The sequence below is a fragment of the Geotrypetes seraphini genome, chromosome 16 (assembly GCF_902459505.1).
Source record: "Geotrypetes seraphini chromosome 16, aGeoSer1.1, whole genome shotgun sequence".
In the NCBI taxonomy this organism is placed as follows: domain Eukaryota; kingdom Metazoa; phylum Chordata; class Amphibia; order Gymnophiona; family Dermophiidae; genus Geotrypetes; species Geotrypetes seraphini.
This window is the reverse complement of record NC_047099.1, coordinates 6,875,074-6,944,742: the sequence shown is the minus strand read 5'-3', so window position 1 is coordinate 6,944,742 and position 69,669 is coordinate 6,875,074. Positions and strand designations below refer to the sequence as shown.

Below are 69,669 nucleotides of genomic sequence, written 5' to 3'. Positions count from 1 at the left end.
CCAAGTTAACAAAACAGTGATTGGCCCTTAAGCGTGGGATGAACACAGAGGATCTCTAATCAGAAAATAATGAGTATATATACTGAAGGAACTAAGGCCAGTACTGTACATGGACATTCAGTTGTGGACAGGCTGGGGAGGGCTTTGATTGCTGGGATGGTTAAGATGGGCTGGAGTGAGCTTTGATGGAGACTCCAGTAGATAGAACCTAAGCAAACTACCGGGCAGGGCTCTGGGTTTCTGGTCCAGAAATTTCGAAGAAAAAGGGCCATTTATGGCCATTCAGGTCTTTATCTGCCGTCATTTACTATGTTACTATCTTTACCACAAAATGATCGTAGGCCACATTTAACCTGTATTTTAAAAAAAATACTAAACAGAGCGTTCTTCCCCACGTTATTCAGACAGGAAAGTTTTTTATGCCTGGGATGTCAGTTGAGTAGAGCCTTAGTACAACAGGCTCACGAGTACTGGGGCTTTTTCTGTCCTTGTCTCAAAACGCTGAGTGACTGTGCTCTACCTAGCAGAGTGTTTTTTTGTATTTTTGTAGTGTGGGCAAGAACTGTTGGCTTTGTAGGATTGTGGCGGCTCTGTGTGCGTAAGATGCATATGTCTTCAGCCCTACAAATCTTTTCCTTCCTAGTAGGAAACAGGCAGGATTTCCGCTGGTGCCTGAGAGCCAGCACCAGCGCCTGCTCTCCTCCCCTCTCAGTCCCACCTGCTCAGACTTTGCCCTCTTCTGTGTAGCATGCATACAGGGATTGTCTAAGGTCAGAGATTCACTTTTGTTCTCAAGCCCTGTCCAGCTCTGTATCCCTCATCTGACCTCATTTCCTGTGTGATATCATTTCCCCTTTCTCAAAGACTGGCACAGTGGCAAGCCATTTTTGTTGTTGTTGTTGCTGTTATCATAAATTTTATTGATTTTTATAATAACGTATAACAAAACATTGATGAAATCAGAATGACGAAAATATCCAATGTAATTATAAGAGATCTGTCCAACAGAACATTTATCATTTTTAAATAATGTGATCCCGGGCAAGGTATGTTATTTATTTATTTATTTTTATGTTCAAACAATTTTATTGACAAAACATGTCTTACAGAAACAAACAGGGGTGGTAGACTCAAGAGTAACGTAAGGAAATTCTTCTTTTCGGAGAGGGTGGTGAATGCCTGGAATGCGCTCCCAAGAGAGGTGATAGAGAGGAAAACGATGACGGAGTTCAAAGAAGCATGGGATGAACACAGAGGATCGAGAATCAGAAAAGAATAGTAATTATTGAAGAACTAAGGCCAGTACGGGGCAGGGGAGGGCTTCAGTGGCTGGGATGATGTAGATGGACTGGAGTGAGCTTTGACGGAGATTTCAGTAGTTGGAACCTAAGAACAGTACCGGGCAGAACACTGGATTCTTGCCCAGAAATAGCTAAGAAAAACAACAACAACAACATCAACAACAAATGTTTAGATTGAATTAGGTTGGGCAGACTGAATGGACCATTCGGGTCTTTATCTGTTGTCATCTACTATATTACTATGTCTAATAGAATATAGAATTTACACAATGAGCAAGCGAAGAAGGACTGGGCACAGATGTCCTTCTTCCTACAGTCAAACAGAGGCAGAAGACCATACAGCAAGACATGTCCATCATTTTATCAGAATACAAGAAACCATAGGATTGGAGTAGCCATAGAACATCAAGGAGAAGCTCCTACTAAGTCAATGAGTATCAAGCTCCTGGCTCTATGTGGCAAAGAATCAATATACGGATTCCACAGCAGCAAAAGAGATTTTATAGCCTGTCCTCCCCAGGAGCCCAGAAAGGGTTACAATAATATAAAATTAGGTACTTAGAACTTCCCCATCAACTTCTCAAAGCCTCAAATCCCCTCCCCCTCTATATGCAACCCTAGGAGGGTCATTTTATCTCTCTGTGCCACAATTCCAATCCCCGGTTCTGTCTCTGAAAGGAAGATTCTCTAATATTGGCAGCAAAATCTGACGGGCTGCTGTTGCGGCCGTAAATGTAACGATCTAAAAAAGACGAGTCATTCTCGAAAAACTGCACATGCAAATGAGGTTCACGGAGGGTCATCAGATTTACATGAGATGAGTTGCTGGTGAGACCGATCAGCACATGCGCAGAATAGACCACAGTACGAGGCGTACATGTGCCGGGAAAAGCTACGCCGTAGGCACACATATCATGTGTGTGTCTTATTGGAGCGCAATATACGCACACGTCAAATGAGGGGGGAAGAACTACTAGCAAATGCTACATCGTCATGTCAATCATAGGCATGCCAGTGCTATTGGATGAAGGGGAAGGGAATGGAGGTGCAAGCTTCGGCATACATAAGACACCCCTTTAATATAAGCGCTCGAAAAGCGTAGGGTTACCAGATTTTACTCCAATGCTCTTTGTTTGTGCAGCGGGAAGCCATGTTAGAGCATCAGTCACTCTACTAGTTTACGTGGCATTTCAATATTAATGAGCTTATTTGCATGGTCGGATTGGAGAATGAGCGATCATGGAGAAAAACCACGCAGCGATTCATTTTCTGCATCAGGTCAGCAAATGCGATCATCGCTAAAGCTGTCAAAACCGGGGCCTCTGCCGTGTCACTGATGACATCATCAGTGACGCAGAAGAGGAAAGCCCCAGCGGGGCAGGTCGCAAAGCAGCCTGGTCAGAGCACTGCCGCCACTGCTACTTTAGGAAGCCTCAGAGGTATGTCAGGTTTCACGGTGGGAGAATCGGTGGGGTGCTGCTGCTCTGGGGAATGGGAGGGGAGGAAAGATGCTACAAATGGGGGGGGGAAGAAAGGAGAGAAGAAGAATTGTTGGGATGGAGGTAAAGAAGGGAGAGTTGAAACAAAGGGGTGAGAAATCTTTCATACGGTGGAGGGGAGGGAGACATGCATGGAGAAGAGAGAGGGAGAAATGTTGGACAAAGGATAGAGGTCAGGGAGAGATTTTGCTTTGGGGAGAGAAAGAAATGTTGGCACATGCTAATGAAGGGGAGGAAGGGACAGATGCTGCATGGAGGGGAATAGAGAGGTTAGACCCAGGGTTCAAGGCAGGGAGAGAGAGATGGTAGACAGTGGGAAAGAAATGCATGATGGATATGGCAGTAGAAGGTAGAAAAAATAGTTTTATTTTCTATTTGTGATTACAATATGTCAGATTTGAAATTTGTATCCTACCAGAGCTCGTATTAGACAAATGTGAGCTAGGACCTAACGGAGAGAGGAAAAGTCTTTTTTATTTTGTTTACACCACAGCACCGGCATGGTTGGAGAGGGCAAAGGGGATGGGGTGGGTGGAAACACTACAAAATAAAGCTGCCAAGACGTTTGAAAAAAAGGCCCGATTGGGCAGGAAAAGTGAATTGAAAAATCAATTCAGTAGGCTGAATCGAATCGAATCAAATAAATTTTCCCTGAATCGGGCAGTACTAGCACTAACTGACTCTCTGTGAGTGACCCTGGAGGATTCACTTTATCTAATTCTAATCTTCGGTTTTGCCACTAGTTCTCTATCGCCCTGAACTCCCTCACCCAAATTTAGGGCTCCTTTTACAAAGCCACAGTACAGATTTCTACTGCTAGGGTTATGATATGGTTCCAGAAATAGGACGACGGGTCGAGACGTCCAGGTTCTACTTCCACTGAAAGCAATGGAAGTAAAACCCAGATGTCTCAATCCATCCTTCTTTTTCTAGAGCTGTATCGTAACCCTATCATAAGAACATAAGAACTGCCATCTCCGGATCAGACCTTCGGTCCATCAAGTCCGGCGATCCGCACACGCGGAGGCCCTGCCAGGTGTACACCTGTCGTAATTTATAGTCCACCATATCCTTATATGCCTCTCTTAAGGAGATATGCATCTAGTTTGCTCTTGAAGCCTAGGACGGTCGATTCCGCAATAATCTCATCTGGGAGGGCATTCCAGGTGTCAACCACTCTCTGAGTGAAGCAGAACTTCCTGACATTAGTCCTGAACCTGTCCCCCCTTAGCTTCATTACATGTCCTCTAGTCCGTGTCAAATTGGACAATGTAAATAATCTTCTCTGCTCTATTTTGTCGATTCCTTTCAGTATTTTGAAGGTCTCGATCATATCCCCACGCAGTCTCCTTTTCTCAAGGGAGAACAATCCTAGTGTTAAAAGTCTGTCCTCGTATTCCAGTTTCTCCATACCCTTCACCAGTTTTGTTGCTCGTCTCTGCACCCTCTCCAGCAGTTTTATATCCTTCTTTAGGTAGGGAGACCAATGTTGGACGCAGTATTCCAAGTGTGGTCTGACCATTGCCCTATAAAGCGGCATTATAACTTTCTCCGATCTACTCGAGATTCCTTTCTTTATCATGCCCAACATTCTATTTGCCTTCTTTGCCGCTGCCGCGCATTGTGCCGACGGCTTCAGGGTCCTATCTATCAGTACACCCAGATCCCTTTCTTGTTCACTCTTCCCCAGAGTTGCACCTGACATTGTATACTCGTATTCCTTATTCTTATTGCCTAAATGCATTACCTTGCATTTCTCCACATTGAACTTCATCTGCCATTTCTCCGCCCATGTTTCTAACCGACACAAGTCGCTCTGGAGTTTCTCTCTATCCTCCTGCGATCTGATCGCCCGGCATAGTTTTGTATCGTCTGCAAACTTGATGATCTCACTGGATGTTCCTTCCTCCAGGTCATTGATATAAATATTAAAAAGGATAGGCCCAAGTACCGAGCCCTGGGGTACACCACTAGTCACTTTCTCCCAGTCGGAGAACTTCCCATTTATGCCCACTCTCTGCTTTCGGTTTTCCAGCCATTTGCCTATCCATCTTTGTATATCCCCCTCTATGCCATGGCTTTGTATTTTCCTGAGAAGTCTTTCGTGTGGAACTTTGTCGAACGCTTTCTGGAAGTCCAAGTATATTATGTCCACCGGCTTCCCACTATCAATTTGCTCGTTCACGGTCTCAAAAAATTGGAGTAAATTCGTCAAACATGATTTCCCTTTCCTGAATCCATGTTGACTGGGTTTCATCAAGTCGTGTGCGTCCAAGTGCCGGACCATGCTATCCTTGATCAGTGCTTCAACCATCTTCAACCTATCTATTGTGGGCTGGCGAGGTAAGTGCTCCGAAACGCATAGGAACTTTATGAGCGTCGGAGCACTTCCTTGCCAGCCTGTGGTAGAAACCTCTACCACGACTTTGTAAAAGCCATCTTACCTTACCCAGCACAGGACCCATATAAGGCTTCACTTAGCAATGGGATGAAATCTCTTGCTGATTCTGACATTTTAGGGGTTTTCCATTTGGCACATCGACTCTGGAGAAAACCAAATCTTTTGGAGGCCATAGCATCTTTAATAAACTAGAACAAGAATTAGCCAAATACTCTCAAGGCCATACAAGTTCCCTTTTTTCCCCCACAGTATTTCCAGATTTACAGAAGCAGGGAAAGACTTAAAAAAAAAAAAAAGTTGGAAAAAAAAAAAAAAAAATCTATGGATAAAGCAATGACCCCCCCCCCCCCCTCCTTCCTCCATCTTCCCATTCCATTCTGAGCTCTGTACAGCTCTGGCTAGCTACCCCCTCCACCCACCCTAACAAAAAAAAGAAAACCCTTGCATGCCAAACAGAGGGGGAAAAAAAATGATTTTTTTTTCCAGTTCATGAGCTCATCGGCCATCGTATTTTTTCCACACTGCACTGGAAATGGTCCCAGTCTGACCGCTGTTCCACTCCCACATCAGATCTGCAAATTCTGCAGTCAGCAAAGCACTTCCTCCCCTTCCCCCACCCACCCTGGCCTTCTTGCTCTTCTTTTACTCTTCCTGTGCATGTCTCTCCCTTCGCAGCTGGTTCAGGGTGTGCAGAGAAAAGAAGAACATTATTTATCCACTCAAAATATTATATAGATTTAGAAAGACGTGAAAGAGGAGGGATGAAGCTTGAATAAGATATCAGAAGAAAGCATTTTCCACAAAATGAAAAGGGTCCTTAGAGGAAGCTGAAAGGGAGGCGGTTGAGAGCAATAACATAGACCGAAATGAATTTCTGGGTGGGCCCAGGGGTGGATTAGGCCCATGCTTTCCTTCCCTCCTCCCACTATACACACATTAAAAATTAATACGGTGGCTGGCAGGGATCCCCAAGCCCTGACAGCTGCAGATCCCATCCATCTTCCATCAGAAACACCCATCCTCCCCTAGGTGGCCTGAACAGTCAAAGTTGGCGACACAGTTCCAGTCACCAATACCAGTACCTCCCCATGGCATAAGCACGCATAAGGGATGCTGGTGTTGGCATCTGAACGCAAGCTGCTGACTTCACCAGCGTTCAGGCCACCCAGCAGAGGATGTCTTCAGCTGGCGGGATCTCTGCCAGTTACGCCATAGATTTGCACTGCTATTGAGGTGAGCCTGAACCCAGAGTAAGTAGGCCCCTGCCTACGCATGACTATGCCACCGGTTGAAAGGGACTGTGAGATAATACTGTGATGGCAGTAGGCACCTGAAAAAGATATCCAGGAGGGGCAGATGAATCTAAATAATGACTGAATTTAAGGAAGCTTGGGACAGACATGAAGAGATGCGGGGGCAGGAGAGAAGGAAGTAGGGTGGCTTCAAAAGCCACAAATCAAGTGACAGCACAGCAACAGGCATAATTGGAGAGTTTGGACTGAAGATAGATAGATATATAGATAGATGACTTTTTCTACCATGGCAGGCTCCTTTGGTAAACCAAGAACCCCAATTACGCTGTCCTTTCTAAGAAAACAAAACCATAATAACATCTGGGTAGAAATTATTATTACGGCCTTGAAGTCCTGGTGTCTCTATGGCAACAGGGCCTATACAAGCCATCCTTGAGTTTTCCAGAGTTTCTGATTCTCTCTGCAACCTTATAAGGATATATTTATGTTTGGGGGCAGAAAATTATTTTTATTTTGATTATTTCTTTCATCCCCCCCCTCCACACACACACTTTTTTCATATCCATTTTTATAGCCTCTTGATGTGATGTGAGTTAAAATATCTCACGCACATCCTGGAAGTGGCTGAAATTACCACAGCTACTACCCCCCACCCCAACAGGCCAGGATCTAAGCTTTTAGTCTACTGCCTGCCTACTCAACAAATTTAAAGACTGCTGATGAATCAGGCAGGAAGCTGAAAAGCACAGACCAAAGAGTTTTAATCACCGTCCATCCTCTTGGAACGTCTACATTTACTTGTCCCTTGTTTACCTCAAAATAGTTCAGTGTGGTTTTTCTTTTCCTTTTTTAATGAAGGATTTACACTTGAGTTTTATTTTCCAGAGAGACCTCTCTCAGGCAAGGCTTATCATATTATTATTAAAAGGTATTTTGTGCAGTATTTAAAATCGATCCATTAGAGAACATTGGCGTGGATGGCTGCCTAAGCTAGAGGCTCCCGCTTAATTTCTAAGTACTCGATCCCTACTTACATTTAAATCGCAGCCTTTGTAAAAAGTCTACTTTATTGTAGACACTGCTGACTTCCTAAGTCTTCCTCGAAAGCGCAATTTATGTTGGACTTGTAAAACTGATATAGGCGCATTTTATCATATGGTGTTTGGATGCCATGCGGTTAAAATGTTTTGGGATGAAGTCTGGCAACAAGTTTAAGAAATCTTTGGGTTCTGTATAGAGCTGACTTATGAAATTGTCATTTTGCGTTCTGCTATCTTATCGCATTTACCTCCCACCCTCTTTACTAAACCACGATAGCGGTTATTAGCGCAGGGAGCCACGCTGAATGCTCCGTGAAGTTTCTGGAATCCGGTGGATTACAGGACCGGAGGCAACATGGATTCACTAGAGGTAGGTGTTATCAGACAAATCTGTTCAATTTCTTTGACTGGGTGACCAAAGAATTGGATAGAGGATGCGCGCTAGACATCTCATAAATAAACTGACTGCCCTTGGGATGGGTCCCAAAGTGACGGGTTGGGTCAAGAACTGGTTAAGTGGAAGGCGACAGAGGGTAGTGATCAATGGAGATTGCGCTGAGGAAAGGGATATTACCAGTGGTATTATCAAGGTTCTGTTTTTGGGCCTGTTCTTTTTAACATTTTTATAAGCGATATTGCTGAAGGGCTGTCATGTAAGATTTGCCTTTTTGCGGATGATACCAAAATCTGCAACAGAGTAGACACCCAGGATGGTGTGAATAACATGAAGAAAGACCTGGCAAAACTTGAAGAATAGTCTGAAATTTGGCAGCTAAAATTTAATGCTAAGAAATGCAATTTAGGCTGCAAAAACCCAAGGGAACGGTACAGTTTAGAAGGGTGAAGAACTTACGCGCACGACAGAAGAGCTTGACTTGGGTGTGATTATACTGTATGTGATGATTTTAAGGAAGCCAAACAGGTTGAAAAGGTGACAGTGAAAGCTAGAAGGATGCTAGGGTGCACAGGGAGAGGTATGGCCAGTAGGGAAAAGGAGATATTGATCTGGTGAGACCTGATTTAGAATATTGTGTACAATTCTGGAGGCTGCACCTTCAAAAAGATATAAAAAGGAGGGAGTCGGTCCAGAGGAAGGCTATTAAAATGGTGCGTGGTCATCATAAGGCATATGAGGACAGACTTAAAGATCTCAATATATATATACTTTGGAGGAAAGGCGAGAGAGGGAAGATATGATAGAGATGTTTAAATACTTATGTGATGTAAATGCGCATGAGTCAAGTCTTTTTCATTTGAAAGGAAGCTCCAGAATGAGAGGGCATAGAGTAATCTAAGGAAATACTTTTTTTTACAGAAAGGGTGGTAGATGCGTGGACTGTCGGAATTCAAGGTGTGGCTTAGGCACGTGAGATCTCTCAGAGAGAGAAAGAGATAATGGTTACTGCGGATGGACAGACTGGATGGGCCATTTGGCCTTTCTCTGCTATCATGTTTCTACATTTCTGCTCTCATGAACTTCCTGGGTACTGCAGCCCAAGGGCTCCCTTTTATCTCTCCTGCAGGGCACCATTGAGGATTCTGGGATTTTGGAAATTATTTAATTCATGCATTTCTAATATAACCAAATGAAACAGCAGAAAATTATCAAAACACTTTACAGACCTAAAGCTGAAAAGGAAGTTTATTTATTATGTTTTTTTGTCCTTATGGCTCTTGTGTCAAAGGTGCACAAGGGGTGTTCCTCATGTTCGGGCATTCTTTATTATAAGTGAGGCCTGGCCACCTCAAAGGAGGGGGGAAGGGAGAAAAGGAAGGAAATATGGGAAGTGCAGAAACTTGGTCACTCAGATGTGGTTTTCCTTTTGAGTCAAGGAAGCCACATCCTTGGTGAATAAGCAGAGGGTCAGTGGAAAGTCTCATCCTACGAGTCACCTGTAATGAGGAAGGAACAGGACATCCTGGGGATTTTTTTTTTTTCCTGAAAGTTACTCACAGTTGCCAATTGCATCAATATCACATGAACAGAAAATCCTAGAAGGCTCAAGCGATGGGCGTAAGGATTCAGAGCCTGTCACCTCTACAACTCTCTGAAACTGTCTGGAACGCTCTTCCAGAGGCTGTTATAGGGGAAAGCACCCTTCAGGGATTCAAGACAAGGTTGGATAAGTTCCTACTGGAACAGAACATACGCAAGTAAGGCTAGTCTCAAATAGGGCACTGGTCTTTGACCAAAGGACCTCCGCATGAGCGGACCGCTGGGCACGATGGACCACTGGTCTGACCCAGCAGCGGTAATTCTTATGGAGAATTCAGGGGATGGGAACAAGGACACATAGAAACAGAAAGATGAAGGCCCTAGAGGCTATCTAGTCTACCCATCCATCATCTACTCTCCCTTAGTGATTCTATGTAATTGTCCCAAGCTTTCTTGAATTCAGATCAGCAGCATAGCGGGGGAAGGAGGCACATGAGGCACTGTTGCCTACCATTGCCACAGTATGTGCCCCCTCCCCCCCCCCACATACCTCTTGCAAATCTTCCCCAGCAGCTTAACGCATGTTAAAACTGAAAACCTACCTATATGACAAATTCCTTTCTAACTACACTTATTCGCGGTTTTGATTATTCACGGTTTATAACTTGCTGGCTCCACCTCCCCCCCCCCCCCAAATTACATCAACTTGCATAGAGAAATCGCTGATTCCAAGTGTTTACAGAGAAAATTGCCGATTCCCAGCACTTTCTTCACCATGTTTTGCCTCTCCTTCAGGAACAGGCCAGGTCTCCCACCATGTTATTCGCGGTTTCACCATATTCACAATGGTTTTTAATAGAAAACAGCAAATAACATATGAAAAAGTTATTCACGGTTTTTCTGTATTTGCGTTTCTGTTAATCCCCTATCACAGTAAATAAGGAGGGAGAAGTGTAATGCACTCTTTCCAACAATGCTGCTATTCTCCCAGTGCATTTGATTCATTTCCTCCTTCACAATGTAACCCTTCTGCAATTATGTAACCTTCCCTCTCAATCATTGTATTCTGTTCCCCTGAAACAACATAATAACAAATTTCTAGACCGCATAGCCATAAGTTCAATGTGGTTAACAAAAGATTATGCTATGAAAAATACAGATTATATGTTAAGAATAGTGAGCAATCTAATTGGCCAGAAATTTTGAGAAAAGAAAGGTTTTCAACTACTTGCTAAAGTGTTCATAAGAGATAGATTTAAGAAACAGTAGTCAGAAATAGTCAGCTATGAACGTTAGACTGGGTATGCAGAGTTATGTCTTACCACATCTAGACTATTGCAATTCTCTTTTTTTGTGGCTTGCCAAAGACTTCACTCAGAGCGCTTCAGGTGGTTCAAAATTCCGCTGCCAGGGTAATAGCTAGATTGCCCCATTATTCCCACATCACACCTGTGCTGGCTGAACTTCACTGGTTACCGGTTGTTTGGAGAATACAATTAAAGCTTCTAACCTTGGCATTCAAATCTGTCTGGGATCTATTGCCCAAAGTGATTGCTTCTCTGCTACAGACTTATGTGCCTTCTCGTTCTTTGAGATCACAAGACAGCTTTTTTGGCTGTTCCCATGCTTCGTTCTGTCACCACAGTTGCAAATCGATCCCGTATGTTCCAAGTAGCCGGACCTTTACTATGTAACTCGGTTCCAGATTCTATCCGTGTGACCTCTGATTGTTTGGCATTTCGGAAAAGTCTGAAAACCTTTTTTTTTTTTTTTACTTGCCTTTTCAAATTTGGTTACTTTGTAATCTTGAATTTGCTTGTTTTTTTATTTTAAGGCACGTGTGTAAGTTGTTTATTGTATGCTGTTATTTTAATAAATTGCTGTGTTCTGTTTTATTGTGTACTGTATGTATTGTTATTATCCGCTTAGATGGTTGATATGTGGGCTACAAGAGTTTTAAATAAATAAATAAATAAAACTTTCTTCATCTTTATATTGTCAATTTTCTCCACACTGTTTCATGAGCCTCTTGTCCTGTATATTGCCTTGAACCTGTACTGGAAAAGAGTGATTAAGAAATTTTGGTTCGATTAAAGGAATTAGCACACGCTAAATGGTAAAAGACCAATCTACTACACCTGTGGGCTTTTAACATTTAGCACATGCTTATTCCCTTAACTCACATTAAGGTACATGAAGACCATAATGCCGCTTGATGAATTCCCCCCTAATTCACGACAAGGCACTACTGCAGACTTCTCAAACTGTGTCAGGACCCCAAATGGGGTCATATTTGGGGTCATGACTTGGGTGAGCTCTCCATAGGTGCATCATTATTTTGCACCCAGAGAGGGGATCACACCATTTTATTTAGCTACCATTATAACATCGTACTTATAAAGCACGTAACCGTACGTTCAACGCAGTTATCAAAAGATTAATAATAAAATAACATAAGAAACATATAAATTAATTCACCAGGTACTTGACAAGCACTGCACCTACCGCGTTGTATGCAAATGGGGGAGCGTGTTTTAGAAGAACTAGGCCGAATTAAGCCCTGACACTAGATTTTGGGCCATGTCTAGTCACCTGGAAGCTGGGATGTGGGCTGAAATCCCACGCTGCTCTTTGTGACCCTGGGCAAGTCACGTAATCCGCCATTGCCCCAGGAATATTAGACAGAGTGTGAGCCCACCAGGACAAACAGGGAAAAATGCTTGAGTACCTGAATGTGAACCACGTAGGATATAAGTGCTAAATAAATACTATAAATAATTGGAAAACCGGCCAATGTTCAGACCAAGTTTCAAGCTTAATGATAATTTGATATTTCACAACCTTGGAGTCATCTTCGATTCTGACCTCTCATTTTCTACGTATATCCAACAAGCTGCTAAGACCTAAGAACATAAGAAGTTGCCTCCACTGGGTCAGACCAGAGGTCCATCGCGCCCAGCGGTCCGCTCCCGTGGCGGTCCATCAGGTCCATGACCTGTGAAGTGGTTTCTGTCTAATCCTATAATTAATCTACCTCTGCTTCTATCTGTACCCCTCAATCCCCTTTCCTTTTAGGAACTTATCTAGACCCACCTTGAACCCCTGTAGCGTGCTCTGGCCTATCACAGCCTCCGGGAGCGCGTTCCTGTCGCTGCTATTTCTTCAGTTCCCCTCTGAGCACACTACCCGCACCCTTGTCATGCTTAGATTACTGCAATCTACTCCTAACTGGTCTCCCTCAGTGTCGCCTCTTCCCCCTTGCAATCTGTGGAAAACTCTGCTGCGTGACTCATCTTCTACCAACCTCGCTACGCTCATGTCACCCCTCTCCTTAACTCACTTCACTGGCTCCTTATCTGCCATCGCATATAGTTCAAGATCTTATTGCTGACCTACAAGTGTGTTCATTCTGCTGCCCCTCAATATCTCTCCTCGCTTCTCTCTCCTTATACACCTCCCGGAAAACTCCTTTCCTCAGATAAGTCACTCTTAGTGTTACCCTTCTCCTCCACTGCCAATTCCAGACTTCATTCCTTTCATCTAGCTGCCCCTATGCCTGGAATAAATTACCTGAGTTTGTCCCTTCCCTTGTTTTAAAACAGACTGAAAACCCACCTTTTGATATAGCTTTCAATCCTTAACCTGGTTAGTGGACTGAATATTACCACTAATCAGTTAAGCGCTAGCTCCACCCAAACTCCACTCCAGACCACCCCAGTACTAACCAAACAATGCCGTGGCAGTCAGAAGCAATATTCAGCAGTGTTACCTATTAAACTAGCCAGCTCAGCGGGGATTAACCAGGCAGGAGTCTTTGTAGCCCAGTTAAACGCTTTTGAATACCAGATCTATCAGTTAATCTCCACCCCCACCCACAGACAAACATAAATAGAAAGAGAATCTGTATATTGTTAGAGTTCCTCAAAATCCCTTTTGGATCTGGATTTAGTTATGAGAGGCCCTGCACCCTCCACCTCGTCTCCTGTCCTGGGTGGTTTCCCTGTCTGCCTTTCCGTCTCTCAGTCCTCCTTTGTCAGCCTCAGATTTGCGGGTAACTCTCTCGACCATAGTAATGCCTAGACTATCTCTGTTGAGCCTGGACTTAACTACCAAAAGGATAACAACAGAAGAAAATAAAGTGAAGAAGGAGAGAGAGAACTGGGTCAGAGGCACACAACTGGGAATGTGGATTTTATGGCAACCAGATGTGCTGAACATCTGGAGACCTGCAAGGGAAAGAATGTATAGAGAAAAAAAACCCTAAAGGAAGAAAAGAGAGAGAAAGAAAAAAAGAAAACCCTAATATTTGCCTAATCCTAGGGGGAAACAGACTTTAACAGCAGCTACAGAAGTAAAATCTGTAGCCTCCCTCCACCAGGCCCAGGCATGAGCAGAGACAACATAGCAACAGCAGGACAAAACTGGGAATAGATGTTGGTATATTTTTTCTCTCTCTCTCTCTCTCTCTTTGTCTGTCATTCTCTCTCTCCTCCCCATCCTTTGACCTTCATATACCTGGAGATTCTGCCCACATTCCCCTCCCTCCTTTATAATCACTGGTTTCTATCAACTCCCACACAGCCCTGTTGTTTAAGCTCCAATTACAGGATTTAAGACTGTACACAAACATGAGTCTTCTTTCTGTTTTTAATTTTAGAAAAAAATAGCAAAACTAAACATCCCTTTGCAGCGAAGGAAAAAAAAAAACCCACTAAGCAAGAAATTCAAATGTGGGCCCAGCTGATGCAAGGGGGCAGAGGGACAGACTGAGTGAAAACAGAAAAAGTTGATTTGTGTTTTTTGGGGCGTTTTTGGTGTTTTTTTTTTCAACTCTCGGAATGTAATTTTAGAGGAAAGAAAGTGTCACCCAGTGGCCAAACATCAGAATGCATAGAAATAATTCCAGCAGCTGATGCCAGGAGCTACAGTAGATGCCAAATCCTACCTCCTTTATACAATGGTGGTATAGTGACTGAAGAGGGGCACCTAGGGGTATATCAAGAGTAGCCTAATGATTAGTACAATGGGCTGAGAACTAGGCGAACATACCCTGGGCACATCACTTAACCCTTCATTGCCCCTGGTACGAAACTTAAATTGTGATTCCACAAGGGACACAGAAAATACTTGCATATATTAAATGTAAGCCACTTTGGTCATACTGTTTGGCTGAAAAAAATATCTGGACAGGCTACATACATGCCCCCTATCTCAGAGGACATCAAAGAATTCCACACTCAAGTGTAGCTAAATAGTCAAAGCTTTGAGAACCATCTCTGCATCCTCCAAAAAATGGGGTCAGAAAGGCTTCTCAAATACAGGTAACTGGCCATTTTATTGGAAATAATGACAGGAATTGATTTATTATTAAACATACATAGTTGGTACATCGTACAATTACAATCCATTTACAAATGACATACTTCAACAATATTCTAGTGGTTCTATGCAAGTCACATGGTTTTCTGTTAATTTTATTTCCTTAGCAATAATGACTTAACTCATTACATGCTATTTGTCTCACCTCTGTCAGCAATAGAAGTGGACAACATGCATACTAAGGTCATGCTGACCCTTGCAAACATGTTCTCTTCTATTGCAACTATGTTTACCAGAAACTTCCTCATTTGTTAAAGAATACATTCCTGGAAGCTACAACCACATGGTTATAGTCACATGATTTCTCCTAACTCTTCAAGCGACAAATATGTTAGTGTGACTTTTAGCTTATTTTCAGGGCCTTGTTATGTTATGGCTCCACAATCATGTCCCCTCTTGTTACTTCAGGGTCGTTGAGCTGGGCTGCTCCTTCCTGTCTTCAGCCATACAGGGGTGCGTCAGCGGGCAACGGCTCTTACACGCTGCACGTGGCTGACCCACAAGCCTTTCCTCTGACGTCATCTCTGTTTGTTAGATTTCTAGGCAACTGATGGTCTTGGTAACATGTATCTTTTTTAAAAGTATGGATTGTTTTCAATGAGTTGTGTAGATCGCTGTTATTGTACAGTTTCTCTTATTATTTTCTGTACACCGCATTAAACTGAAAGGTATTTGCAGTCTAGAAATGGAAATAGTTTATGACCTGGAAATATCAATGAACAAAGACAATTGAACTTAATCATGGATTTGTAATGCATGTATCTATTGGGAAGACTGAAAACCCATAACCCTACTCCCCTCTGTCCACCGCTCACCACCTTAGCCAGCAGATTATCCAACCCCCTAACTGTATCCCCCACCCTGGCATCCTGCTTGTCTGTCTTGTCTTTCAAGCAGGAACTGTCTCCTTTGTGACTCTGTACAGTGCTGCATACATCTGGTAGCGCTCTAGAAATAATTAATAGTAGTAGTGGTCCAAATCTGAGTTTGGATGTTTTGCAGGAGATGCACAAAAATCCAGTAGCCTACATGACAATTTTCAAAACAGACAAAAATCTATCTTTTTATTTCGAAAATGGCTAAGCAGATTGCAACCATACATACATAATATCGTATATTAAATAAACATAGTAACATTTAAAACACAAACAAAATTTAGAACCATATTTTGCTGCTTGTCTCTCTCTTATTTCCTGCTATACAAATCTAACTATTAGGCCCATAATCAAAACATACAGACGTCCAAAAACTGTCATAAGTCAGCTCTTGGGTGTCGTAACAGCAGGTATGTCTAAGGGCCGATAATTGAAACCAACTTTCTGGACGTACAGCAGGATTTCTAAGCCACTGTATGTCCAGAGCTCAAAGGGGTCTTTTGGGAGGTGTATTAGGGAGGACTCTGGGCAGGCTTAGATTTAGACGTACTGCAAGGATAATCGAAGGTCTTATTAAACATCCTAAATGAAATGTATACATTCTGACTTAGACTTGTTTTAAAAGGGTATAAGTGCCAAAAAGGTACACAAAGTGACCAAATAACCAGTGCGGAGATAAGACTAAAGTCCCCCACACACTTCCCCAGTGCTCAATAACCCCCTCACACACACCCATACCTGTCTCCAGAACATCAACACCTGGTATGGGAAAGCCTAGTAGACCTCTGGTCTGACCCAGCAGAGGCACTTCTTAGGTTCTTATGTTCTTACACACAGGTGTCTTAAGTACTCAGGTGGATTGGGCTAGTGAATCATAGAGAGGAGTAGCAAGTCCCATAAGGTGGAATGTCTGAGGCCACCAGAACCCCCAAAACCCTACTCTACTGCCATATAGGTGCCACCTACAGCCATAAGGGCTGTAGGGATTGTAGACAGGTGGGTATAGTGGGTTTTGGGGGGCTCACCATAACCTATAAGGGGTTTGTGGTGAGATGTACATGGGGTACCCTTTATGTGAAGTTCACAGCAGTGTCCTCTAAGGTGCCCCACTGCTCTGTTGCCATGTCTGGGTCTCTTTTGAAGTCATGGGGAGCAGATTCCCACTTCCCTTATTCTTTAGGTTAAGACACCCCATCCATTCTGGACCCAAATACTTTATTCCCTTTCATGAATTAATCTAAAATGTATAAAATTCCTCCCTACTGCCCATATGTCTGTCTCCCAGAGACTAATTTGCACTCAGCCATATGATCTTATGAGGTTATTACATTTTCTATTTCAGCTCAGTCAGAAACCCCTCTCATTTTCTGATTCAGTACAGACAGATGAACATAAGACCAGTGGTCCATCATGCCCAGCAGTCTGCTCACACGGCGGCCCTCTGGTCAAAGACCAGCACCCTAACTGAGCCTAGCCCAACCAGCAGGAACTTGTCTAGCTTTGTCTTGAATCCCTGGAGGGTGAATTCTGTTTTTGAACCCACTGTAAACAAAGATTTCTTATCTTTCCAAGTTTCTGTCAGAAACCCACTCATGGGGAGGGGGGTGTCTCTTAAGTGAGTCCACGTTGACAATCTGCCAAGGTAACACAAGTATGTAAGATTAGACCAGCTACAATTATGATACCTATATAGGAAAGGATCCTGCTGGATACTTATTATTTATTTATTCAATTTTCTATACCATTCTCCCAAGGGAGCTCAGAACAGTTTACATGAATTTATTCAGGTACTCAAGCATTTTTCCCCATCTGTCCTGGTGGGTTCACAGTCTATCTAATGTACCTGGGGCAATGGGGGGATTAAGTGGCTTGTCCAGGGTCACAAGGAGCAGTGTGGGTTTGAACCCATAACTTCAGAGTGCTGAGGCTGTAGCTTTAACCACTGCACCACACTCTTCCCTAACCATTTGGATTAATAATTTAATGAATACTCAAGAGCTGTTAATGACAACTGAATCTCTATTGTCAGCCAAGGAACTAGCTCAGAACTTTACAGAAAAAATAATATCAGACATTCTTTACCAGTCTGGTTATGATCTATTGGAGTTTGTAGATAATAATTCTCTACTGGGAGAAGGTAAAATAGGGAATAGGTACTGGTTCCCCACATTTTGTAATTTTATTATTATGTACATCGCTTAGAATTATGATTAAGCGATTAATCAAATCTCCATTAAACTTGAAACTTGGTTAACTTTCAGGCCACTTTCATTATCTATAATGTTTCTTAAAATATTCTTCTGCCTCTTGTTATTTGGATGCCTGCCCTAGTAACATCTCATGGCGTACGTGGATAGTATAATATCTCAAGGACTTTTCCCCAGGTGAAAAAGGTGGTATAGTATTGTGCTCACAACCATTCCTAAAAACCCAGCAGTGAAAAGGAGTGAGGTACCTATCAACCTGTTGCTTCTATTCCACTGCTGGTTAAGGTGATGGGAGGGGAGGGGAAAGTAATGCAGCAGTCAATGGAATTTCTAGACCTTCACAGAGTTTTACACGATTCTCAACTGGGTTTCAGTCCGAAATTTAGTCTGGAAACTGATAGTCAGGGGAGTGACCATGATGGTGGCAATGTGAGTTTATCGGTCTAAGCAGTTGGGGAATCCTGCAGTTAGTTTCCTCTTATAACTTAATAATAATAATAACAACTTTATTTTTATATACCGCAATACCACAAACAGTTCAAAGTGGTTTATAGAGGAAGAGACTGTAGACAAACAGAGATATTACAGAAAATATTCGAAATTACATTATGATATTAAGGTGAGTCAAATTTATGTGGAAGTGTTTTGGAAATATATCAAGGCTGAAGTGGGGTCAGAGAAATTTGTCAGAGATAAGTTTTGATTGATGTTCTAAAAGTTTGATAAGAAAGTATGTTTGAGATGAAGTTGGTTAGACATTTGTTCCATTTGCCTGCTTGGAATGATAATGTTCTATCAAGGAATCTCTTGCAGATACAGCCCTTCAAGGATGGAAAAGTGAACTAGTAGGCACAACGTGTACAAGTTGTGCCTGGGAATTCGAAATGATGAGACAGATATGTTGGGGATGAGCCTGTCATGGTTTTGAAGCAAAGACAAGCAAACTTAAAGATGACCCTTGCTGTTACATGAGAGTGCAGAGCTGTTGGGTGGGCATGAGCCCAGGTCCATCCGTGGCTATACCCCTTCTTTGGATCCCCTCCAAATAAAGCTTCCTGAATATGAGACAGGAAAAAAAAAAAACCCTTGCTCAAATTGGAATGCCAATAAAGCTTCCTGGGAGAGAGAGACAGATACCCATTGCTCTAATTGTAATACCAATAAAGCTTCTGAATGTGAGAGAGAAAAATGTCCTTGCTCAAACTGGAATGCCAAAAAAGCTTCCTGGGAGGGAGAAAGAGATACCCTTTGCTCTAATTGTATGGCCAATAAAGCTTCCTGAATCTGAGAGACAGAAAAAAAAAACCCTTTGCTCAAACTGGAATGTCAATAAAGTTTTGCGAGAGAGACAGAGATACCCTTTGCTCTAATTGTATGACTAATAAAGCTTCCTGAATCTGAGAGAGGAATGTCTTTGCTCAAATTGGGAATGCCAATAAAGTTTCCTGGGAGAGAGAGAGAGAACCCCCCAGCCTTGTCCCAATTGTAAATGCAAATAAAGCTTCCGGAATCTTTGGGAGGAAAAGGCGGGGAGAGATGCGATTGGTTCGTCGGGAGTGGGCGTGCACCGGATGACGTCGCGGGTCATGTGACGGAGGAGGAAGTGAAGGTGAGAAAAAAGTTCAGAGGCTGGAGAGGGAGGAAGGGAGAGGAAAGGAGAGAAAGAGACAGACGGAGGGAGGGAGGGAGAGAGAGCAGCAGGACGAGGAGTGGGGAGGAGGAGAGGCCAAAGGGAAGGGGGCGGGGCACTTAGCAACAGGGAAACCCCCCCCCCCAAGTGGTGCCCTGCCTTACAAGGAAGTGAGAGCAAAAACAAAGCAGGAAACCAGGAAGAGCGAGTGGGGTGACTCTTGACCGCCCCCCACCCCCGAGGGCTACACAGGAAGACCCCTGAAAGTGGAGGGGAGCTGGAGGACTATGGACCAGCTGAGGTGAGAGCGAGAAGAGATCCCTGGCCTTCCAGAAGATGCCGCTCCATGCCACCCCCTGCCTGCTGCTGCCTCTCCTTGTTCTTTGCGGTAAGTCTGCTCTGCATTTGACGGGCCCACAAATCTATTGCACCGGGAAAACTGTTTTACTGCACCGGTAGGGCAGCTTCTGGATTTTTTCAGATGATCTTAGCGAGCCATCCCTTCTGGTTTTCTCATCTGGCAAAAGGCAGACTTTCCCGATGTCTCTCTCACAATTCAGAGTATGTAAATCTTGAACAGAACTTGACATTTACCACTGTGCTGTGTCTATCATTGACCTAGTTTCTAATACAGACCATAACCTTCAGACCTGCCCCTAGGCTACTCAGTCTACATGAGTCTCCTATCTAGCACTGGAACCCGCCCCCCCCCCCCCCCCCCAGAAGAAGAATTTTCTATATGTATTATGTTGCTGTTTAGATTGTACAGTCACCCAGGGAACTTTAAAACAAGTTACAGACAAATTCAACAAGCCCTGCAAGGGTGCAATGGGCAAAACAGAATTTGAATCCAGATCTCCTGATTCCCAGGTCACCCACTCTCTCATAAATGTAATAGCTTTCAATGTGACTAATAAGTGAAAAGAACATGCAAGAGCTCCAAAACAACCAAGCCAGCTTAACATATTGCAATCAAATTCATAAGGTTGCATCATAGTGTTGTGGTTAGAGTAGCAAGCTGAAAAACAAAATCCAGGCTTCAGCTCCTGAGCTGATGCCTTTGGTGACTTAGGCAAGTCACTTACCCCTCCATTGCTTTTGGTACATGCTTTCCAGGGACAGGATGTATCTCACCTTGAGCTAGTACTGAAAAGGTATGAGCTAAGTCTAACAACAAGATAAGATGTATCTCTTGCAGGTGGCAGTGTGTATGGTGGACAGGTAACCTGTGAAAACCAAAGAGAATTGACCCCAAAGTATCCACAGAGAAGAAAATCCAGAAGAAACCAAAAGAAACTCTGTGGAGTAACGATATTCCTTAAATGGACGTTATTTGAAAATGTCAAAGTTCCAAAGGTACAATAAAATCATCCACATAAAAGTAAAATAATCCACATGAAAACCTTAAAGGACCTAGTCCACTAGGGACACAGGACCCAACAAGGTCCACGTTTCAACAAAAAGTCTTTTTCAGGGATCCTATAAATAATGAGGGGTACGTTAAAAAATATATATGTAAATATGTGTCCCTAGTGGACTAGGTCCTTTAAGGTTTTCATGTGGATTACTTTACTTTTATGTGGATGATTTTATTTTATGTAGAACAGGATGTAGCTGTACCGTCTTGTAAGACTTCTCCCTGCTTTAGTTCTGCCATATTGCTGAGCATTGCTGCCTCGGAGAAAGGCTAAAGTAACCCACCACTCTACCATGATATAAGGCTGCCAGCTGGATCCAAATTTGAGGGACAGAGTTGATCCAGTTCTGGGTTTACCCCATTGCATGCAGGGACTTATAGTTGTCATTTTCCCTATTGCAGTCCCTAAGAAAAGCAAGGCTACGAGACCCAGCATGCACTGGGGTATACATAGGACTAGATCGACTGTGTCCGGAGAATCTGGATCCAGTTGGCAGCCTTATCGTAGAAGTTAATCCTGAGAAGAGGTTTTGCCTTCTCAGGACTGAGTATGGAGGAAGGGGAGAGAGGGATTATGGCATAACATCGGACAAGAATGAAAAATTTTGCCCAACTGTTTCCTCTCTAGTGACTTTAACTCTATTTGGCCTTTGGAAGTTATCTGACTCTGATCACTGGAGGCAAACAAGACAAGGTCATAAGGGAATGAGATTAGGGTGGATGTTAAGCACCATCTCATACTCCTCCGTTGCTAATTTTGTTATACCTCCTCTGTGTTCTTTCTGTCTTTCTCAGGCTCATCTGGATCAGCCAACACAGATTTTGTCCTTGGTGAGGGTGAGTGTGCAAGTTTGAGTGGCTGCAGAGATGTGGTGGAGGTTTAATAGCAGTTACCCCCCCCCCCCCTTGATCTCCCTCACTCTCGGTCTGTTTCAGCCCTTCAGACCTAGTTCCTAGATCCTGAGAATCTACTGGTTTCATATTTAAAATGCTATCTGCTTAGCCTGAAGAATACTTGTAAGTGAGCGTTCCATCTAAGGTATGCGGGAATCTACTACCCATGTTCCCGCTATTGTGAGAGGGGGTGGTGCAGAAAGATTACAATCCCATTTGTTACAGGCAGGCAGGTTCTGTGGGATTCTCATGGACCTGCCTCCCTGTCACAGTTTAAATCGCAAACTATCTGCACTATCTTTGCTGGTGTCAGCGGGGGTTCGGCTGCGCGGCAGAGACAGGTGCTCAAGGGTTCTGCTGCACGAGGGATGGAGGGATACAAAGATGCTCTTGGTCCGGTCCCTCTGTCAAATTTAAGAACCCATTGTGGCCCACGAGTCAAAAGGTTTGTCCACCACTGACCTAGTCCGTTTAAATATATTCTTAGCCACGGGCAGTGAGATTTGCAGTGTTGTAGGTGGTTTATTAAAAAAAAGTCTGATTTCCAAGGACTGATTTATAAAAGCAGCCCTTTCCAAGAGCTCATTTCATACAGAAAGGAAAAAGACTGTGTTTGTGAACTTACTTCTGGCCAGAACAGACTGAGCTTTGCAGTCTCTTGCCACTTTGCAGTATTTTAGTGTGCAGGAAAGAAATGTTTCACAGTCAAGAAACTGATGAGAGGCCATATAAAGGAATTATTTGAAAATCTCACTTTTAACTTGTGGGGGCTAATTTTCAAACACCTGTAGATAAGCATTAAATAGGAAGGGCTAACTTGCTTAATGAAGCCGTGTACCCTAATCTGTGCAATATCATCTTTGTCCATAGAGGCCTGTAAAAGGGTCCCACAGGTGCTGACAGATACCCAGGGGCACATCAGGAGCCCTCTGACTGTCCTTGGCTATCGCTATGGCAGGAGATGCACTTACACTTGGATCATCCAAGCCATGCTGGAAGAGATGGTGTCCATCAGGTAGGACTTCCCAGCAGAATAGTCAGCTACCTGCCAGAATCCGGCTGTCTGCCAGAGCCAATGTTCCTCCTAAGATGATCAGGAGTCCACCACCCATAGCTCTTCCATTGGAGAAGATGCAGCAGTATCACAGTTTAAATCAGTAGGGGCAGACAGGTCTCCAGTTTCCTTGGAAATGTCCAGCCCTCTGCCGGAGTCATAGTAACATGACTGTTTCAGTCCTCACTCCTTCAGAGACAGCCGATCCTCTAGTGGAGACCCCGCTGTGTCAGTGACCCACAGCCCTCTAGTGGAACACCACTGTGTTGAGGATGCCCAGTCTCTGGTGAAGGACTTTTGCCCTCTGGTGCATCCCTTGCTGGCTTAGGGATATATGGTCTTTTGGCAGAGCCCTGATGTTTTTCTCCTTGCCACTGTGTGACGCCTGCCCTTCATTTCTGTTTCCCTGTTCCAGATTTGACAGTTTCTTTATCCCCTGTGAAACGGAGAAGCTGATCATTCAGGCAGCAGAGCGAAAGCCATTTACACTGTGTGGCATGCACAGCACTGGACCAAAACAGCTACCTGGGGGCAACATCACGCTTACGTATTCTCTAAGCCCGAATCCCAGCACAGGCTTCATTCTCTCTTATCTGAAACGTATGTCATGAGGGAGGGGGAAATGGAAAGTAGCCTTAAGGGAGACATCGGGAGGGGCTGAGGGAAAGGTGCAAGGGAAGACAGGTAGGAGGGGCAAATCAGATAGGAAAAATTCAAGGGAAAGGAGAGCTAGATGGAGAGGTCTGAGAAGGGGAGGAAGGAGGAGGGTCAGCTAAGGGAGAAAGAGACAGAGATGGTGAAGGGATGAGAGACAGAGGAAGGAAAGGAGTGGGAGATAAATATTTTGACTATGTGAGAAAATGTCCTGAGAGTTGAATGCTTTCTTTCCAGATTCATTTGGCTGCTATTCCTACCAGTTTCAGTGCTGGAACGGCAACTGTGTGCCAGCTAGGTGGCTCTGTAATGGCGTGGACGAGTGCAGAGATGGTTCTGATGAGGCAGGCTGCCCTCCCAACACATCGGCCTTCCCTCCCCCTTCTCCACCAGCTTGTAACAGGACCCTGGAAACCTTCTATGGTGTCTTCTCTTCTCCAGGTTTCAGTGCCGACCTCTCAGCCTTGCGTAGCGGCTATGAGTGCTGGTGGTTCCTTAACCCTCATGACAGTCACCGCATAGTCCTCCAGTTCGTGGCACTGGAGCTGGGCTACTCTGACGTCTTACGAGTCTACGATGAGTCCCCTGGGGGCCAGCTTCTGCGCAGCTTGGACTTCCTCAGCAGTGGCCAGCAAGTCACCGTGGAGTCCTCTGGCAGTAGGATGGCCGTCTTCTACCATGCTGGTGGCGGCAGTAGCCGCGGCTTCAATGCGACCTACCACATAATTGGCTACTGCCTGCCATGGGACACACCGTGTAGAGGCGGGGAGGATGGCTGCTTCACGGATGCGCAGCGCTGCGATGACGTCTGGGATTGTGAGACAGGTGAAGATGAAAAAGGATGCGGTTTCTGTCCCAGTGACCACTACCCCTGCGGCGGGGTTCATAGCGGCGGAAGCTCCTGCTACACTTTGGCAGACCGCTGTAACTACCAGGCTTCTTGCACAGATGGCGCCGATGAGAGGCGCTGCCGGTCCTGCCAGCCAGGAAATTTCCACTGCGAGGACGAGCGTTGTATCTACGAGACGTGGGTGTGTGATGGGCAGCCAGACTGCGTGGATGGCAGTGATGAGAGGAACTGTGGCTATCAGACGCCCCGCAAGGTGGTGACCGCTGCTGTGGTGGGCAGCCTGGTGTGCGGACTCCTCCTAGTGGTAGCTTTGGGATGTACCTGCAAGCTGTATGCTATCCGGACCCAAGAATACAGGTATCTAGAGTGGCCTTTAGATGTGTTGGGGAGAGGTGGGTGGTTACACTCCAGAGACAACGGAGAACTTGGGCCAATATTCGTTAAGAGCTGTGGATATGGGAGCAGGACAGAAGGCTTGCAACATGTTTATAATTTGTCACCTTTGAAGTCTCTTTTTTTTTTTTCTTCGATTGCAGCATATTTGCACCGCTATCCCGGGCAGATGCAGAGTTCATGCAGCGGCAGGCCCCGCCCTCCTATGGTCAGCTCATCGCACAGGGTGCCATCCCACCTGTGGAGGACTTCCCCACTGAGAACCCTAATGACGTGAGTGTGCTTCTTCGCAAGTCTATGCGTGAACTGGGTGGGGAATGGGCAGGACTGTAAAATAAGAATAGCGTTAGTGGGTCAGATCAATGGTCCATCAAGCCCAGTAGCCCATTCTCACGGTGGCCAATCCAGGTCCCTAGTAGCTGGCCAAAACCTAAGGAGGAGCAACATTCCATGCTACCAATCCAGAGCAAGCAGTGGCTTCCTCCATGTCTTTCTCAATAGCAGAGTATGGACTTTTCCTCAAGGAAATTGTCCAACCCCTTCTTAAAACCAGCTACGCTATCTGCTCTTACCACAACCTCTGGTAAGCGCTAACCCCCAAGGTAGACCCTAGCATCCGGTGATTGAGATTCGGGTTCCCAATATGCATCACTTTGCACTTGTTCACATTAAATTTCATCTGCCACTTGGAAGCCCAGGTCTTCCAATTTCCTAAGGTCTGCCTACAATGTTTTACACTCCTACATGCGTTTTAAACAACTTTGAACAGTTGTCATCTGCAAATTTAATCACCTCGCTCGTCGTTCCATTTTCCAGATCATTTATAAATAAATAGCACTGGTCCCAGTACAGCCCCCTGTGACACTCTACTGTTTAGTCTCCTCCATTGAGAAAAATGTCCATTTAACCCTACCTTCTGTTTTCTATCCAATAACCAATTCCTAATCCACAACTGAACTTTTCCACCTATTCCATGACTCTTTAATTTTCGCAGGAGCCTCTCGTGAGGAAATTTATCAAAGCTTTTGAAAATCTAGTACAGTACGTCAATCAGCTCACCTTTATCCACATGTTTATTCACACCTTAGATATGCTGGGGCCCAGGACAGAAATTAAGGAGTGGGTCCTCGATCCCATCTCTCCTTGCCTTCCTGCCCCCAATTTCTCCATCCACCATTACTACCACACACAAAACACAGACAGACCTAGAAGAAATACAAAGAGAAAACTCAGCAAGTACTACTTCGCTGGAAAATAAAACCAGAAGTGCATGTCCATATCCCAAAGCTAGCACATTCCAGATAATACGTTTAGAATAAAATACTTTTTAACACTCGTCTGGACATTTTATTTTTCATCTTGTTAGATGCAGTTTCTTCTTTTCTGCTTTCCTGTCTTCTGCTAATTCTCTTTCCAGTATTTTCCACAGTCCTGTTTTATCCAGGGAAATGTCGTTTTTTAAAACTGTCCTCGTTAATTCTGGCTTCAGTTGCACCTTGATCCGTGTCTCTGTAGCAACCCAAAGAGCAGAACCCAGGCTTTTGGGAATTGAACTTGGCCCAAACATTCTATTTCTTTGCGCTATCCCTCTCCCTTTTCATGTCACTAGAAGAGGGACTGAGTGTTTTCTTGTGTCTCCTTGCAGAATTCAGTGCTGGGAAACCTGCGCTCCCTCCTGCAAATCCTGCGTCAAGACCAGGCCCAAGGAATCCCTCATCGGCGGCGGCACCGGAACCGCCACCTGCGACGCTTCATGCGCCGTCTCCGAAGATGGGGCCTGCTGCCCGCAACAACAACAGTAGTGACCGTTTCCAGTTCCGCACGAGAAGGGGGAAATTGCGATGGCGATGGGAGCAGCGGCGCAGGCCAGGATCCCCGAGCAGCCTCTACCGAATCTGAGGGAGCTGACAATGGTGAAGGAGCCACGGGTGGCGTAGAGTCAGCTGGTGCTTCTGAAGCGCCGCCCCTTCCACAGAAAGTGCCACTGGTGTCATCCCGTGACAGACTTCTCACTAGCACCAACAGTAACGTCATGCCGAGAGCCGAAGTGGCGAGCCCTGTGCCTTCTGGAAATGAATTTGTGCCAGCCTCTTTTGGGTCCGTTTTATCTGGTGTGGTTCAGAGCCTGCGGGGCCGGTTCTTCTCACACCACCAAGAGTGGAGAGGCTACGGTGATGCAGAAACACTCTCCCAGCCACTCCCAGGGGGGGAGGAGGAAGAGGATGAAGTACTGTTACTGCCGCTGGCAGAAGGCTGGGCAGAGATGCTTCCAGAAACATCAGGCACATCCGTTGAAGGAGATGATGTCATGCTTCTTCCCTGTTAACCTCTCCCTCGTTCCTTATTTTATTCCCTACTCTTTTCTGGAAATTTTTGGCTATAAGCTTCATTCCTCCCCCATCCCCTTCTCCTTTTAGTAACAATTTAAACCCAAGATCAAAAATCAGTATCGCTGCATTGCTTACCCTTGCCAAAGAATCTAATCTTGCTCTGCGTAGAAAATACTAGGGTAACAAGCTGTGATGTTATCAACAGCATGACGCAATATTAACTATTGCACTTTTGAATTGGGGGGGGGCAGATCTTTGACTCCAGTGTTTTGTTAAATGGGACATTTTTTTTAGATCGTTGTCCACCTCATGAAAACCTTGGTGATCACCGTGAGTGTTGCCTTAGCAAACCGCATTTGATGACGAAATACTGATTTTGTTTCTAGCTTTTTTTATAGGAATAATTGTACCAAGGATTAGCCATTTCCTTGCTCTTAATGCCCCTCCATCTATTGCCTTTGTGACGTTTTTTTCATTTAAAGTGCTGAGCATATGGAAAATTCCTGATGCCCTGGTGAATTTCCAGCCTCTAAATGCTGGGGTTTATGTTTATCCCCCCTTGTCTCTAGAGAATGAGTTTATGTTGAGCTGCTAACAGATTTTTTAGAAAGACACTCCAGCTGCTCCCCCTCCCCTCTCCTCCCACCCAAATCCTGATTAATGGATATAACTTAAAAAATAGGTTGTAACAACATTCATCATTTTTAAAACTCAGGACGATAGCCCAGTTTTATTAAACTGGCAATACGAACTTGGTTTTTAAAAGCTTTTGTACCTATGGAAGAAATTTTTCAGCAGATCAAACCTATTTTTGTCGCTAATGAAAAGGGCAAGGCATTCTCTTTTTTAATTTAATTCTGCCTCGCCCTCAGAAACTATTAACTTGGCCCTTCAGTCATGACAAATGAAGTTGGAGCAGAATTGACTGTTCTTTTTAAATAATAAATTATAAGAATGGAAAAAAAAGAGAAATAATACACTTCCAGTCACTCCTGTAGACCTCAAGGTGGCAACCTTATAAAAGAAACCACACATTTAACTGTATCAACTTCCTGTGTGGTTAATGCATCACTTCCTGTGTTCAGAGACCTGTTTTACACCCTTAATGAGGTTTGTCTTTGTGGTACAAGCCACTGATCTACATTCAGTCTCTTTACAATGTAGATAATACCTTGAATGGTTTGTCTTGTCTTAAATATGGTATATATTTTTATATACTTTTTTAAAGAGTGTGGTGAGGTATATGCATATTTTTATTGATTCTTAGCATTTGATAAAATAATTAACCTTCCCAAGTATTTCATGGCTTAGAATTACGCAAAAGCAATCAGATGCTGTGCTAGATGGAATTTATTGACACAGTAAAAATATTAATTCCTTATTGTCCACCCATACCAGTCTAGATATGAGTTATGCCTCCCTACCAGTAGATGGAGACAGAGAACAAAACAGTTTGCTGCTCTTCAATATTTCTGTCTCCAGAAGATGGTAGACAAACAACCCATGCAGCTGGAGACTGACTTTAGGGACAGATTAAAAAAAAGAAAGGAAAGAATAGTTGCTGATATATTTTTTTTAAACAACAGCAAATTGTTCTAGAAATTGCCACCACTCCATTTAAAAAACACTTTGGTAAAATAGGAGCATAGAGAGTGAGGTCTGAAGAATTAAACAAGCAGAAGAAAAAGGAAAAAAATATTGCACATTAGTTTCATAAAGAAGTTTTCATTTTAAACAGGGCAGTTTATTGGGAAATCAGCTGTAATAAGGAGAAGCTTGAGCAGATGGTGATAACTTAGCCTGGGACAATCTTTTATCACTTGATTTAAGTTTATTGAGAACCCAACCAAGTAATAGTACGGCAGTCAAAAAAAATTGTTTTAAGGGGAATGACAGATTCTGGCACATTTTTTCACTTTAAGTAGCCGCAGACACTGTAATTAGAGAATTTGGTTTTGGTTTATGTTTTTAAATCTATGTATATATAGATAGAGAGATTTGCACATGTGTACCTTAAATATTGAATCTTGATTGATGGAGTTTTTATACATTCTTGAAACAGAACATTTTTTTTCTGGATTACGAGAAAGCTGTACTTTCTGCCCAGAGCCTGAATCATCTGGGATAGCCATCTTGCCAAGAATTGGGCATGATGCCAGCCCTTTGAGATGATGGCTTCCGGATGTGGCTGCTGCGTACCAGGGCAAGTGGGCTTCATGGGAGTTGTAGAGGCAACCTGGCAGGGAACAGCTCCATATTTGGTTAGGTACGGAAGGTATGGCTTTCATAAAAATGTAATGTTTTAAAGGACCGCACATTCTTGTAGCTGGCACTGATTTGCTGTATGAGGGTATCTTTTCTTAGAAGGTTTTAATGGGTTTTTGTTGATATGTTTGTATTTTTATAGGTGTACTGGGAAAATGAGAGGAAAAATATATGTCTATATCTACAAAAACTATGTAATGTGTCGTTTTTATTGAGTGTCTTCGTTCCTTGAACTTCTCTAAAACACAATTGCTTTTTCCATTATACAAACTTAGCTACGTAATTGTAAGAGCTTGGAGCCAGCAGCTTGCTAGGGGCGTCAGGCTGGAACGCGGCCCTTGCACCTTGGAATCAAGCAAGCCAGAAGGCAAACCTTGCAGCCCCTCTCCTAAGGGCTGGATCGGCCCTCAGAGCTTCTAAATGGGCGCTGGAAGGACCAGAAAACATATTGGACAGTTTGAGAATTAAGCTGGCTGACACCTATAATCTCCTGAAGTAGGAAGAAAGTGTGTTTGGGCGTGTGACGGTGCAGTCTAATTGGGTAACCTGATTTGGACTGTTGAGTATCGTATCTGCCTAAGTGGTTTGAACATGAACCAGCGCTGCCTGTTTAAATCCTGTAGAGTTAAGTCAAGATGTGCTTCCTTTTCTGTCAAGTGCCTTTTTGAATAAAGACTGGCTTTGAATTTGGGGACAGAGGAAGGCAGTATGCAGGAGTAAATGTCGAGGTAGGTACAGAGTTTGAACGATTTTAGACATTACGGCCCTGATTCTCCAAAAGTGCGTCCCGATTTTAGGCAGCTGTAGGCGTCCTACAGCTGTCTAATCAGCCAATCGGGATGCACGTTTTTTTAAAAAAATGCTCCCCAGGCAGGCCACCTATATTGAAGGCGAGGCCCGCAAGACACCTAGGCCCTGATTCTGTATAGGACGCCCGGGAGAGGCGTCCTATTCAGAATCGGCCTAAACTAAACCCCGATTCTGTAACCGGCGTCCATGTTACAGACGCTGGTTAGAGAATCGGGTTAGATTAGACACGGCCCGCTACACTTATCGCGGCAAGGGATTTCTCTGCATCCCGATTGGCTGATTAGACAGCTGTAGGACGCCTACAGCTGCCTAAAATCGGGACGCACTTTGGAGAATCAGGGTCTAAATGCCCAGAACTGCTCGCGACGCTCATAGGCTCCCTGCGCTAAAAAACACTATTGTGGTTTAGTAAAAGGGGGCCATAGTGTAAAATATAGACAGCATATATAAATTCAAATACATTTTGATCACTAAATTTAAAATAAAATAATTTTTCCTACCTTGTCTGGTGATTTCATGAGTCTCTGGTTGCACTTTCATCTTCTGACTGTGCATCCAATCTTTCTTCCCTTCTTTCAGTCTGTATGCTTTCTCTCCTCCAGACCTCATTCCCTCCCCTAACTTTTTATTCCTCTCTCCCTGCCCTTTCTTTCTTTTTTCTCTCGTGATGCCCCCTTTCTTTTGCTGGGAGTTCCCGTAGTCTCTCGAGACTACGTCGGGAACTCCCTACAGCCATTTCCTGATGGCGATCTGCACGGGTCAGAGCCGGATAATCACGGTTTTTCGGCATTCGCGGTCCGGCTCTGACTGTATCCCCCGCGAATGACGAGGGAGAAGTGTATTACTTTTAAAATTCTATATAGTATTTTCATTCCTCTTGTCTCTTTATTATGAAATGCATATAGATTCTCCTATGCAAGAGGCACCCAACAATTCAAAATCTCCCTTCCTTCAGCAAAAGGAATCAAGAATTTCAGTCAATCATTGGTCTTCAAATTATCTCAATTACGGAACGCGTTTCCTCTTAACTTAAGAGGTCCTGGTCCTTTTCAACTTTTTTGCAAATCTTTAAAAACTATTTTATTTGCTAATCATTTCGGAAATCAGCCATACTAATATTTCTCTCTGTTATTTTCTTATTCTTTGTACTTTTTTTGTTTCTGTTAACTGAGTCGCGCTCCACTTTGGTTGAAGATCCAGTATACAAAGCTAAGGCCCTCTTCTATCAAACTGCGCTAAAAACTGCAATCGAAGTTTGATAAAAGAGGGCCTAAATTTTAGTTTAACAGACTATGGACTTTTCCTCTAGGAAATTGTCCAAACCTTTCTTAAAACCAGCTGCGCCCAAGAGCAAATCACTCATGCATTTAGGAACGCTGCTCACAAATTTTACTTGGCCGCTCATAAAAATATTTCCAAATCTAGAAAATTGTTGGTTTGAAGAACTTGTTGCTCACATGAAAAAAAATAAATTTTTTTTTGCACACACCCAGCCAATCCTTACAGGGAGCGTTGTCCATAACCATTGAGTTACAATTACTTTATGCAACTGGCTTTGCTATGGCTAAATCACACCATCAACAATAGCTCTTCTGACAAGTTCATGCTGAACCAGAACGTTCGCATGTAGGGCTAGTCTCAGTTAGGGCACTGGTCTTTGACCAGAGGGCCACCCATGAGCAGACTGCTGGGCACAATGGACCACTGGTCTGACCCTGCAGCGGCAATTATGTTCTTATTGAATTGTATAATGCATCTGAAGCTCGGAGTCCAAAGTCAAGACACTGCTATGGTCAAATGAGTTACAATTTCTTTATAAACAGACCTGTAGTTTTAATTAAACTTTGGAATTACTTGCCAGAGAATGTGGTGAAAGCACTTAGATTAGCAGGGTTTGAAAAAGGTTTGGATCATTTCCTAAAACAAAGTCCTCAAGCCATTATTAAGATGGATTGGGGAAATCCACAGCTTATTCCTAAAATAAGCAGCATAAAATCTGTTTTACAGCTTGGGACCTGTGCCCTGCGATGACCATTGTTGGAAACAGGATACTGGGTTTAATGGACCTTCGCTCTGTCCCAGTAAGGCAACTCTTATGTTCTTATAGTTGAAGCTCTAAGCCCAAACTATTTCTGTATGTTGGTTCCTTCATCTCCATAAACTAATCAGTTACGTCTTCCATTTCAAAGGAGTAATTCAGATACATGTAATTAACTGGATGGGTTGGTGTATGAATTCTTCTGACTGATAAATTAGACATATATTTCATGAGTAAAGACCTTTGGTGATTGAAGTACACAATGCTTTTGATTGATGACTACTATTACTATGAATTATTTCTATAGCACTACCAGACGCACGCAGCACTGCACAGAGAAGAAGAAAACAGTCCCTGCTTGAAAGAGCTTAGAATCTAAACAGGATGTCAAGGATACAGTTAAGGGGAACAGATGGAGGGCAGAGGAGCAGGGTTAAGGATTGAAAGCTATAAGAAAAAGGTGGGTTTTCAGTCTGCTTTTAAACAAGGGAAGGGGCTTGACGGACAAAATTTGGGTAATTTATTCCAGACATAGGGGGCAGCTAGATGAAAGGAACGGAGTCTGGAATTGGCAGTGGAAGATAAGGGTAACACTAAGAGTGACTTATCTGAGGAATGGGAGGTGTATAAGGAGAGAGAAGCGAGGAGAGAGACAGGGACAGCAGAATGAACACACTTGTAGGTCAGCATAAGAACATAAAAATTGCCGCTGCTGGGTCAGACCAGCAGTCCATCCTGCCCAGAAGTCCGTTCACACAGCAGCCCTCAGGTCAATAAGCTCTTGAACTATATGCAATGGCAGATAGGGAGCCAGTGAAGCAACTTAAGCTTTGCACAGATTGCAAGGGGCAGAGGAGACACTGAGGAAAGCAGTTACTTACCGTAACAGGTGTTACCCAGGGACAGCAGGCAGATATTCTTAACTGATAGGTGACGGCACCGACGGAGCCCCGGTACGGACAATTTTAGAGTGATTGCACTCTAAGAACTTAGAAAGTTCTAGCAGGCCGCACCGCGCATGCACGAGTGCTTTCCCGCCCGACGGAGGTGCGCGGTCCCCAGTTAAGATAAGCCAGCTAAGAAGCCAACCCGGGGAGGTGAGTGGGACGTTAGAATATCTGCCTGCTGTCCCTGGATAACACCTGTTACGGTAAGTAACTGTGCTTTATCCCAGAACAAGCAGGCAGCATATTCTTAACTGATGGGTGACCTCCAAGCTAACAAAAAAAGGAATGGAGGGAAGGTTGGCCATTAGGAAAACAGATTTTGTAAAACAGATTGGCCGAAATGTCCATCCCGTCTGGAGAATGCATCCAGACAATAATGAAATGTAAAAGTATGAACTGAGGACCAAGTAGCAGATTTTCTCAATAGGCGTGGATCTGAGGAAAGCTACAGACGCTGCCACAGCTCTAACCTTATGGGTCGTGACAGAACCTTCCAGGGGCAGTCCGGTATGAGCATAACAGAACGAGATGCAGGCAGCAAGCCAATTGGCTATCGTACGTTTAGAAACAGGGTGACCCAACTTATTGGGATCAAAAAATAGAAAAAGTTGGGGAGATGATCTATGAGGCTTAATGCGCTCTAAATAGTAAGCCAAGGCACGCTTACAGTCCAAAGTATGCAAAGTGTGTTCCCCAGGGTGGGAATGAGGCTTCGGGAAGAAGACAGGTAAGACAATGGACTGGTTGAGGTGAAAATCAGATACAGCCTTAGGGAGAAACTTTGGATGTGTATGTAGAACCACTTTGTCATGGTGAAAAACAGTGAAAGGTGGATCAGCCACTAGTGCATGCAACTCACTGACCCTCCTGGCAGAGGTGAGGGCAATAAGGAAGACCACTTTCCAAGTGAGAAATTTGAGATGAGCCGTGGCTAATGGTTCGAAAGGAGGCTTCATGAGAGGAGAGAACCACATTAAGATCCCAGGTAATGGAAGGAGGCTTAAGAGGTGGTTTGACATTGAAAAGGCCCCTCATAAACCTGGCAACCAGAGGATGAGCCGTGAGGGGTTTTCCTTGAATGGGCTCATGAAAAGCAGTAATGGCACTGAGGTGAACTCTGATTGATGTAGACTTGAGGCCGGAGTCCAACAAAGAAAGCAAGTAATCCAACAGCTGTTCCACCGGTAGTGAAGTGGGATTATGATGATGAAGGAGACACCAGGAAGAAAAATGAGTCCACTTTTGTTGGTAACATTGAAGAGTGGACGGTTTCCTGGAGGCCTCTAGAATGGAACGAACCGGCTGAGAGAGAGAGACAGGAGCAGTGGTTAGGCCGAGAGAAACCAAGCTGTCAGGTGGAGAGATGGCAGGTTGGGATGAAGGAGAGATTGCTGATGCTGCGTAAGTAGAGTAGGCAATACTGGCAGCAGTATGGGTTCCCTGGAACCGAGTTGAAGAAGGGAGTACCAATGTTGACGAGGCCATCGTGGGGCGATGAGAATCATGGTGGCCTTCTCCCTCTGAATCTTGAACAATGTCCGCAACATGAGAGGAAGGGGAGGAAAGGCATAAAGAAATCGGTCCGCCCAATTGAGGAGAAAAGCATCTGGTGTCAGACGATGAGGGGAGTAGAGTCTGGAACAAAAGAGGGGCAGTTGATGATTGTGGGGAGCTGCAAAGAGGTCCACCCGAGGAGTACCCCACTGAGCAAAGATGGACCGTAGAGTGACAGGGTCGAGGGTCCATTCGTGAGGTTGAAGAATCCTGCTGAGGTTGTCTGCTAAGGAAATTCCTTTCGCCCTGAATGTACACCGCCTTCAGAAAGAGACTGCGAGCTGTTGCCCAAGACCAAATCTTTTGGGCTTCCTGACATAACAGGCGAGAGCCTGTGTCACCTTGCTTGTTGATGTAGTACATGGCTACCCGATTGTCTGTGCACAGAAGAAGAACCTGGGGACAGAGAAGATGTTGAAACGCTTTGAGAGCATAAAACATTGCCCTGAGTTCCAGAAAATTGATGTGATGTAATGTAATGTAAATGTAATGTAATTTATTTCTTATATACCGCTAAACTCCGTTAGGATTCTAAGCGGTTTACAGAAAAATAAACAATAGGGTGCATTAAAATTATAAGTAAAATAGGTACTTAGAAATTCCCTTACTGTCCCAAAGGCTCACAATCTAACTAAAGTACCTGGAAAAATGACAATTAGTAGAGTAATGAAGAAATAAAATAGAGAATAGATGAGAAAAATAAGAAAATAAACATTCTAATAAGACTATAATGATCTAAAGGACTTTGAAAGGTTGAAAAAAGAGGGGAGATAAGAATAGATGCAGAGGGAGAACCGTTGAAGCAATAGAATTCTGGGGAAATTTAAATGAAATTTGAATGATAAAATAAAACAAAATAAGTGGTAAAACAATAAGTGAGATTAAAAAATATATCATAAACTAAAAAGAATTGAAAATAAAATCAAAACAGTCAAAACTGAAGTCCAGCTTGAACGGGCCCCTGAGCCAACCGTTGGTCCGATGGCCGGACCGCAGCCCTCCTTCGTCGGCTCTCCCCTGCTGGAATGGGGGAGGGGCGAAGACAGTGTCGGGTGCCCCGCTGAACGGGCCCCCAAGCCGACCGTTGGTCCGATGGCTGGACTGCAGCCCTCCTTCGTCGGCTCTCCCCTGCTGGAATGGGGGAGGGGCGAAGACAGTGTCGGGTGCCCCGCTGGAATGCTGGTGAGCTCGTTCCTGGACCGTCCACAGACCTTGTGTGCGAAGATGGTCCATGTGTGCCCCCCAGGCATACAGGGAAGCATCCGTGGTAATGATCATGGAGTGAGGAGGCAGATGAAAGAGAAGACTTCTGGAAAGATTGGAGGAGTTCGACCATCATTGCAGAGATTATCGGAGCGACGATGTTACAGATATGTGACGTGAAGGCAGATCTGTCACCTGGGACCATTGAGTGGCCAAAGTCCACTGAGGAGTACGAAGGTGGAGACGTGCTAGAGGAGTGACGTGCACTGTCGAGGCCTTGTGCCCTAATAGAACCATCATCTGGCGGGCTGAAATGGAGTATTGAAGGAGCACCTGATGGCAGAGGTGGAGCAGTGTCTTTAGACGGTCGGAGGGAAGAAAAGCCCTCAAAAGAGTGGTGTCTAGGACCGCTCCAATGAATTGCAGTCGCTGAGTAGGAAGCAGATGCGACTTCGGGTAATTGATTTCGAATCCAAGGATTTGAAGGAAGGAGATGGTGTGATTGGTGGCTTGAACCACCTGCTGAGATGAAGGAGCTTTGATTAGCCAGTCGTCCAGGTAAGGGAATAATTGGAGACTGTGAGACCTGAGAAATGCAGCCACCACTATCAGACACTTGGTGAATACCCTTGGAGATGAGGCTAGGCCGAAGGATAACACACGGTATTGATAATGATGGTGATGGATTTGGAATCTGAGATACCGTCTGGAGTTCTGATGTATGGGTATGTGAGTGTATGCCTCTTTGAGGTCGAGGGAGCATAGCCAGTCACCCTGAGAGAGAAGAGGATAAAGTGTGGCCAGAGAGAGCATTTTGAACTTTTCCCTGACTAAACATTTGTTGAGGTCCCTGAGATCCAGGATAGGTCTGAGATCTCCCGTCTTTTTTGGAACCAGAAAATAGCGGGAGTAGAATCCCTGCCCCCTCTGATCTAGAGGAACTTCCTCTATGGCGTTCAGAAGAAGAAGGGATTGGACCTCCTGAAGCAGGAGGGGGGACTGAGAGGAGTTGGAAGCAGACTCTTTTGGAGGATTGTCTGGTGGAAGAGTCAGAAAGTTGAGAGAATACCCGTGGCGAATGATGTTTAGTACCCATTGATCTGAGGTGATGAGTTCCCAATGGGTGAAATAGATGTGCAAGCGACCTCCGATAGGCTGTAGTAGCGGGGAAGATGGAGGGAGACTGGCTATGTCCCTGAGAAGCAAGTCAAAAGGGCTGAGTTGATTTGGGTAGAGCAGCTGGTTTTACAGGTTGCTGCTGCGATGGACGAGTCTGCTGGTGTTGCTGCTGATGCTGCCTCCTAGGTTGATTCTGAGGAGGATGGAGAGGCCGAGCAGAATAGCGATGCTGGTAAGACATGTGTGGCCGGAAAGGGCGAGCTGGTGGAGGCTTCTTCTTGTTTTTGAGTAAGGTATCCCATCGGGTCTCGTGAGCAGACAGTTTTTGTGTGGTGGTGTCCAAGGATTCCCCAAACAACTCGTCACCTAAGCAAGGAGCATTTGCCAAGCGGTCCTGGTGAATCACATCAAGTTCCGAGACCCGAAGCCAAGCTAAGCGGCGCATGGCAACTGCCATGGCAGAAGCCCTGGATGTCAGCTCAAAGGTGTCGTAGATGGGAAGTATATTGCTGGAATAAAGGGACCTTACGCTGAGGAAGGTATTTCTGGAGGGAAGACAGCTGTTGGATCAAATGCTTAAGGTAGAAAGAAAAGTGAAAAGCATAATTACCAGAATGGTTAGCCAGCATAGCATTCTGGTATAACCGTTTTCCAAATTTATCCATGGTCTTCCCTTCTCTGCCAGGAGGGACAGAGGCATAGACACTAGAACCTGCGGTTTTTTTGAGAGTGGACTCCACGAGTAAAGACTCATGGGGGAGTTGTGGTTTATCGAAACCTGGGATAGGGAGCACCTTATATAGGATGTCTAATTTTCTTGGAGCTCCTGGAATTGTCAAAGGGGTCTCCAAATTCATATAAAAAGTTTCCCTAAGGATGTCGTGCAGAGGTAACTTGAGGAACTCTTTTGGAGGCTGATCAAAATCCAGGGCTTCAAGGAAAGCCTGGGATTTTTTGGAATCAGATTCCAAAGGGATAGAGAGTCAGACATCTCCTTCAAAAATTTAGTGAAGGAGGACTGGTCAAGTTTAGAAGGCGGCTCTTGGAGAGAGGTATCTTCCTCGTCCGAAGAAACCACTTCCTTGGTACCCATTGGCTCTTCAGAATCATCCCACAAGTCAGGATCACGAACCTGTGATCCCCAACCTCGAGAAATCGGGGTCGAGGGTGCAGTGTGGTGGGACTTATGCACCGATTTACTGGAGTGTAAGGAAGTGGCACCGGGAGAAGTGATACGGTGCCGATTCGGAGACCGTCTGCACCGCATAGTGCGAGGTCCTGGGTTCCGCAGATAAAATGGGCATGGAAGCGGAAACAGGAGGAATCGGTGCTGAAAGTGTTGACACCGACAATAAGGGCTGCTCAACCAGCGGTGCCGTATGCTCAGACCGGACCGGGGCTGGGAGGTTCGGTGCCAGAAGAGCAGGGAGAAGATGTTGCAACTGCTCTTGAAGCTGGACCTGTAGGATAGCCGCTATGCGGTCATCCAAAGAAGGCACCGGTACCGCTTTCTTTTTCTTCGATATCTGTGGTGCCGCTCGACGCTCAGGAGATGAGGAGGCTGATGATGTGGCACTCACCTCAATGGGAGTGGAGCGCTTACGGGGGCGCCTCGAGGCCGGCAGGACTGGACTCACTGCAGGATCGGCCGGAGGACGCTCCATGGAAGAGGAAAGCTGCGGTGTCACATCCCCCAAGTAAGCTGGCTAAGGAGATAGCTCCGGCGGTGTCGAAAGAGGCGGTGCCGATTTAGAAGGGGCAGCCGACGTCGGAGTGAATGTCGATGGTTCCATCCCGGCACTGAAAAGAAGTCGTTGTTGGATTTGGCGGTTCTTCAAGGTGCGTTTAAGAGAAGCGCAACGGGTGCAGGAGGAGGCATTGTGATCCGGACCCAGGAACTGAAGGCACCAGTTGTGGGGGTCGGTCAGAGAGATGGGCCGCGCACACCGCTGACACTTCTTGAAGCCTGGCTGCGGGGGCATGAGGTGAACACGGCCTCCGATAAATCGCCGGGGCGAGGCGAAGAAAAGAATCAAAAATAAAATTTTTTTTTTTAAACAATACTAAACAAAAAGAAACCGAGGAAGAAAAACTCCCAGACCAAAAAATACGCGCGAGGGCAAGAGGATTTTCAACGGCTGTTGAAAAAAACGCATCTTCTTAGCTCCGTGGAAACTAAGAAACTGGGGACCGCGCGCCTCTGTTGGGCAGGAAGGCACTCGCGCATGCGCGGTGCGGCCTGCTAGAACTTTCTAAGTTCTTAGAGTGCCGTCACCCATCAGTTAAGAATATGCTGCCTGCTTTTCCTGGGATAATACCAGTTAGGAGTAGATTGCAGTAGTCTAATCATGAGGTCACAGGGGCACCTCATCCCCTTACACTGTCCTGCGAGTCACAGGAGGGCGATATGGTCCTTCTCTCCAAGACTCCCAATGCCTGTCTGCTGCAGCATTGACTATGCTGGAGATTTAGACACAGCTCTGAGCAGATGGGAGATTTCAGTTGTAATCTCAGATCTCATCTAGGAATCAGTCCTGGAGGAAATGGGAACCTGTGATTCCTTTTACTGTCCTGTGGAAAGCTGGCACTGAATAGGGACCCCATGAGCCTATTCATCTTAATTTAACAGAAATCAGCCATACGCTACCACTTGCCTTTGTAATATGTAATATGGGGGGGGGGGGGGGGTACACCAGACACTAGAACATATGAAGGACTTGTGATAGGCTTCACTGACAAGATTAAAGAAGAGTTAGAATCTACTGAAACTCCGATTATAGAAAGCTTTTTACTATTTCAATAAAGTCATACAGTACATGAGAGCAACTTATGTTCTTAAACATTATATTAGAATGCAAGAGCCCATAAGAGTTGCCATACTGGGACAGACCGAATATCCATCAAGCCCTGTATCCTATTTCCAACAGTGGCCAACCCAGGTCTCAAGTACCTAGCTAGATCCCAAGTCATAAAACAGTTTATACTGCTTATCCTAGGAATAAGCAGTGGACTTCTCCCAGCCATCTGAAAAATGGCCTATGGACTTTTTAGGAAATTATCCATACCTTTTTTAAACCTCACTAAGCTAACTGATTTCACTCTGACCATAGTCATTTTACTGCATGTTGGTGACTGATATCTGGGACTGCGAGATGCGAGTTCTGGCTGAGAAGCCTCTAGAAGATCTCAAATAGTTGGACGAGGACTCATTAGTGGTGGCCTAATGTTCATGCTTTTGGAGCAAGGGGCTGACGGTTCAAATCCTTTTATTTACAAATGTCTTATCTATTTTAAAAATCAAATGAGAGCGAGAAAGGTGTAAGGGAGAGAAAAGTCACTGTGTAAGTGGTGGTCTAGTGGAAGGTGTTCATGCTTTTGGAGCAAGAGGATGAAGGTTCAAATCCTTTCAGTGTATAGCTATCTTTATGTAGTTGTAAATTTCAGTTCAGGGCATAAAGGGAAGGAAAGGGAAGCAGGCCTTTGTTTCCCCCATGGTGGGTCAGAGGAAAGATGGGTTGCTTTCAACCAAATCATCCTCAGCATAAGTCGTTTCTATGACCAAATAGTTTGACTTTTAAACCCCAATCAAGGAAGAAGACATAAGAGGAGAAAACATAAACCACTGAGCCGCATGTAGGCAGCGGCGAAGATCACTGAGCCGCGTGCAGGCAGCGGCGAAGAGAGAGAGAGAGTAGTCCGAAGAGGGGAGAAGGAGAACAGCAGAGCGGGTAGCGGCGAGAGGAGGCTCCGCCCACCCCACCGCGTCGGCGCAGCGTCATCGGCCGGGCTCCTCCTTAAGAGGAAGGGAGCCGCGGCACTTGAAGACCACTGAGCCGCGTGTAGGCAGCGGCGAAGATCACTGAGCCGCGTGCAGACAGCGGCAAAGAGAGAGAGAGTAGTCCGAAGAGGGGAGAAGGAGAAGAGCAGAGCGGGTAGCGGTGAGAGGAGGCTCCGCCCACCCCACCGCGTCGGCGCAGCGTCATCGGCCGGGCTCCTCCTTAAGAGGAAGGGAGCCAGCGGCGCCCGCCGTTTGGCGCGCAGCAAAGGCGCTCGCCTTTGCGAAGGCCTTAAGAAGGGCCAGGTCACCACATCTAAGGACCCCAAGATAAGACAATCAAGGTAAGGACACATCCGCATACAAACAAGAAAGGCGTAGGGTTAACAAACACAGAACAAAAGGCAGAGTAGGCCCAGGGAGGACCACATATATAGGGAAACGACAGGCAAGGAAGGCACCGAAGAATAGAAACAGGGGCAGAGGACAAGAAGCACGAGCAGAAGATAAAGTAGAGGCAGGCCAAACAGGTAGCACACCGGCGAACATACACAAAGACAGCAACAAGCACAGCAGAACAAGATAAGGCGGAATCAAGGAAAAACACAAATACACGAGTAAGTGGAGAAGGCAAACATACACACATGCATAAGCAAAGGGGAGCAGAAGACGTAAAAGGTAAGGAAGAACCAGGCGCAGGGGTGAACATACTAGCATCGGGACTCCTAAAGGGCAGACAAGAATGCAGGCTGAAGAAACACAGAGGATGAGCTTCCCAGTGTACTGCACGGACTGCCACATGTACGACTACCTCCCCTCCGGGTTGCAGTCATACGTGTGCGGCCGTTGTCAGGAACTGAAGAGCTTGAGGAGTGAAGTCAGTCACCTGAAGTTGAGGATCCAGGAACTAGAGGGACTCTACATCTCAGAAGACCCCTTCCAGACAGCCGAAGATCTCACGCGAGAGGGGCGCATCGAGGAGCAGGTCAGGGAGCTCGAGAAGTTCATTGAAGATGCCTACAGGAGAGTGGAAGAGCAGGAACACGAGAAATGGAGAGACGAGGAGGACACACAGAGCAGAAGACAAGAAGCATCTGATTCCAAGGTAGAGGATACCCAAGGAGGAAGTTTACTGATGGAAGAGGAGAGGCACCCTCAGTGTCTAGAGCAAGAAGAAATGAGGAACACCAGGGACACAGACCTGCGACCGCAACGGAGGCTGAAAAAGGGGAAATCTGCAATCCTGGTGGGAGACTCAATCCTAAGGCAAGTAGACAGTCACTTAGCAGGAGGGAGAGAGGATCGGCTAGTGACAAGTCTCCCAGGAGCAAGAACGACGGACATCGTCGACAGAATTGAAAGAATCCTGGAGGGAGCAGAGACGGAAGAGACAGCAGTGATAGTCCATGTCGGGACGAACGATGTCACCAGGAGAGATTACAGCAAGAATGCACTGACTGAGCAGTTCAAGATCCTAGGAAGGAAACTGAAGATGAGGACCCAGAGGATAGCCTTCTCAGAGATCCTGCCAGTACCGAGGGCAGAAACGAAGAGGCAGACGGAACTACAATCAATAAATGTGTGGATGAGGAGATGGTGTGAGGAAGAGGGATTTCTCTTCGTGAGGAACTGGACAGCGTTCTGGGGAAAGAACAAGCTCTACAAGAAGGATGGTCTACACCTGAGCACAGCAGGAACTAGGCAACTAGCAAATAACATCAGAAGAGTGATAGAACAAGCTTTAAACTAAACAGAAGGGGAAAGCCGACAGTCGACCTGATATCAACGGTTCGGGAGACAGTACCCAGTGAAGGTACTGAGGGGGAAAAATGCTGGGCAGACACAAGTGGACAGCAACAGGTTATGGAAAATCAAGGGAGACAAAAGAGAGATGAGGACATGATAAACAAACTACAAGGGGAAGTCAAAAAGGAACGGGAAGATGGGAAGGCACAGGAAGAAGAAAATACAAACATGCCACATGGGCAAGGCAATAGAAACATACCACAAAGGGAGGACAAAGGAGATAAAATGCAGAAGTTGGCTGGCCAGGAAGAGAATAGAAAGAAGACTGAAGCACATGGGGAAACAGCCGGGAAGACTAAATGCCAGGACTTGAACTGCATGTACACTAATGCAAGGAGTGTAAGAAACAAAATGGGGGAATTGGAAGTCATGGCCAAAAATGAGAACCTAGACATCATAGGGATCACGGAAACATGGTGGAATGAGGAAAACAAATGGGACATAGTACTGCCAGGGTATAAACTCTACCGAAAAGATAGGACTTATCAAAAAGGAGGAGGAATAGCACTGTACATAAGGGAACCATCTACTCAACCAGTGTGGATATAGCAGCAGCAAATGAACAACTAGAATCATTGTGGGTTAAAATACCAGGAAAAAACGGATCTGAGATAAAGATGGGACTGATCTACCGTCCACCTGGGCAATCTGAAGCAGTGGAAACAGAAATGGTAGCTGAGCTGAGGAGGGAATGCAAGAACGCTAACACTATAGTTATGGGAGATTTCAACTATCCCGGGATAGACTGGCATCTTGGAAATTCAAAATGTACGAAGGAAACGGAGTTCCTGGAAACCGTCCAAGACTGTTTCATGGAACAACTTGTCCAGACTCCAACAAGAGGGGCAGCAATCCTGGATCTGATCCTCAACGGGCTTAAAGGACCTGCAAAGGGAGTGGAAGTAATGGGACCGCTAGGAAACAGTGACCACAACATGATTCTGTTCCAAGTGGAAGTAGGATTACCAAAGGGGAAGAGATCAAAGGGAACAGCGTTTAACTTCAGGAAAGGGAACTATGATGCCATGAGACAAATGGTGAGGAAGAAGCTCAGAAACAGCTCCAAGAAAGCTCTGTCTGTGGAGCAAGCCTGGTCCCTATTCAAGGACACGGTAAGCGAGGCACAAAACCTATATGTACCCAAATTTAGGAAAGGATGCAAAAAGAATCAGACTAAAGACCCAGCATGGATAAACAATGAAGTAAAGACAGTGATAGGAGACAAGAACACATCATTTCGGAAGTGGAAGAAGGACAAAACTGAAGGAAATTGGAAAGAGCACAGGAAGCATCAGAAAGAATGTCACTGAGTGGTCAGAAAAGCCAAGAAAGAATACGAGGAGAGACTAGCCAAGGAAGCACGAAATTTTAAACCATTTTTCAGATATGTAAAAGGGAAACAGCCAGCGATGGAGGAGGTGGGACCTCTGGATGAGGGAGACAAGAAAGGAGTGGTGAAGGAAGAAAAAGAGGTGGCTGATAGACTAAACAAGTTCTTTGCGTCTGGGAACAAATGACCTGGCCAACAACTCCACACTTGCAGCACAGAAAGCTTTTCGGGAACTTGGTGAGGGCGTGAAACCTTTTGTAAAGACTTTAGCTTTTTCTGAAATACTGCCTGCATATGGACAAGGAGAGCAAAGAGTGAAAAACACAGAGGACTTTAATAGATGGCTCAGAGCCTGGTGTCATCAAGAAGGCTTCAGGTACATAGGAGGATGGGGAAATACATGGAAGGACAAGAAGCTATATTGCACTGATGGGCTACATATTACTACAGCAGGAAAAAGAAACCAGAGAAATTTAGACAATATTTTTCTAGGCATTTAAACTAGAAGGTGGGGGTGGTGTATGTACGAAGGACAATTATAGAGACCACCCCCGGCAAAAGAAAAGATGTGATAGTAGTAAAGGCTGCAACATAAGCAATATCAGCAACTCATTTCTTAGTATTGCAACGGAAAGTGAAACGACACAAAAATCCATACGAAAAAGGAGATTATCGCTGAAAAATAGCTGGAAAGCGATGACCACAAATGCTCGCAGTCTAAGCAACAAAGTTCATGATCTGCAAGCCCTGATATTAGAGGCAGATCTAGATATTGTTGCTATCACAGAGACATGGTTCAGTGAATCAATGGATGGGATGCAAACATACCGGGATATAATCTTTTTAGGAAGGACAGAGATGGTCATAAAGGTGGAGGAGTAGCTCTCTATGTAAAGATCAATATCCAAGCGACCGAAATGCAAGGGACCTGGGGAGAGGAAGAAGCGATATGGATTGCTCTGAAAAGAGAAGATGGAACTTCTATCTACGTGGGTGTAGTCTACAGACCTCCGACTCAATCGCAGCAAATTGATAAGGATCTGATTGTGGATATCCAAAAGTTTGGAAGGAAAGAGGAGGTTCTGCTGTTGGGAGATTTCAACCTGCCGGATGCGGACTGGAATGTTCCGTCTGCGGAATCGGAAAGAAGTAGGGAGATTGTGGATGCCTTTCAAGAGGCTCTGCTCAGACAAATGGTGACGGAACCCACAAGGGAAAAAGCGATATTGGATCTGGTCCTCACAAATGGAGAGAGTATCTCTAATGTTCGAGTGGGTGCTCACCTGGGTAGTAGCGATCATCAAACGGTTTGGTTTGATATAACGGCTAAAGTGGAGAGCGGCCGCACGATACTTAAAGTCCTAGATTTCAAACGTACGGACTTTAATGCAATGGGAAAGTACCTGAAGAAAGAGCTGTTAGGATGGGAGGACATAAGAGAAGTGGAAAGACAGTGGTCTAAGCTGAAAGGAGCGATAAAAATGGCTACGGACCTTTATGTGAAGAAAATCAATAAAAACAAGAGAAAAAGGAAGCCGATATGGTTCTCCAACCTAGTGGCTGAGAAAATAAAGGCGAAAGAGTTGGCGTTCATGAAATATAAAAAAACCCAAGAAGAGGAGAGCAGAAAGGATTACAGGGTGAAACTGAAAGAAGCCAAGAGAGAGATACGTTTGGCGAAGGCACAGGCGGAAGAACAAATGGCTAAAAATGTAAAAAAGGGAGATAAAAATTTTTTCAGATATATTAGTGAAAGGAGGAAGATAAAAAATGGAATTGCTAGGCTAAAAGATGCTGGGAACAAATATGTGGAGAGTGATGAGGAGAAAGCAAATGTGCTAAACAAATACTTCTGTTCTGTGTTCACAGAAGAAAATCCTGGAGAAGGACCGAGATTGTCTGGCAAAGTTACACGAGAAAATGGAGTAGATTCTGCGCCGTTCACGGAGGAGGGTGTTTATGAGCAACTTGAAAAACTGAAGGTGGACAAAGCGATGGGACCAGACGGGATCCATCCCAGGATACTAAGGGAGCTCAGAGAGGTTCTGGCGAGTCCTATTAAAGACTTGTTCAACAAATCTCTGGAGACGGGAGTGATTCCTGGGGATTGGAGGAGAGCGGATGTGGTCCCTATTCATAAAAGTGGTCACAGGGATGAAGCAGGAAACGACAGGCCGGTGAGCCTCACTTCAGTTGTTGGAAAAATAATGGAAGTGTTGCTGAAAGAAAGGATAGTGTATTTCCTTGAATCTAATGGGTTACAGGATCCGAGGCAACATGGCTTTACAAAAGGTAAATCGTGCCAAACGAACCTGATTGAATTTTTTGATTGGGTGACCAGAGAGCTGGATCAAGGACATATGCTAGATGTAATTTACTTGGATTTCAGCAAAGCCTTTGATACAGTTCCTCATAGGAGGCTGTTGAACAAACTTGAAGGGCTGAAGTTAGGACCCAAAGTGGTGAACTGGGTCAGAAACTGGCTGTCGGACAGACGCCAGAGGGTGGTGGTTAATGGAAGTCGCTCGAAGGAAGGAAAGGTGACTAGTGGAGTCCCTCAGGGTTCGGTGCTGGGGCCAATCCTGTTCAATATGTATGTGAGTGACATTGCTGAAGGGTTAGAAGGAAAAGTGTGCCTTTTTGCAGATGATACCAAGATTTGTAACAGAGTAGACACCGAAGAGGGAGTGGAAAATATGAAAAAGGATCTGCAAAAGTTAGAGGAATGGTCTAATGCCTGGCAACTAAAATTCAATGCAAAGAAATGCAGAGTAATGCATTTGGGGATTAATAATAGGAAGGAACCGTATATGCTGGGAGGAGAGAAGCTGATATGCACGGACGGGGAGAGGGACCTTGGGGTGATAGTGTCCGAAGATCTAAAGGCGAAAAAACAGTGTGACAAGGCAGTGGCTGCTGCCAGAAGGATTCTGGGCTGTATAAAGAGAGGCGTAGTCAGTAGAAGGAAGAAGGTGTTGATGCCCCTGTACAGGTCATTGGTGAGGCCCCACTTGGAGTATTGTGTTCAGTTTTGGAGACCGTATCTGGCGAAAGACGTAAGAAGACTTGAGGCGGTCCAGAGGAGGGCAACGAAAATGATAGGAGGCTTGCGCCAGAAGACGTATGAGGAGAGACTGGAAGCCCTGAATATGTATACCCTAGAGGAAAGGAGAGACAGGGGAGATATGATTCAGACGTTCAAATACTTAAAGGGTATTAACGTAGAACAAAATCTTTTCCAGAGAAAGGAAAATGGTAAAACCAGAGGACATAATTTGAGGTTGAGGGGTGGTAGATTCACGGGCAATGTTAGGAAATTCTACTTTACGGAGAGGGTGGTGGATGCCTGGAATGCGCTCCCGAGAGAGGTGGTGGAGAGTAAAACTGTGACTGAGTTCAAAGAAGCGTGGGATGAACACAGAAGATTTAGAATCAGAAAATAATATTAAAGATTGAACTAGGCCAGTTACTGGTAAGACTTGTACGGTCTGCGTCTATGTATGGCCGTTTGGAGGAGGATGGGCAGGGGAGGGCTTCAATGGCTGGGAGGGTGTAGATGGGCTGGAGTAAGTCTTAACAGAGAATTCGGCAGTTGGAACCCAAGCACAGTACCGGGTAAAGCTTTGGATTCTCACCCAGAAATAGCTAAGAAGAAAAAAAAAAAAAAATTTAAATTGAATCAGGTTGGGCAGACTGGATGGACCATTCGGGTCTTTATCTGCCGTCATCTACTATGTTACTATGTTACTATGTCTTTACAAAAGAAGACACATCCAGTGTGCCGGAACCGGAAATCAAGGGGGATCAGGAGGGTATATTATCATGCATGGAGGTAAGCCTCAAAGACGTTCTAAGGCAGATAGATAGATTAAAAATTGACAAATCTCCTGGCCCAGATGGGATCCACCCGAGAATACTGAAAGAGCTCAGAGACGAAATAGCGGAGTTACTCAGGCATATTTGCAACCTATCCTTGAGAACAGGGATAATCCCGGAAGATTGGAGGATAGCAAATGTTACACCAATCTTCAAAAAAGGATCGAGAGGCGACCCAGGGAACTATAGACCGGTGAGCTTGACCTCAGTTCCCGGGAAGATGGTCGAATCTCTGATCAGGGAAGGTGTCAATGAGCATATAGAAAAAAATAAACTGATGAGAACAAGCCAGCACGGTTTCTATAAAGGACGATCATGCCAAACGAATCTACTACATTTCTTTGAGGGGATAAGCAAACATTTGGACCAAGGTAACCCCATTGACATAGTTTATCTGGATTTCCAAAAAGCCTTCGACAAGGTACCCCATGAGCGCCTGCTGAAGAAACTGTGGAACCACGGGGTGGAAGGGGACGTCCACAGATGGATCCAAAATTGGCTGGCGGATAGGAAGCAGAGGGTAGTAGTAAAAGGACACTACTCTGACTGGAAAGGGGTCACGAGTGGTGTCCCGCAGGGGTCAGTGCTGGGACCGTTGCTGTTCAATATATTCATTAACGATCTGGAAACGGGCACAAAGTGCGAAGTTATCAAGTTCGCGGATGATACAAAACTCTCCAACAGGGTCAAAACTGTTGAGGAATGCAAAGAACTGCAGAGCGACCTGAACAAACTGTGTGAGTGGGCAAAAAGATGGCAGATGAGCTTTAATGTGGAGAAATGTAAGGTCTTGCACATGGGGAAAGGGAACCCCATGTACAGCTATACGATGGGAGGGAGGGTGATGGGGAAAGGCACCCTGGAAAAAGACCTGGGGGTTTCGGTGGATACAACAATGAAGCCAGCGGCGCAATGTGCAGCGGCCTCAAAGAAAGCGAACAGAATGCTGGGCATTATCAAAAAAGGTATCACTACCAGAACGAAGGAGGTTATCCTGCCATTGTATCGAGCAATGGTGCGACCACATCTGGAATACTGTGTCCAATACTGGTCACCGTACCTTAAAAAAAGACATGGCGATACTTGAGGGTTCAGAGGAGAGCAACTAGGATGATAAAAGGAATGGAGAACCTTTCATATGCCGAAAGGTTAGACAAACTGGGGCTCTTTACCCTGGAAAAGCGGAGACTGAGAGGAGACATGATACAGACATAAAATCATGAGAGGCATAGAGAGGGTGGAGAGGGACAGATTCTTCAGACTAGCAGGGACAGCAAAAACAAGAGGTCACTCAGAAAAACTGAGAGGAGACGGATTCAAAACGAATGCAAGGAAGTTTTTCTTCACTCAGAGGGTGGTGGACACCTGGAACACGCTTCCAAAGGAGGTAATAGGACAGAGTACAATACTGGGTTTTAAAAAGGGACTGGATAACTTCCTGGAAGCGAAGGGGATTGCAGGGTATAGATAGGTTACTCTACAGGACAAAATCGAAAAGTGTATGTGAGTTTTAGGGTAGGAGCACTATCAGGTTCTGGACCTGAGGGGCCACCGCGTGAGCGGACTGCCGGGCACGATGGACCTCCGGTCTGACCCGACAGAGGCAAGTCTTATGTTCTTAACTTTTGTCAGTTTAGTGGTGGACTAGAGAATAGGTTTGTTACCTTGCACTGAGTCCTGGGTTCAACTCCCCTGACTGGATGTTTGAATTTTAATGTTTGAGCAAGGACGTTGTAAAAAAGGACCTAAGGAAGCAATACAAAGGCCCAGGGCCAAGGACATTGTAAAAAAGGGATTGGGGCTGAGTGGGAATTTTTGAGAAAAGGACCTAAGGACGCAATGCAGATGCCCAGGGCCAAGGACCTTGAACAAGGACACTGTAAAAGAGGGCTCAGAACTGAGTGGGAATTTTTTGAAGAAGGACCTAAGGACAAATTGCAGGGGTCTAGGACACAAATAAAACTGGCAAACAGGACTAACAGAGAGCAACGGAATCCAGAGGGACAACCAAAAATGAGGAAATAGGCTGAGGTCGAAACAGACGCACCACAGGAGGAGGATGACCGAGACGAGGCTTGGGGACTGGCAACTCACGAGGGGGTCGCCAGGAGCGCCAAACCACGAGGAAAACCAGCAAGAAAGGTGAACAACCGGGACTTACACTGCCTGTACACTAATGCCAGGAGCCTAAGGGCTAAAATGGGAGAGCTGGAAGCATTAGCCAGCACAAAGGGCCTAAACATAATTGGAGTCACAGAAACGTGGTGGACTGATGACAATGAATGGGATGTGGCTTTACCAGGGTTCAAACTCTACAGGCGAGATAGGTCACACAAAAAGGGTGGAGGAATAGCGCTATATATAAAAGATTCCATACCTTCAACCAGGATGGAAACAATAAGGGCGGATGACTTGGAATCACTATGGGTTAAGCTACCAGGAGGAACAGAGTGGACATAAAATTGGGTCTGTACTATCGCCCACCTGGCCAATCGGAAGAAATCGACCAGGACCTGGAGGCCGAACTGAGGCAGTTATGCAAAAGCGGAAGTGTGGTGGTTATGGGGGACTTCAACCACCCGGGAATAGACTGGAGCATCGGGCACTCAAACTGCATGAGGGAGACCAAATTCATGGAGGTCACGAGGGACTGTTTCATGGAACAGCTGGTCATGGAACCAACACGCGGAGATGCCACTCTTGACCTAATCTTCAACGGACTAGGGGGACCTGCTAAGGAGGTGGCGGTACTAGCCCTACTAGGAAACAGCAATCACAACACGATCCAGTACAGGCTAGAAATTGGATCATCAAAGGTGAATAAGAACCACAGCGACAGCACTAAACTTCAAAAAAGGGAATTATGATGCCATGAGGAAAATGGTGGGAAAGAAACTCAACGATTCCACAAGGAAGATGGAGTCCGTAGAAAAAGCCTGGATCCTACTCAAGGGCACGGTGCACGAAGCACAGAACCTGTGTGTCCCCAAGTTCAGGAAAGAGTGCAAAAAAAAAAAAATGGAACAAAAAACCCAGTGTGGATAACAAATGCAGTGAAAAAGGCGATAAGTGATAAGAAGGCATCATTCAAAAAATGGAAAAAAAGACCAGACAGAGGACAACCAAAAGGAGCATAAAAAACACCAAAAGGAGTGTCACCGAGTAATTAAGAAAGCAAAAAGAGAACATGAAGAGAAACTGGCAGGGGAAGCAACCAGCTAGGGAGGAAGTGGGACCCTTGGATGATGAAGACAGAAAGGGAGTGGTAAAAGAGGAAAAGGAGATAGCAGACAGGTTAAATGAGTTCTTCACATCAGTTTTCACAAGGGAGGACACAACCAATATTCCGGAACCTGAAGAGATCGTAAAAGGAGATCAGGATGAAAATCTGGTCCAACTAGAGGTGAGCAAGGTGGATGTCCTCAGGCAGATAGACAGGCTAAAGAGCGACAAATCGCCAGGTCCGGACGGCATTCACCCAAGGGTACTCAAGGAACTAAGGAACGAAATAGCTGAGCCACTTAGACAGATATGCAACCTATCCTTAAAAACTGGAGAGATTCCGGAGGACTGGAAAATAGAAAATGTCACACCCATCTTTAAGAAAGGCTCAAGGGGAGACCTGGGAAACTACAGGCCGGTGAGCTTGACCTCGGTCCCGGGAAAGATGATGGAAGCGCTGATTAAGAACAGCATCTGGGAATACATCGAAAACAATGGGCAGCTAAAGTCGAGCCAGCATGGCTTCTGCAAGGGCAGGTCATGCCTCACGAACTTATTATACTTCTTTGAGGGGGTAAACAGCCAGGTGGATAAAGGGGAATCCATAGACATCATTTACCTTGACTTCCAAAAAGCCTTCGACAAGGTACCACACGAAAGACTGCTAAGGAAGCTATGGAACCACGGGGTGCAAGGGGTGGTCCACCGATGGATCAAAAACTGGCTGGCGGACAGGAAACAGAGGGTTGGAGTAAAGGGCCATTACTCAGATTGGAAATGGTCATGAGTTGAGTTCCACAGGGGTCGGTGCTGGGACCGCTTCTGTTCAATATATTTATTAACGACCTGGAGGCGGGAACAAAATGCGAGGTTATTAAATTTGCGGATGACACTAAACTATACAGCAGGGTCAAAACCATGGAGAACTGCGAAGACCTCCAAAAAGATCTGACAACGCTGGAAGAGTGGGCCAAAAAATGGCAAATGAGCTTCAACATAGGGAAATGCAAGGTCATGCATGTTGGGAAAAAGAACCCGATGTTCACTTACAAGATGGGGGGATCACCGCTAGGGGTGAGCAACCTTGAAAGAGACCTGGGAGTGATGGTAGACACAATATTGAAGGCGTCGGCGCAGTGCGCCACAGCCTCAAGGAAAGCGAACAGAATGTTGGGTATCATTAAGAAAGGTATCACGACCAGGACGAAGGAAGTCATCCTGCCACTGTATCGTGCAATGGTGCGCCCACACCTGGAGTACTGTGTCCAGTACTGGTCGCCGTACCTCAAGAAGGACATGGCGGTACTAGAGAGTCCAGAGAAGAGCAACTAAGCTAATAAAGGGTATGGGGGACCTCTCATATACTGACAGACTGAAAAAGGTGGGGCTTTTCTCGCTGGAAAAGCGACGACTTAGAGAGACATGATAGAAACCTTCAAGATCATGAAGGGCATAGAAAAAGTGGACAGGGACAGATTTTTCAAACTATGGGGAACCACAAGTACGAGGGGGCACTCAGTGAAATTGAGAGGGGAAAGGTTTAGAACAAATGCCAGGAAGTTCTTTTTCACCCAGAGGGTGGTGGATACATGGAACGCGCTACCGGAGGATGTGATAAGCAGAAGCATGCTACAGGGCTTCAAAGAAGGTCTGGACAGGTACCTGGAGGACAAAGGGATTGAGGGGTACAGATAAGAGTAGAAGGATAGGATTAGAGGTAAACTGCAAAATTAGTCAGAGACCACTGTTCAGGCAGTGGGCCTGATGGGCCGCTGCGAGAGCGGACTGCTGGGCGAGATGGACCTCTCGTCTGCCTCAGTGGAGGCAACTTCTTATGTTCTTATGTAAATCAAAATCAGGAGGGACGGACTACACCTGAGCAAGGCAGGAACGAGACTGCTAGCAAACAACGTCAAGAGAGGAATTGAGCAGGCTTTAAACTGAGAAGACGGGGAAAGCCGATAGTCGACCTGACGTCGACGGTTCGGACAAGAGTATCCAAAGAAGATACTGAGCGGGAAAAATGCTGGGAACAGGCAAGAGATGAACAACAGAAGCTGTTGACCAACAAAAAGGGCAAACAGATAAAATTAGAGGAACAGGAGAGATCAGGAAATCAGGTTGCAGACGAAAAAGATACACCAAAACATGAGGAAGAAAGGAACAGAAAAGATACACCAAAAAATGAGGAAGAAAGGAACAGAAATGAGGGACTGGCAGCCCAACTAGGGGATGGTAAGAGGAGCAAAACACATGTAAAACCAGCAGAGAAAAGAAAAGACCAGGACTTAAATTGCTTGTACGCTAATGCAAGGAGCCTAAAGACCAAAATGGGAGAATTAGAAGCCATAGCCAAAAAAGAAAACCTAGACATCATTGGAATCATGGAAACATGGTGGAATGAGGATAACCAGTGGGACGTAGTGCTGCCAGGGTACAAACTCTATAGAAGAGACAGGACCCACAAGAAGGGTGGAGGAATAGCACTATACATAAGACACCATTCCCTCGTCCGGAGTGGATATAGAACCAAAGGCGGAAGGACTGGAGTCATTATGGGTCAAATTACCAGGAAAAAGTGGCCTTGACATAAGATTGGGTCTATACTATCGTCCACCTGGACAAACGGAAGCAAACGACAAAGATCTGGCAGCAGAATTGAGGCGGGAAGGCAACAACAGGAATGTGACAGTAATGGGAGATTTTAACTACCCCGGGATAAACTGGAATATTGGAAACTCAAACTGTGCGAGGGAAACAGAATTCTTAGAGGCTGTGAGGGACTGCTTTATGGATCAGCTTGTCAAGGAACCAACAAGAGGATATGCCACTCTTGACCTAATCCTCAACGGAATAGGGGGACCTGCAAAAGAAGTGGAAGTAGTAGGACCACTAGGAAACAACGATCACAACATGATCCAGTACAAATTAGGAGTAAGTACAGCAAAAGGGAAGAGAACCACAGTGACAACATTCAACTTCAAGAAAGGGAACTATGATGCTATGAGAGCAATGGTAAGAAAAAAACTTAGAAACAGCTCAAGGAAAACAGAAACTGTAGAGCAAGCCTGGTCTCTATTCAAGGGCACAGTGCAAGAAGCACAACATATGTACATCCCCAGATTTAGAAAAGGGTGCAAAAAAAACCGAACAAAAGACCCTGCATGGATAAACAATGAGGTGAAGAAAGCGATAGGAGACAAGAAAAAATCATTCCAGAAATGGAAAAAGGACCAAACTGGGGAAAACTGGAATGAACACAGGAAACGCCAAAGAGAATGTCATCAAGTGGTTAGGAGAGCGAAAAGAGAATACGAAGAGAGACTGGCCAGGGAGGCAAAAAACTTCAAATCATTCTTCAGATATGTTAAGGGGAAGAAACCAGCGAGGGAGGAAGTAGGACCGTTGGATGATGGAGACAAAAAGGGAGTGATAAAGGAGCAAAAAGAGGTAGCCGACAGGTTAAACAAATTCTTCTTGTCAGTCTTCACAAGCGAGGACACATCCAGTGTACCGGAACCCGACGTGATCTTCCATGGTGACCAAGAAGAAAAACTGTCAGCAATAGAGGTGAGCCATGAGGATGTCCTCCAACAGATAGATAGATTGAAAAGCGACAAATCACCAGGCCCGGACGGAATCCACCCTAGGGTACTAAAAGAACTAAGAAATGAGATAGCGGGAATACTCCAACGAGTTTGCAACCTATCCTTGAAAACTGGAGAGATTCCGGAGGACTGGAAGATAGCAAATGTTACACCTATCTTTAAAAAGGGGTCAAGAGGAGACCCGGGAAACTATAGGCCGGTAAAGTTTGACATCGGTTCCAGGCAAGATGGTAGAAGCACTGATAAAGGACAGCATCTGTGAGCACATCAAAAAAATGGGCTGATGAAAGCGAGCCAACATGGCTTCTGCAAGGGAAGATCGTGCCAAACAAACTTACTGCACTTCTTTGAGGGGGTAAACAGCCAGTTGGACAAAGGGGAACCTGTAGACATCATTTACCTTGACTTCCAAAAGGCCTTTGACAAGGTACCCCATGAGCGGCTACTTAGGAAGCTGTGGAACCACGGGGTGGAAGGGGACGTACACAGATGGATCAAACACTGGTTGGCAGGCAGGAGACAGAGGGTTGGAGTGAAGGGTCACTACTCGGGCTGGAGGAAAGTCACGAGCGGAGTTCCGCAGGGGTCTGTACTTGGACCGCTGCTGTTCAATATATTTATAAATGACCTGGAAACGGGGACGAAATGTGAAGTTATAAAATTTGCGGACGACACTAAACTCTGTAGAAGGGTTAGAACTACGGAAGAGTGTGAGGACCTACAAAGGGACCTAAACAAACTGGAGGAGTGGGCGAATAAATGGCAGATGAAATTCAATGTAGGGAAATGCAAGGTCATGCATATAGGGAGAAAAAACCCGATGTTCAGCTACCAAATGGGGGGATTAGTATTAGAGGGAAGTAACCTTGAAAGAGATTTGGGTGTACTGGTGGATACAACAATGAAGTCAACGGCGCAATGCGCAGCAGCCGCGAAGAAGGCAAACAGAATGTTGGGTATTATTAAAAATGGTATTATGACCAGAACAAAAGAAGTCATCCTGCCGTTGTATCGGGCAATGGTGCGCCCGCACCTGGAGTACTGTGTTCAGTATTGGTCACCGTACCTTAAGAAGGATATGGCAATACTTGAGGGTCCAGAGGAGAGACACGAATGATTAAGGGCATGGAAAACCTTTCATACACTGAAAGATTGGAGAGGCTGGAGCTCTTCTCCCTGGAAAAGCAGAGACTCAGAGGAGACATGATAGAAACCTACAAGATCATGAAGGGCATAGAGAAAGTAGAGAGAGATAGATTCTTCAAATTTTCAAAACATAAAAGAACAAGAGGGCATTCGGAAAAATTGGAAGGGGATAGATTCAAAACAAATGCCAGGAAGTTTTTCTTTACTCAGCGGGTGGTGGATACCTGGAATGCGCTTCCAGAGGACGTAATAGGGCAGAGTACGGTACTGGGGTTTAAGAAAGGATTGGACAATTTCCTGTTGATAGAGGGGTATAGGTAGAGGATTACTGCACAGGTCCTGGACCTGTTGGGCCACCGCGTGAACGGACTGCTGGGCGCGATGGACCTCGGGTCTGACCCGGCAGAGGCATTGCTTATGTTCTTATGTTCTTATGAAGAAAGGTACAAAGGGAAGAAACCAAAAATACCTAAGATCTGGCTGTCTTGTGGCTCAGTGGCTAAAGGGCTTGGATCCAATATCAGAGGTCACAGGTTCAAGTCTAGTTTTGTCTGAAGCTAGATAGGTTGGAGCAGGTAAGCATGTGGATTGGAGGGGGTTAGAGAGACCTGGTGAGGCTGGAGAGAAGGTTGGTGGAGGATGGTAGATAGACCTGTGTTCAAAGCAGCTGGGGATTATCCTACTTTTTACTATGAGAAATGGACTAAATTTGAGTAAAACCACCCTCTTCTCTTAGAGCATCACTCCCTATTTAAGACTTGAACCCTCAGCCTCCTGTTACTAACCCAGCACTCAACCCTTAAGCCAGCCAGGCTTTCACATCAAGAGCTTTTCAGAACTTGTATTTGTCCATCTCTAAGCTCAAATCCTAGTAGTTGACACAAAAAAAGACTTCCCTTAACTTGGAGCAGTATCAGCCCCAACTCCATAGCAAAGACTTGAACCTTCAGTCTTCGGTTACTAATGCAGCACTCAACCCTTCAGCCAGCCAAGCTTTCACAGCAAAGTGATTTTTGGAACTTCTATTTCACCAACTCTAGGTTCAAATCACCACAGCAAATACAAGAACACTTGTAGAGTGACAACTTTCCTGCCTTTACCTTAGTCCTGAAAACAAAGGCAGCATTAAGAATTGTGGGTTCAAATCTCAAGGACCATTCATGAAAGCAATTTGGGTAAGTTGTGGTCTTGAACCTTACACTTGCCTGCTTTGAGGATGCTGGAGATTTAGTTAACTTTTTCTACCATATTCTCCAGCAATGAATTTCAGAGTTTAATTACAGTGTGAAGAAATATTTTCTCCAGATTGTTTTAAATCTACTACTTAGTTGCTTCAGCGCATACCCCCTAGTCCTTGTGAATCGCTTGTTGACTCTTTCCAAAAATACATCTACCCTTTCTACTCCACTCAGTATTTTATGGACCTCCATCATATCACCCCTGAGCTGTGTCTTCTCCAAACTTGTTTAGACTGAACCATTACTCAGTAGGAGGGCCATGTCATCAAGACAACTCTGCAGTCAGTAGTTGTGTATGGTAATAGTCTGTAAATTGTTTCTTTCCTAATCATTTTCTTTTGTGCAGTCACACTAGACCCAGAACAAATGGGTTGTGTCCACCTACTAGCAGATAGACAAATACTAAACGTTCCAGGCTGCATGATACCCTGAAAGAGCAAACATAATAGCTTTACTGGATCAGACTAGTGGTCCTTCTAGCCCAGTATCCCATCTTCACGGAGGCCAATCCAAGTAATAAGAACCTGGCAAAAACCCAAATAGTATCAGCATTCTGTGCTATTGACCCATGTCTGTCTTGACATGGGTCAATAGCAATTGTATTTCTTACCCCCTTTACCAATCGTGTCTATTGCATGTCTGTCTATAATTACCTAATACGTCAGCCATGTTGATCTTGAAAAGTTTGTATTAAATGTTTTATTACTTTTTTCTGTAAAGTTATTTTTATTCTGTACAATGCTTTGAAGAAACGAAAAAGCGTTTAATCAAAAATTGAATAAACTATAAACTATAAAACTATTGACAGCAGACTATGGAATTTTCCTCCAAGAACTTTTCCAAACCTTTTTTTAAACCAGCTACATTAATGACTTTGCCAAAGGATGTGGTAAGAGCAAGGGAAGCTCTTGGGACTTTTTTCTCCATCTCCATCCACTGGAAGATGAACATAACCCATTCATTATGAACTAGTCTGGCAGAAATGGCATGGGAATGGTTGTTAAAATACATATAAATTAAAGTTAGCAGGGATTAACTTAGTTCCTGAAGCCTCCTCTCATTTGGCTTTTCTCTAGATGCAATTCTCTATCATTAAATATGGCTAAAAGATGTAGAAGTAACCTCAGAGGATGGCTTTGTCCCAATCATTCTAGAGTATCAGCTGATATAGGAGGAAGTGTGAAGTACTCAAGATCTTATCCACTTAAGCCTTGCTCAACAGTCCCTCTGCAGCTGTTATTTCCCAAGGCCCTCATATCAAGATAAAGTAGAGCCTGTTGGGATCTAAGAGCTGGCTAGTGCCTGACTTCCAAAGCTCGTATGGGAAGACAGTCTCTTTACGTGGACACAGACCAACACAATTTATAAGCACAGTAAATGCTGAAATTTCTCACCTTCCAGAGGAATAAGGTTGACACCCAAGTGCAAAGTTCATGAAAAAAAAAACTTTTATTATATAAGATCTGTTTGCTACAACATTTCCAGAACATGTTCAGTTCCCTCCATTTATTTAATTTGATTTCTATCTTGTCCTCCAGGGAGCTCAGAACGGGTTATAAGCCAACATTCACAGTAGGTTAAATTGGACAGTACGTTTGGCAATACAATACCATACAATACAGTAGATTAGACCAGAGGGTCACCAACTAGTGGTCGTTGGGAGAGTATTTAAAAAAAATTATCAACTGCCTATATCGAGGTGGCATTGCAATAACATGCACAGAATATAACAAAAGAATTTTACAAACATCTTGGTTTACAGATGAATAATCACATTTTGAAAAGATCTTCACAGTACAGTTCATCTTAAAAACAGCATTAAATTTCAGAATATCCGATAACGCTCTTAAAGCTCCAGTTAATTTGTTCCACAGCGTTACCCCCACGATACAAATGTTCTTGTGTTTTCAATGTATTTAAGAAATCTGTCAAGGTGTTATATGGTCAAATTTTCTAACTCCACAAATTAGCCTTGCAGCCGCATTTTGGACCATTTGTAAAGCTTTGCACTGAACTGTTGGCTTGTTTGCAGCTGGACCTCTTAGTTGGAGAAAGGTCTTCCCAGCTCTTCAAAGGGTCTTCCCTGGCCACTGTTTCCAGGTTTGGTCCTACATCCAACGACTCACCTCCTACAGGCTGCAGAGAGATCAGAAAGGCATACGGTGAAAAACTGCAAGTTTAAAGCAATGGGAGGGGGGGGGGGATAAGAGGGTCTTGTCCAAATAAGGGAGAGGCATGGACTCAGGAAAGATTGAAACACAAAGAGTTTGGTCTTGAACTTTTAAGCACAAATAAAATTACTTTTCCAATTCTTTATTCAGCACAACAGAAGATATGACTTCTCAGGCATGAGTGTTGGAACTGGACAGGCTGAGCCAAACAGGGCAGAGATTGGAACCCAGGAATTTGCAGAGGGAGGAAGTCCAAGACATCCTGCCAGTGAAACAGGTAAGAGACAAAAATCCCAACCTGCAGCATACAAGTTTCCTTAAACAGGAGGAGGAGAAGACGGAGGGCAGCTGAAGGCCACATTAATGGTGCCTTACCTATTGAGGGTTCCTCTCAGAATCTCAGTCTGAGGAGACTCCGTATCCGAGGAATCTTTCTGCGGTTTCTCAACAGTCAGAGGCAGCAGGGGTCCCAGGAGAAAGGTCCTTCTTGGGTCTAGGGAAGAGAGAGAAAGTTACTGCTTAGGTCAGGGATACCCAAACCTGTCTTGGGTTTTCAGGGTATCGAAAATGATTAGGCATGAGATCGGCATGAAATTGGTTTTCAATAGTTGCATACATCTTCTTTGTCTGTCCACAATTAGATTTAAGGGGCGAGGGAGGAGAAGAGACAAGTAAATGTGCAGAAAATTTAAAGCAGTGATGTCTGAACCTGTGCTGGGGGAATCCCAGTGTGTCAGCTTTGAATACTAAGTTTACCATTTCTTAGTAAACAGGGTAGGTGGTCTGTAAGATCCAAAATAGAAGTCAGCAAAAAACAGCACAGCCAAAAAGGTGTGGAAACGGACTTTATTAAAATCCACATAAAGGACCTAGTCCACTAAGAGTGCAGGACTCAAAATGGTTTGCGTTTCGACAAAGTCTTCTTCAGGTGGTCCTATAAATGAGGGGTACATTAAAATTAATAATGTAATGTTTAAAACACTTAAAATTAAGTGATTTCATGCATGCAAGAATTGTGGGATATAACAGTGATGTAGAGATGAAGCTAGAATGATAAATTGGTGAGAGACTGATAAACAGTAAGAAAGAATAAGAAACAAGCAGGTATGAAAAGGTTTCATCTGAATAAAATACAAAATGTGATAAATTAGTGAAAGACCATAATAGATATCAGCCAAAAAATAGTGGTATTAAACCTTAAATATATAGAAAAAAACACTTTAAAAGTAGGATATGGAGGGTGGTTAGTGTAATATATACAGGAAACTAATAAGTGAGCCTACCAAAATGAAAAAAGAGAATGGAAGCTAGAACCACATGTTACATCAAGCAAATTAGCAGTGCCATATAAAAATGCAGGGAAAAAACGGCATATTGCCGATACAGATGAAAAATCTTAACTTCTGGTGCCCTCGGGGCTACAAGAAGCAGATGAAAGTAAAAACCCAAAAACACGGTCAATCCAACCATATGCCAATAAAATACCGCGTACTGCTGATAAATTAGAATAGAAATAACTTAAGCAATGCCTCTGCCGGGTCAGACCTGAGGTCCATTGTGCCCAGCAGTCCGCTCACGTGGCGGCCCAACAGGTCCAGGACCTGCATAATAATCCTCTATCTATACCCCTCTATCCCCTTTTCCAATAGGAAACTTCCGGTAATTTAACCGTGACTAAAAAGGAATTAAAGATATACAAGTAAACTATCACAACCAACAGATGTAAGAGAAGCTCACATCTGAATTTTGTTTCTCCACTGGTTAGAGGATATAAATTCTAAAGTCATCAACAACATCTTTTCTCACATCAAGCAGCATTATGGGGTAAAGATCTGGAACAACTTTTAAGCATACTACTTATGGGGAATTTAGGAAAAACCTAAAAACATATCTGTTCTTGAAGTATTTAGTAACTGACCTATACAATCTTAGTCCATGACAACTGACCTCAAGAACTGTTATCACTAACCCTTAACTTTAAAAAGATGCTACAGATTGAATAGAGTTAATCATTGTAAATCGCATAGAACTTCAGTCCTGCAGTATATAAACTGTTATCATCATCATCATATCTTGTCATGCTTGGAAAACATCTGCACATGTCTAAGAGGGAAGAAGAGGCGAAAACCCGGAACAAGCCAAAATAAACGGTAACAATAAAGGACTGCACAGGAAAGCCACGATAAGGAAGGGCTGTGCAGATAAAAACGAAAGCGAAAACCCAAGTTAGGGGCAGGTGCGGGAGACGAAGTAACTTACCTAATAAGCGGAGAATCTCATGCGAAACGCTGCTAACAAACCAAATAGGGATGCGTGTAGAAGGAAGAGCATTTAAATATGTATGGCAAAGGATTAGACAGAACCTAATTGGTGGAGAATTCCACGCGACTAAAAAAAGGGGAGGAGCAGGAAACGGGCAAGCATGCAAAAGAAGAACTAAGGTGAACGGAGAATCTAAAGTTAGGGGAAAAAAGCGTTAAGCACATAGGAAAGCGTATAGAGGATATGGAGAGTGGAGTGATACAGCTGTGTGGTACACAGAAAATTTTGTCAATTACTAAACCCAACTGCAAAGGAAGACAGAACAACATTAAAAAAATCTATCAAGTTGAAACATAATAAACAAAGACATTCTAACAAATGAGACATGAATAACAGTAAAAGAAAGATACATAATTACAATAAAGATGCCTATAGAAAAAAATAAATCTAAAAATTCTAATAAGCCACACAGATAATAAACGAGTAGAAAACCTATATGTATAAGTACATCAGTGCAATGTAATGCATATGAAAAAGTATAATTTATGATACCAAGTTAAAATATAAAGAAAGTCTATTTAGTTAAGCAAGAAACAAAAACGATTATATATGAAAATAAGTGATGCAACTAAATATCTTTAAAAATAGATTTGTCATATTTAAAAATCAATAGTTAAACATAATTAATTTTGAAGGGTAACAATTTATAGGGCCATTACTAATTCAATTGCCATGAATGAAATAAAGCACATTTGTAACAAAATGCATGACAAATATAAAAGCACGATGAAATCTACAATATCTTCAGAATGTGTAATTAAGAGACTATAATGAACATAAAAATCTAATGCATCATAATATATATATATATATAGATAAAATATAAGGCACATTAGAACATATAAAATATGTGTATAAAACCACATAATGAAATTCAAATAAATATGGAACATCAATAAATATCATTGAAGAGGTGTATAATATATTTCAAACCACATAAATAATTAAGACCATAATAAGCGTTAAAATCTTAACTCAAAAAGATATGACTAGATGCATCATGATGAGCATGTGTTAGTAGGATATCCAATTGATAATATATGCACATAATCTGCTTATCAGTTAAAGGTCAATTTGATGTAAACCAAAAATTCAAAGTAAATATTAGATTTCTCAAAGAAAAAGAGATGTAATCTACATTGTGATTAAGACCTGCAGGGTTTGTAGTGTTCCGATTGTAGAAGTAACTGGTTAATGTCACCTCCCTTCTGCCTTGGTGTAAATGTCTTAAATAGAAAGAAAGAAAGATCAACAATGTGATCCATTTCGATCCAATGATTAACCAATGGGGCAGATACTACTCATCTCAGAACACAACTACGATGTTCTTTTGGTTTTTCCCATGTATAGAAGATTGCACGGGCACATAATAATGTAAAGAACATTGTCTGTATTACAGTTAAGTCTGTATTCTTTTTTTTGTTCTGGGAGGTTTAAAAAATTGAATATTTGAAGTATGTTTACAGACAGACAAGAGATGCATCATGGACAACTATATGCATCCTGCTCAATCATAGGTAATGCTGAGGGAACCAATCGATCTTGACCTGCGAGAAAGAGACGAGAAATGACCACCACAAACCCTGACGGTCTTAATCACGACGTAGATTACATCTCTTTTCTTTGAGAACTCTATATATTTACTTTGAAATTTTTGTTTACATCAAATTGACCTTTAACCGATAAAAGCAGATTATGTTAATATATTCTAAATTGGATATCTTACTTAACACACACTTATCATGATGCATCTAGTAGTATCTTTTTGTGTTTAGATTTTTAACGATTATGGTCTTAATTATTTAAGAATTTTGAAATATATTGTATATTTCTTCAATGATATTTATTGATGTTCCATATTTATTTGAATTTCATTGTGGTTTTATACACATTATGTATTTTATATGTTCTAATGTGCCTTATTTTATCTATATATAAATTATGATGCATTTGATTTTTATGTTTGTTATGGTCTCTTAATTACATATTCAGAAGATAGTGGATTTCATCATGTGCTTTTATATTTTTCATGCATTTTATATGTTCCAAATGCTCCTTATTTCATCCATGGCCATTGATAATTAGTAATGGGCACCCATAAATTGTTGCCCTTCAAAATTCATTATATTTAACTATTGATTTTAAATATGACAAAACCTATTTTTAAAGATGTTTAGTTGCTTCACTTATTTTCATATAATCATTTTATGTTTCTTTCTTGACAAATAGACTTTTATATTTTAACTTTGCATCATAAATTATACTTTTTTATATGAATTACATTGCACTGATGTACTTACATATAGGTTTTCTGCTTGTTTATTATTTGTGTGGCTTTTATTAGAAATTTTAGATATTAATTTTCTCTGTAGGCATCTTTATTGTAATTATATATCTCTATATCTTTTACTATTATTCATGTCTCTCATTTGATAGAATGTCTTTGTTTATTATGTTTAAACTTGATGATTTTTTTAACGTTATTCTGTGTTCCTTTGCAGTTGGGTTTAGTAATCGCCAAAACTTTGTGTACCACGCAGCTGTATCACTCCATTCTCCATATCCTCTATACGCTTTCATATGTGCTTAACGCTTTTTTCCCCTAACTTTAGATTCTCCATTCACCTTAGTTTTTCTTTTGCATGCTTGCCCTTTTCCTGCTCCTCCCCTTTTTTAGTCACGTGGAATTCTCCACCAATTAGGTTCTGTCTAATCCTTTGCCATACACATTTAAATGCTCTTCCTTCTACGCGCATCCCTATTTGGTTTGATAGCAGCGTTTCGCTTGAGACTCTCCGCATATTAGGTAAGTTACTTTGTGTCTCCCACACCTGCCCCTCACTTGGGTTTTCGCTTTAGTTTTTATCTGCACAGCCCTTCCTTATTGCGGCTTTCCTGTGGGGTCTTTTTCAATTGTTACCGTTATTGTTATATATTTTGTCTTTTGTTCCGGGTTTCCGCCTCTTCTTCCCCCCTTTTTTTTGGACCTGGGCAGATGTTTTCCAAGCATTACAAGATGATAGTTTACTTTGAACCTTGACTAAAAAAGAATTAAGCACATATAAAATCAATTACCGGAAGTTCTTTCTATTCTAATTTATCAGCAGTACGTGATTATTTTATTGGTATTTTATTGGCATATGGTCTGGATTGACTGGGTTTTTTGATTTTTACTTTCTTCCATCTGCTTCTTTTTATTGTTTCCCTTTCCCTGCGAATATGCTTGATGTAACATTTGATAGCAATGCTAAGCTACAGATATCTTTGAAATTTTAATTAATTTATGGAAATTGTGCTTTTAATACATACATTTTTTTGAATTCGTTTTTCCACGTATTCCCCCCATAGGACCCTCGGGGTATGTATGTTTGTCCTGCATAGTGGTTCTAGTTTCCATTCTCTTTTTTCATTCACTTATTAGTTTCCTGTATATATTACACTAAGGTTACTCACCACCCTCCATTTCTACGAGACTGGAGTAACTGGGGCTCTTTTCCCTGGAGAAGAGGAGAATTAGAGGGGATATGATAAGACTTACAAGATCGTGGAGAGGAACAGATTCTTCAAACTTTCGAAAACTACAAGAACGAGAGGGCATTCAGAAAAGTTAAAGAAGAAACCAATGCTAGGAAGTTTTTCTTCATCCAACGGGTGGTGGACAACTGGAATGTGCTTCCAGAGGGCGTGATAGGACAGAGTACGGTGTTAAGGTTCAAGAAGGGATCGGACAATTTTCTGAAGGGATAAGGGGTACAAATAGTACCACTACTACACAGGTTCTGGACCTGTTGGGCCACTGCGAGAGCGGACTGCTGGGCACGATGAACCTCTGGTCTGACCCAGCAGACACTTCTTATGTTCTTTGGAACTTTGATTTATGGTAGTGGGGGGTCAGAGCCTGTATAGGTATGTGCAACTCACAAATGGAAGATTAGATTAGAGAACAGATTTGGATCAAAAGCAGAATTTTCAAAACTCCATAAAAGTTGAACTTAGTCAGCAAAAGTTCACTGGACCAGAGAGACTATGGACTTTTCCTCCAGTAAATTGTCCAAACACTTAACACTACTCTTATTATTGAGAAAGACATGGGGGAAGCCACTGCTTGCCCTGGATTGGTAGCATGGAATCTTGACACTCTTTGGGGTTCCAGAATCTCACTCTGAGACTCTGGAATGTTGCTACTCTTTGGGTTTTTGCCAGGTACCAGTAACCTGGATTGGCCACCGTGAGACCGGGCTAATGGTCTCGATTGGCATTGGTCTGACCCAGTAAGGCTAGTGTTATGTTTAGGGTCAACAGGTCCTCTGAACCATACTAATCCTATGGACACAGCACTGCCCTTCTCCTGGAGGCACACTTGGCTGGCCAGGTGTTTTAGGATTATACAATGAATATGCATACTGTATATTAGCGAACCATTGCATGCAGATCTCATGAATATTCATGGTCCTCCAGGGACCCTAAATCAGGCACCAGTCCCCATCGGTACTTATCACAGAGGGTTCCAGGATGGCAGCTGCAAATTATTATCAGATGTCCCTAGCGCATTCAGATGAAAGATACCAGGATTACCTCTAGCAGCTGTTGTCGTACTCCTTAGTAACTGCAGCTGAGCCAAAGAGATGACAGACAACACAGTTATTCTCGCCACGCTCTTGTGGAACAAAACCTCAAGCAATGGCTCAGAAAAAGCAGATGTGGACTCACCAGCATAAGTTCGATCTCAATCTAGCTTTGCAATCTACCGCAGAACTTTGTCTTTCTACCTGTGGGAAGGAACATATCCAAAACTGGTGACCAGAAATCTGGGGTTAGTCTTTGATTTTGGACGTTTTTCTCAAAGCTCCATTTCAGCCACTGAATCAACATGATATGAAGCTCAAGCAGACAATAGAACCTAAGCTAAATTACTAATACAACAGGGGATTAAGAACTCTGGACAAAGGGAGATACATACAAGTCGATATTAAAAATCATGTAATGGGCCAACAGTTGCTCCAGGCCACTCAGATCACTCATCTGGGGCTAACCACTGCAACTAAGCATGTAGCTCTCGTTCTCATCATCACTGCCCACTTGCCAAAGTGATAAACATTCAGGGGCAACCTGCTGGCCATTTAGATCTTCTATTGCTATCCAGCGCACTTAGAAGAGTGCAGCTCTTGTTCTAATCAGCCCTCTTGCCAAAGTGATGTAAACACTCAGGGTCGCCCTGCTAGCCATTCAGATCCCTCCTCTGGGGTTACAGCTCTTGTCGTCACGGTCACTGCCCTCTTACCAAAGGGATTTAAACAGTCAGGAGCGACTCCTGGCCATTTAGATCCCTCTTCTGGGGTTATCCAGCACATTATAAAGCATGAAGCTCTTGTTCTTGTCATCACTGTCAACTGACCTCTTCCCAAAGTGATGTAAACAGGCAGGGGCGACTCCTGGCCATTTAGATCCCTCTTCTGGGGCTAACCAGCACATTATAAAGCATGAAGCTCTTGTTCTTGTCATCACTGTCAACTGACCTCTTCCCAAAGTGATGTAAATAGTCAGGGGTGACTCCTGACCATTTAGATCTTCTATTGCTATCCAGCGCACTTAAAATTGTGCAGCACTTGTTCTTGTCAAAGCCCTCTTGTCAAAGTGATGTAAACAGTCAGGGGCGATTCCTGGCCATTTAGATCCCTCTTCTGGGGCTATCCAGCACATTTTAAAGCATAAAGCTCTTGTTCTTGTCATTACCGTCAACCGACCTCTTTCCAAAGTGATGTAAACAATCAGGGGTGTCTCCTGGGGCTATCCAGCACATTTTAAAGCATGAAGCTCTTGCTCTTGTCATCACTGTCACCCTGCTGCCAAAGTGATAAAAACAGTCAAGGGCGACTCCTGGCCATTTAGATTCCTCTTCTGGGGCTATCCAGCACATTTTAAAGCATGAAGCTCTTGCTCTTGTCATCACTGTCACCCTCCCGCCAAAGTGATGTAAACAGTCAGGGGCGACTCCTGCCCATTTAGATCTTCTCCTGGCCATTTAGATCTTCTATTGCTATCCAGCCCACTTAAAAGCGTGCAGCTCTTGTTCTTGTCAATGCCCTCTTGCCAAAGTGAAGTAAACAGTCAGGGGCGACTCCTGGCCATTTAGATCTTCTATTGCTATCCAGCGCACTTAAAAGCGTGCAGCTCTTGTTCTTGTCAATGCCCTCTTGCCAAAGTGAAGTAAACAGTCAGGGGCGACTCCTGGCCATTTAGATCCCTCTTTTGGGGCTATCCAGCACATTTTAAAACATGAAGCTCCTGTTCTTCTCGTCACTGTCAATTGACCTCTTCCCAATGTGATGTAACGTCAGGGGTGACCTGCTACCCATTGAAATTCCTCTTCTGTGGCTATCCAGCAAATTTTAAAAGCATGAAGCTCTTGTTTTTATCACCGTCAACCGACCTCTTCCCAAAGTGATGTAAACAGTTAGGGGTGACTCCTGGCCATTTAGATCTTCTATTGCTATCCAGCGCACTTAAAGCGTGCAGCTCTTGTTCTTGTCAACGCCCTCTTGCCAAAGTGATGTGAACAGTCAGGGGCGACTCCTGGCCATTTAGATTCCTCTTCTGGGGCTATCCAGCACATTTTAAAGAATGAAGCTCTTGTTCTTGTCATCACTGTCAACACCCTCTTGCCAAAGTGATGTAAACAGTCAGGGGCGACTCCTGGCCATTTAGATCCCTCTTCTGGGGCTATCCAGTATATTTTAAAACATGAAGCTCTTGGTCTTGTCATCACCGTCAAACCGACCTGTTCCCAAAGTGATGTAATCAGTCAGTGGCAACTCCTGGCCATTTAGATCCCTTTTCTGGGGCTATCCAGCACATTTTAAACTATGAAGCTCTTATTCTTTTCATCACTGTCAACCTCTTCCCAAAGGGATATATTTTAAACCATGAAGCTCTTGTTCTTTCCGTCACCGTCAACCGACCTGTTCCCAAAGTGATAACAGCCAAGGGCGACTCCTGGCCATTTAGATCCCTCTTCTGGGGCTATCCAGCACATTTTAAAGAATGAAGCTCTTGTTCTTGTCATCACTGTCAACACCCTCTTGCCAAAGTGATGAAAACAGTCAAGGGCGACTCCTGGCCATTTAGATTCCTCTTCTGGGGCTATCCAGCACATTTTAAAGAATGAAGCTCTTGTTCTTGTCATCACTGTCAACACCCTCCTGCCAAAGTGATGTAAACAGTCAGGGGCAACTCCTGGCCATTTAGATCCGTCTTCTGGGGCTATCCAGCACATTTTAAAGAATGAATCTCTTGTTCTTGTCGTCACCGTCAGCCCGACCTCTTCCCAAAGTGATGTAAACAGTCAGGGGCGACTCCTGGCCATTTAGATCCCTCTTCTGGGGCTATCCAGCTCATATTAAACCATAAAGCTCTTGTTATTGTCGTCACCGTCAAACCGACCTCTTCCCAAAGTGATGTAATCAGTCAGGGGCGACTCCTGGCCATTTAGATCCCTTTTCTGGGGTTATCCAGCACATTTTAAACTATGAAGCTCTTATTCTTTTCATCACTGTCAACCTCTTCCCAAAGTGATATATTTTAAAGCATGAAGCTCTTGTTCTTGTCACCATCAACCGACCTCTTCCCAAAGTGATGTAAACAGTCAGGGGCGACTCCTGACCATTTAGAGCTTCTATTGCTATCCAGCGCACTTAAAATTGTGCAGCTCTTGTTCTTGTCAACGCCCTCTTGTCAAAGTGATGTAAACAGTCAGGGGCGACTCCTGGCCATTTAGATCCCTCTTTTGGGGCTATCCAGCACATTTTAAACCATGAAGCTCTTGTTCTTTTCGTCACCGTCAACCGACCTCTTCCCAAAGTGATAACAGCCAAGGGCGACTCCTGGCCATTTAGATCCCTCTTCTGGGGCTATCCAGCACATTTTAAACCATGAAGCTCTTGTTCTTGTCGTCACTGTCAACACCCTCCTGCCAAAGTGATGTAAACAGTCAGGGACGACTCCTGGCCATTTAGATCCCTCTTCTGGGGCTATCCAGCACATTTTAAAACATGAAGCTCTTGTTCTTGTCAACACCCTCTTGCCAAAGTGACGTAAACAGTCAGGGGCAACTCCTGGCCATTTACATC

General features: G+C 44.1%; 1 protein-coding gene and 1 long non-coding RNA gene across 2 annotated transcripts; one reads left to right on the top strand and one right to left on the bottom strand.

Moving 5' to 3' along the window:
- Positions 1-19,547: 19,547 nt before the first annotated feature.
- Positions 19,548-29,571, top strand: LRP10 (LDL receptor related protein 10). The gene is made up of 7 exons (XM_033924893.1): positions 19,548-19,909; positions 21,734-21,775; positions 22,703-22,847; positions 23,302-23,486; positions 23,778-24,747; positions 24,927-25,056; positions 26,429-29,571. The coding sequence occupies exons 1-7, from the start codon at positions 19,858-19,860 to the stop codon at positions 27,107-27,109; spliced, it is 2,205 nt and encodes a 734-aa protein (XP_033780784.1). The 5' UTR covers positions 19,548-19,857; the 3' UTR covers positions 27,110-29,571.
- Positions 29,572-58,475: 28,904 nt separating this feature from the next.
- On the bottom strand, positions 58,476-66,972 carry LOC117350206. Its single transcript, XR_004537257.1, has 4 exons — positions 66,254-66,972; positions 66,119-66,155; positions 59,597-59,714; positions 58,476-59,186 (listed from the first exon to the last, which is right to left on the bottom strand). It is a non-coding gene; the product is annotated as an uncharacterized LOC117350206 (long non-coding RNA).
- Positions 66,973-69,669: the final 2,697 nt, after the last annotated feature.

What these genes read in the sequence shown, in the direction of transcription:
- LRP10 (XM_033924893.1), top strand. Translation starts at nt 19,858, where the DNA reads ATGCCGCTCCATGCCACCCCCTGCCTGCTGCTGCCTCTCCTTGTTCTT. An exon ending in GCCTCTCCTTGTTCTTTGCG is followed by an intron (nt 19,910 to 21,733) that starts GTAAGTCTGCTC and finishes TGTCTTTCTCAG; the next exon opens with GCTCATCTGGATCAGCCAAC. An exon ending in ATCCGGACCCAAGAATACAG is followed by an intron (nt 24,748 to 24,926) that starts GTATCTAGAGTG and finishes CTTCGATTGCAG; the next exon opens with CATATTTGCACCGCTATCCC.